Source organism: Oreochromis aureus, linkage group 14 (genome assembly GCF_013358895.1).
Source record: "Oreochromis aureus strain Israel breed Guangdong linkage group 14, ZZ_aureus, whole genome shotgun sequence".
Taxonomy (NCBI): domain Eukaryota; kingdom Metazoa; phylum Chordata; class Actinopteri; order Cichliformes; family Cichlidae; genus Oreochromis; species Oreochromis aureus.
This window is the reverse complement of record NC_052955.1, coordinates 18,434,780-18,495,727: the sequence shown is the minus strand read 5'-3', so window position 1 is coordinate 18,495,727 and position 60,948 is coordinate 18,434,780. Positions and strand designations below refer to the sequence as shown.

The following is a 60,948-nucleotide window of genomic DNA, read 5'->3' as shown; positions in this document are numbered from 1 at the left end:
GTCTTGGTCCTGGTTTTCATGAGAGAGGCTGCTGTCTCTCTACACCTGGCGGTGGTTGTTGTCTGTCTGGAAGCCCTCTATCCTTCTCCTGTAGGCCTCCTTGGCTTGTTTGATGCCCCTCCTCGGGTTGGCTCAGGCAGTGCTGTCCAGAGTACTGTCCCCCAGCCTGAAGGCTGTGTTACGAGTTCTGATCAGAGCCTGTACTTCACTCGTCTTCCAGGGTTTCCGGTTAGGAAGAACTCAGGTGGTTTTGGTCACTGTCACATTCACTACACACCACTTAGAGTAGAAATGGACAGACAGAGTGAAGGTCTCCATGTAGTCCTGTAAAGTCCTGTAGCTGGAGGGTAGCATGCTCCAGCCACAAGATGTACATCTACAACACATAACCCAGTGTAATGTATTAAATATAATGAGGTGTTCCTAAATGGTTGAACAGCAGCATGTGACTGCAACATTAAATCCCAAGTAAAAATCAGGACCTTAAATCAAATCTGATGACGTTATGATTCATAAAGAATTTTAAAAAGAGCAAAAAACTAACAAAACAAAAAATGTTTTGTAGTATGTTTTGGGTATGCGGTATCCATATGGGTATCCATAAAGTATAAGTAAAGTAAAGTAAGAACAATAAGCACAGTTTAGAGTATTGATTTATTGTGTAATTCTGTTGAATATCTACGAATATACAAATAAACAATGTGTATATAAAATGTAGTAATAGTTATGTATAAATAAATTGTTATATGCACATATTGTAATACAAGTACTTTTTTCATTTATTTTTTTGCTAAAGAACCTCCACTTTTGATAATCCCAACCTCAAGGTGATAACTCAGTAATAAAAAACACACACATTCAATTATCCTTATCTTCTTATTTATTTAAAACGTAATAATACAGGAGGTGCTATTAAATATTAAATATAAACATGCAATATAATATAAAATATATATACTGTATATCATGAGCTTGTCCTGTTAGTAGTTTAAAGGTATGTGTGACCAAAGACACACACAGTAAATGCCAAAAATCTTCCCAGAAGTTACATATATAAAAATAACTTGGGTCAAGGTGATTAAAAGTAGGTACTTACAAAGAAACAGAAATATAGCATTTTTAGAGGGATCAGTGGGAACTGGGGTGCTTATAATAATGGTATTGTCAACTAACCATTTGACAGTCACAAGCTTTATCTTTCAAAAAAATCATGCTTTACAGTACATTTATACATTCAATTGTATGGTTCAAGGACATGTGCAAATAGTTGCCATTTACAATTTAGTTTAGTGCAAAAAAGAGGCATAAAAATAACAGTCACAAAAATTTCAAATGACAAACAATATTAGCTGATAGCAGTTTAGCTTATGTGACCGTCAAGCTGTATGCTAACATACTTGCATGCCTTGCTTCCTGTTACACTGATAGCTAAGGTGTTAGCTACTGTTAATTTCAAACTAAGACTAGCTTGGATATCCTAGTTACTACTTTAGCTTTATCAGACTTTGAAAGATAATGGTCATATTGCATTACTGCATGTATAACTTAACAACACTGTACACTAACTAGCTGTGTAACAGTAGTAATTACCGAGGACACATTTTAGGATGTGTTCAAAAACAGAGCAACATGGTTTGGATGGAGATGAGCGTTGAACATTTAATGCACTGCATACTGATAGCAACTTGTCAACTTGTAAGTAATATCACTAATAACTAATTCTGGATTTTTTAATTTAAACAGTTTAAAAGTAATGCAATCTTTAATCAAGTTAAATTTTTCTATAATGCATTAATTGAGTAAACATATTTCAGTTAATGAATTAATTCAATTGAGTTACATATTCTTCAATTATTTAGGTAACAGAAAGATTAAAAAGATCACATTTTTAAACATTTTCATGTGTGCTTGCACAACAATAACTGATGGAAAAATAAAATGAGTGATAGAAATATGGCTGGTTCTTTGATTTTATGCTTACACCAGCAAAGTGCCCAAATGTTAAGCTTCAATGGTCTTTCCTTTTAGGGTAGAGTTTTTACTAATTAATGGGCATTTCTAAGGTTCAGTGTTATACAGTGTTATATTGTTAATAGACCATTATGTAAGAGAACATCCCTGTAATGAGTACTTTAACAGTACATTCTTCTGAGGATAAAAAAACCCCTAGGCATTAGTCTTAGTGTAGTACTATTTTAGAGTAAGAAACCCAACACTGAGTAAATAAAAACTGAGTACTTGTTCTAAGACAAAAACAAGAGAACAGCTAATCACTGACCATACATAGATCAGACAGTCATGATCTAAGATGAACATTTAGAAAAAATGAAATGGAGTGACTGAAGAACAGAGTCATGGTTGAAATCAGTGAAAACATTAACTTTGTTAAAGATGTAGGTCTTCCCAAGAAACAGTTTAGGTGATTGACAGTGATCGTCTATGTCCAAGATGTAATGCAAAGGCAGAGCTGTCACGTTGTTCCCATGAACCTTCAGCACATTCCTGAACACAACGCTCTTCATAGACACACTTTCCACAGTCCCAGTGTACACTAAATAAAGAGATACACAAGCACATTACATTAAAAACCCATAAAAAATTTTAAAAACAACATTTGTTCCAATATTGAAAATTATAGATGATATCTTACTTTCTTTGCAGAGACCACTTGTGTTTAGATTATTCAAAGATAGAAGTCTGGATCCTAAAAAAAGAACATTATAGGCATATTATTGGTCAAATGCATTACCTCCACTGTGCTATGAAGTCAAAATGACACAAAATGAAGTTTAACTTTGTGAGAGGACATTTAAGCAGACACAACAGACCATGAGTCATTTTTCTCTGATCCTGTCCTGGTTCATGGATTGATCTCAGCCTCCCAGCACAGCATGACCACAGGGTGGTGTTGTAATAGAGGTGACCACAGCATCCAAATCCTGTCTTGACAGAGTAAAGCATCTCTTTTTTCTGGCTTGAGCAGCAAATATCCTTGTTTTGAAAAGATATATAATTCATTATGGTTCATGAAAGCATGATTGTTTGCAACCAGTGAGGCCACAACATTAAGTTGAGTCAGTAATGTTGGTACATTACATTACATGGTACATTATTATTCTGACTGTCAGATATCCAGTAAATAGATCCCGAGTACAGTTAAAACACAGATTTCACTATGGCCTTGGAGAAAACTGCTTAGAGGGGCTCACTGAGCCTGATATTAACAATAACTACTCCAACCTCACAACTGTTTTATGTCATAAGATCTTATGATATAATACAGTGTAAGACATGAATAGATGCACAAACAACAGATCCTCAGATAACACCATTAATAAATCTACCTGTGGCTTTTGCAGGATGGATCCGCAGCACTGCGCGTCCCCTCCATGCTTGTCTAATGATGTCAAATTGTACAGTGTTCCTGCACAGCACTTCATCTGTGGGTCTTTAATGTTGTAGGCTTTGACCCCACAGCAGTGAAGATTTTCTGATTTGGGGTGTCTGAGTGGAAAACAGAGGTAGCAGTTAGTATTAAATTAAGTACAGTGACATAAAGAAGTATGCTCATAAGAGGCTAAGTGAACCCCAAGTTGCTGCTGTTGCATTCCGAATATTAATACAAAGTACTTAGTTAAATAAGCTGTATGAATGTCTATATTTGAGTGAATGATGCTTGTAGTAGAAAGTGCTTTAAGTGTTTGCATGAGTAGAAAGGCACTATATAAGTACCAGCCCACTTAGATCACTGCTTATGTATGTTGCTTGAAGTCAGCCTGAAAGATAACTTCCTCTCTGCTTCAAAACAGTGTTTACACAGGGTGAAGTGAAAGAAACACACCATGAGAGCAGTTTCAACACTCAAAGTCTACACAGAATGCATTTATACCCAGTGGTGCTGTTACTGTACAGCTACTGTAGCTGAAAACAGCCACAATTCAACGAGTTCAGCTGATCTGGAACTAACCATAAAACACAAACTGATATCTGAACATGATATTTTATACATGAATACTTCTTTCAACCCATATGAGAAATATTGAATGATGCAATAATGGTAAGGGCAACACGGTAGTGTGGTGGATAGGGTTATTGCGTCACAGCTGAAGGGTTCTGAGAAATCCCACTAAAAACAAAAAGGCATCCCCCGGAGATGAGTCATGCACAGACAGGATTTTTAAACATAACAACCTCAAATGGCAGTCAGTCAGGGACTCAGACAGGCTGACAAAGAGAAGTTGTTTGGCACAGTAACTTAAGAGGAAACAGCTGAAGCAGAATGTCTGCTCCGATAATTATGTGTGTCTTCCTATCTCAGACACCATGTCTGTTTAAAAGGATTTTGCCATGCAGATGTTTTTCTAATTCCTTAGTTCTCACAGAAGAGACAGAATAAGTTTTTCCCATGCTCACATGGTCCCATACTGATTCTATAAAAAAAGGAGGAAATTCCAGTTTTCATCAGCAATGTAAAGTAATTAAACAAATCACACATTTTTCCGATTTGTTTGGGTGGAAAACAGATGTACTAATTAAAATTAAATATGGACAGCGACATGAAGAAACATGCTCCTAACAGGCTGAGTTAGAGTTCTTATGTTCATTGCTGGATGCCAGCTTGAAAGATAATGTCTTTACCACAGTCTTTACGCAGGCTGCGAAGTAAAAGTAGAACATCATTAGAGCTGCAGCTTCAGCTCTCTGTCAGTGTCCACATAAAAAAATAAAAAATGAAAAAATCAGTCACTGAAAGACATGAGTCATGACCAGACAGGCTGTAACAATTAACAGTTAGCACCAAACCCAATAAAAGACCCAGACAGGCTGTTTGAGAGAGACTCCTTGGCACAGTAGTTCAGCGCATTTTCCAAGGGGAAAAAAAGAACGTCTGACTGTCTCAGACGGTTTCGTGCGAAATGTTTTTTTTCCTGCTTCGCCTTTCTGGGTTCTTCTGTTCTCACTCAAGAGACAGACTACAAATAAAAAATGTTTTCATACTTTCAGCCGCCCTGTCTGACAAAATGCAAACCAGCGCTATATTCCAAATGATTAAAACGACAAAGTTAAAGAACTCATTTTTCACTGGACTTTCTCAGCAATGCAAAGCAGCAACACAAACACACTCACTCACTCACTCACTCACTCACACACACACACACACACACACACACACACACACACACACACACACACACACACACACACACACACACACAATCACCTGTGTCCGTTGCAGCAGATCTCAGTACGAGGCCGGTAAATTTCCGTCCCACAGCAGTGTTGTCCTGGGCTGCCATGAAACTGAGAACAACATAAGGTCCCTTTAGCCGGGTTGTAAGGAATACCCACCTCTGAACATTCCTCTCCATCATCTCTACCCTCGTACAAGGTATTATTACAACAGAGAACTCCACGTTGTGCCGAACCATACACAGTCACTCCACAGCACTTGAAAAATCAGAAATAATGCAGTAAATTGCTCAACAATGCACAAACAACGAAGGCCTTTTATTTGCACATTTAAATGCTCGTGGGTGAACATAAATTTATGAGTTTTGACAAAAAGAAGATGAAATACAAAAATCAGGAAAAAAACAAAAACTTGAAACAATTCAAACATTACACAGATCTCATTTCCACACATAGCATATCTAAAAATTTTTGTCTTACCAGATTTATGGACCTTTTGCAGTAGTGGTAACCAAAACCAACACCGCTAGACGAGTTTAAACATCAGATTGAAAAACACCCTCAGTTACTGTATAAGAGGAGCGGGGTGGAGCTCCAAGCTCTCTCATCGTAGCTGCACAAAAACAACTTTTTTTGTCTGGGATCACTAGGTAACATTGCTGTCAGTTATTTGTGTAAAACTGAATATTGCAGCATGAGGCCCTTCATATTTAATAACAAAAACTTTAATGAAAAATCTCGCCAAAATGCCATTAATATGTTTTTTCCTTCTGTTTTTTTTAAGGAAACAGTGCATAGGCTTCAGCCGTAATTTGAAAGCTTGATTTGATTTTCCTACAGAAAAAGAGATTAAAACTTTTGACCTTTGCACTTTACACTGATTAGAAAAACACAAACAGCTGAGCAGGCCCAGAAAAGGAAAAGAAAAACCCAAAAAACAAGTTGTACATTACTTGATCTATCCACGGCTTCCACGGAGATACAGATCCATCACAGCAGACCTCTATACGTGGGTCATACACCCTGGCCTTGCGTTTACCTAAACAAATAGGTATGAGGATTGAGGTGGGTTGGGTAGGTGGAAAGAGGAAATAGTAGTTGCAGTAAAAATAGAACATGTTGGGATTAATGATGTCTTTGAAAGATGACTCAGGGGATCTGAGGTAAATAAGACAAGGCACAATACCCTCTTTGGCTACGTTCACACTGCAGGTCTTAATGCTCAATTCCGATTTTTTGATCAAATCCGATTTTTTTGTCTGCTTCTTCACACTACAAATAAAATGCGACAGCAAACGCGCTCTAGTGTGAACCCTCAACGCGGCCCACATGCGCAAAAGAAGATGTCACACACAACGCGCTGTTTAGACCCAGAGCAAACAATATTGTTTGACTGATGGCCCTTAATATAAAGACTTCGGACTTTACGTTTCCCAATTTTTGCTTTAAGTTTTTTGTTATTTACATAATAATGTAAATAACCTAATAATTATCCTTATTGCTGTTTTAGAGAGGAGCGGTGCTTCAAAGGATAGTTGCAGATTTCTGTCAGAATCTGCAGATTATACAGTACAAATAAAATGTTCACGTTTCTCCAACGTTGTCTTCCCAACAGTTTCACTGACATCTACACTGGATGGCCAGGAAGCGTTCGCAATGTCTTCTCCGGCGCTGATAATTGGTGTCTGTCTTGTGTCAGTGACGTAAAAGACGGATTTAATGCGACATGACCATTGAAACAGCAGTCGCTTTCTAAAACATCGGATATGTATCGGATTCAGTACCACATACGAAAGTGACCCAGATCGGATTTGAAAATATCGGATTTGTGCCGTTCACACTGTCATACCGTGATCGGATATGGGTCGCATAGGGTCAAAAAAATCGGATTTGATCCGCTTTCGCCTGCAGTGTGAACGTAGCCTATGTTACACACAAGTTGTTGTATTCCTCCTTTGCAAAATACTGACTATAAAATGAAGGAATTCGGTTGTCTTCCAAGTCTTTGTAAGAGGCATCTGGGGCTAGGTTGGTAGAATGAGCTGTCTCCACTATGCATGTCATTGGGCAAGAAACAAACAAGATACTGAGTTACCACTGATGCATCCACGGTAGTGTGAGTGTGTCTGAATGTTAGATAAAAGTGCTTAGTCCTACATGTAAGTGACTGGGTGAAAGGGATTTATAGTAGAAAATGTTTTGAGTGCTCAACTAGTGCAGAAAAATGCAAAAAAAAAAAAAGTACTAGTAGTCACGTTAAAAGAAGGGTAAAGGTTAACACTACACACCCTGATGTGGGCTGTTAAGCATACCAGACATTGCTGAACAGCCCACATATTATGGAAAGCCCAAACCACATGTTTAAAACCCTCCACCTCTGGGCTTAGAGCCTTTATTAATTCTCCACACTGGAATACACAAAAAAATGTAAACCAGATGAGGTGTGTGCAGCCAAATTGCTGCAAGCAGTCAAAAATGGTGGAGACGGGGATGGACATGAAGGGAGAGTAAACCCTCAGAAGTTCATGCACTGTAAAAAAGAAAATGTTGAGAAAACGTAAAATTTCAAGGCAACATGATGCAAGAGATTTTTGAGTTTTCTCAACTTTTGCCAACTGTTGTTGACTCAACTAAGATTTACAAGTTCTGCCAACTTGGATCTTCTTGTTCACCTAATTAGGATAATCCTGGAAGTCTAACGAAGAAATTCTGGTTTCAATGCCATGTATTTCTGCCTTCACCAAACACAGATATTCTTGTTGAGTAATCATACAATTCTTACTCCAGTGAGTTGAAAATTTACCTATATAAACAAAGGAAAATGTATGTTGTTATTATACTTGAAAAAACACTTAATAAATAGATATAGAATAAAACAAAGCACAATTCAATGTTATCTAAAAGCTTATTTATTTTGTTCAACAGTCTTTACAGTACATTTCAGAATGTCATGGGTAGTAGGGTGAATTTCTGTAAAAAACAAAAAGAAAGAAAGAAAAGAAATAACAAACAAACAAAAACGTGTTGCCAGTTTTCTTTTGGGTGCTTTGAGCACCCCAGCAGAGACGTTAAAATTCTAGAGTCCAGAACCAAAAAGAAAAGTGTCCAGCAACTTAATAATTCACGCACACACACCCTGACCGTCTTGTAAAAGCTGAACATAACTATTGCACATTAAATAGGGTAGTGCTACAAACGATTGCCTATGCACCCAGACATTGACATTTTACACAGGCTTACTATGATGAACTATGGAAGTTAAAAGTTCTTAGAAATGTTACCATCAATGAAGAGGAAACTAACACTATAACAAATCTTTTAAAATACTACAAGACAAATTTTCACCATATATTCTCAACAATACAGATTCATCTGACTAAAATTTACATTTCGAATAATGATTTATCCACTTCACCTTCATATTGTCCGACCAGGCCAAAATAAGATGGCCTGAATTGCTTCAAAGGTAAAACTCATCTGCTTTGGATAATCAATGTTGAGGGCATACAGAAGGCCAAAGAGGTGTGCCAGGGCTGTAGAGAGATCTGGAATGTTATGTAGCACAATGTCCCCTTCCAACACAACTGCATGTTCTCGCACAGACGTAACAGCATCGTCATCTTGTAGGATGGTGAGGATGGCAACTGATGCACCGTTCAACACTGGTTCCAAAATGTCAGTGTCCTGAAGAAAAGTAAAATATGAATTATTGAAAGCTAAGAAAAACTAAAGACAAAACAAATTTCTAAAGATTTTAACTTTAACCTCTATACCATGCTGGTCGTTTGACCCATGGAGGTTTTAAGAAGAAAAAGCTTATTTTCTTTTAATTAATGCCACCTTGTGAGTTTTGTACAAAAATATTTTCTGCTATGGAACAACCACTAACAATGCCCAGCTGCTGCTCAGCAGAAAAAAAGGAGTGAGAGTTATGACAACTGCAATCCCCACTATAAAATTATCTGGACTGCACTGAGAAAGTGTACATTTCCATTTTGGATAAACTCATCCTTTAAAAACATCTCATAGCAATTAGTTTTACTTGCATTACTTTTTTGTACTTACTAAGCACTTCAGGAAAACCTCTGTTGCATCTTCTCTTGAGGAAAATGGGCAGGCCTCTCAGTGCCCGTTGGACACAGTGTTGGATGTCTAAAGAGTATTCAGTGGAAAACAAGAATTTCAATTAGTGAAGTAACATGGTGTACTATACACAATGCAAAATCAGAACTCTCATAGTAATGAAAGTAAAGCACAGGTCAGACCCAGCAACACGCAAAACGTACAACCCCCCCCACCCCCCAAAAAAAACAACAACAACACCATGTTAACAATTTTACTTTCGTTTTACAAATTAAATAAAATACTGCCAAATAAGAACAAAGCAATGACTCATGACATTCATTTTTACTGACATATCCACTGATGTGTTTTGTTTGAAGCCAACATCTTTTTCAGTTTCTGTTAAGAGAAAAGTATACTCTCTTCTAAAAATGTCAGATAAAGGAGCACTTCACTCACCTGTTCATCAAGTTTATCCAGGAGGTCTTCCATCTCCTCACCAAGAGCTCCCTTCTTAGACCAGTACAGTTTCAGCAGGCCAGGCACAACTTTGTCAAGGGATGCATTGAAGGTCCCCAGGAGGTCTTTGCTTGTGATCCGATGAAATTTTCAGATATCTAAACAATACATTCACCAAAATATTGTCATTTATTCAGCACAGAAAATTCCTGGGTAGCTGTCTTGGACAGTCTGCACCATGTTATATGCCTGACTGTGTCATCAACAGCAAAACCTACCTACTTCAAAAATCTCTCATGAATACGTCTTTTGCACAGGAATAGAAACACCCCCCACAAAACCCAGTATCAATATGAAAATACATATTATGTTCTAAGTTGCACCAAAATCTGTGACCAATCAGATTCTGTGACCTGCCTTAGTATTCTTTCCCTAACAATCTCAGACTATAGAAGTCCTATTTCTAGCACAAAAAGAAAAAAAATACATGCTAAGTCAAAATTATGAGATTGCCCCAGCAAATACCGTACTGCTTCAATATAAGTATAAATCATGCCCAATTTGAATAATAATTAAATTATAAATAAATTAGGACAGTCTTACCTCCTCAGAGGAAAACAGCGCAGGTCATCTCTCCTGGACCTCAGATACCATAGGCTGACACTCCACGACCTCTCTCGCCTGAGAGAAAATGTTTGCAATAATGAAACATTTCAATATAATGTAGAAAAAAAAACCGAGAAAAAAAGTTACGGATCGGACTCCCGATCCTTACTGCGCATGTGCAAAGTCGGACCGTACAGATCGCGTCTACCCGTGGAATTGTACATAAAATCAATACTCCACCAACAAAAAGGCTCTCAAAACAATACAATACTTTCCACAGCTTTGAAGGATGGGTCAGGTGTATCCTTCGTGGCCCACCCTATGCCAGAATTCATAGCGGCCCAGCCGATTCTAGTTTCAAACAATGGCGGCAGCCACTTAGTTTTAATATTACTCTTATTACTCTTTCTGGGTCACAAAGTAAACTTTTAAGGTATTTTCAGGCGAGAATGTAGCTGTGTAAATTTCAAATATCTGCTCAGTTTATTAAGACAACACATTTTGCAAAAATGCTTCTACGTTTTCGGAGACGTCTGTTACCACCAGCTTCGATAGCTAGCTGGGATTCAAGGCTCGCTAGAGCAGCGAGAACAGCGAACTCCTGGCATATCATTTTCAACCCCGCGCGGTCCTTCGCTAGCTTAAACATGATATATAAGTCCCTTAGATGACTTAAATATGTTATTGTTTGGCTTTTTTCAGTGCTTTACTGTTCCACCCTCCTGGGTCCTCAGGAGGATGCAGCCTAGCGCTTGTAGAAAATCCTAATAACAGATGTCGTTAGCTTACCTGCTAGGGCAAATGGCCGGCAGCTCCCGCACCTGTCCAAAAAATGGTCAAATAATACACTCCAACTTCAGACCAGGTAAAATCCGTAATGGTCGAAAAATTTTAATTTTCATCCAACTTTGGCCACGTTTGTTCAAAGTTTCTTAGCAGGTTTTCAGTTCAGAACACATCGACAAACCACTATCACACAGTCTGCTCAGACTCGTTTGGTCTAGTTCAAACTTATTCAGACCACGACGTGTGCCAGTCACCTACGGGGTTTCCCACCGGTTCCCAACTCGACTCAAAAAATCTACTCAAAAGTTGATAATCTTTGTTATGCTCGCTAGAAAATCTTAGTTAGGACAACAATGGAAGAAATTTGTTGGGCAGACAAGCTATTTTAGGTTGTAAATGGAAAGTTTTATTTCTAAGTCAGTTTAATTTGAAAATTTTACTCAAATCAACAATTACTAGTTATCGTTTTTACAGTGTGGTGGGCTTATGGTGATTTAAAAAAAACTTCTTCTGTGGAGTACAGTGACTGATTTAGATGCCCAGACTTTGAACAAACCAGCTGCTGTACATCCTTTTTTGGATTCAAAGATAATCCTGAGTTATCCCTTTTTATTCATTGCAAAGCCTTTATGTTTTTTATAGGGTGGTTCAAAAAGATGGAAGCTCTTTCAATTGTGTTGGTCTGGGGAAAAATATCAAGACCATTTTCCCATAGCAATTTAACCTTTTGCTAATATGCACAATGAAATCTTTTTCTATGTAGGGAGAAAAAAAATGTTCTTATTTGTAAGTGAACCACCCTTCTGCACAGCTTGCACTTTCCATGATTTTGATCTTGGCAAGATGTACTGTCTGGAAAAATAAAGACACACTTCACTGTCTGAAAGTATTATGAAAAAATACTTAAAGCCTCCAGGGGACCCTTAGAAAAACGTTGTTTTGTCTAACTTTCTAACTGTCAGAGTTATTTACACACCCATGATAAAACGTCAATGCGAACAATGAGTACCCCTTTTTGTGCAAAAGCCATTTAACTTAAGGCCTAAAACTGTCTCTCTGACAGATTTGATTTGATTTGATTTGATGGATTTATAACAGTCTTTGCGGTTACAGTTAAATTACAACAACTCACTACTTGAACTCAAATTCAGGATTAGTCATTGTAGTGCAGTGGTTGGCATGGTTGCCTCACAAGAGGAACGTGCTGAGTCCTAGCCTGCAGACTGATCAGCTATCCAGGGACTCATCCTGCCTCTGAGTGGAAAACAGAGCCTTGCAGCTGGGGTACGTTTCAACCCCATGATGACTCTGACTCTTTCCTGACACTAATCACACTATAATAATTGTAGATTTTTTTTTAAAAAAAATCACCATACAGGCATGAGGTCCATATGGAAGGTCAAGTGAGAACTGACTGTGTATGATGCAGTACCTTATTGACTTGCATAACAACATATCAATGTTCTGTCAGGACTATCACTGCAAGTGACTAATCACATTGTTTTAAAAGAAACCCTTAAAGAGCTAAAGCATGGCTTATCTGTTAGCAGGAAGACTTCACATAAAGAGTTCATGTATAGATGACAATGTGTTGGATGAAACACTGAATCAAACAGCAATCATTTTATTCTACCCATAGCCATGATCTTTCCTTGTGTTATGCTGTCACTTCCCTGGGCCTGAGCTTATTTTTTAGATAGAATGAGGCTAACTGGAAAACTGTTCTCTGGACTGATGAATCACACTTTCAGCTGCCAACATCATCCAAGCCAAATAGGGACCATTTGTCCATTTGCCACACAGTTCAAAAGCCAGCTTCTAAAATGTTATTTAGGGGTACCATTATAGAGGCATAGGGCCAGGGTAACTTGAAAGCACCATTAATAATAAACAGGCTTTGGAGGAACACATGCAGATAAGATTGCATTCTTTTCAGGTAACTGTAACTATCATAAAAGCATGGCTGATAAACTGATGCTTTCTTCAGGATCTGTCACCCAATAAAAACATCTGGCACTTTGTGGAAAACTAAAGAGGCAAAAAAGTGGTTAGCACTTGAAACCACTTCAGAAGTTATTCGATCTCCTAATTTCTTACAAGTTGTGTAAAAAGAAAAGAGTATGCAGCACAGTGGGAAACATGCCCCTCACCTAAATATTTGGAAAAGGGTTTTTTGGTATTGACTTCACAATGAGCAAACAGGTTACAGTATAATATATAATATACTTTCATTATCCTAGATTAAAGTTCTTTAACAACATCTTGTTGATAGAGCCTGTTAAGCTTGTTATTCCATCTCTTTATAGTTTTCCATTCTAGGGATTTTCCAAAATGAGATACTGTCACAAAAGCAAATGATGCAATGTCCCCTTTAGGGGAAATTTATGCTGCAAATAATTTTTTGTTTTTACATGGTTGCACGTAAGATAAACATGTTTAAACTGCTCACTCAGCTCTAACTGCCTTGTTGGAGCGTGGGCTGTTCCTTATCTGATTCAACTTACTCGGCCCACATAAAAACCATGGGATGATGCAATGTCACATAGAACACCTTCAGGGAAGCTTTAAGGGTGTTCTTAGTTTTGTTTTGTTTTTTTGCAGGACTATGCAGAGTTCTTGAAAACTGTCCTTGGCACACACTCACTCAAAGAAACAGCTATGGAGACGGTAATACCTGAGGCGCAGAACCAAAAAGGCTTTTGGTGTCTCTCACAGCAACGATGCGTCTTTGGATTGTAACATGTCGACCCACAGAGATGTGTGTTTGGTTCAGTGCTGTGGATAGACAAACACACCCAAAATAAACACAAAAACCACTCCATATCACTGGTACACCACCACAGAGCAGAACAGAAAGTATTAACAGGTATATTTCTTTTTACCGGCTACTGGATGGCATAACAATTTACTGCGTGTACTCGGATTTCATTCAGTAAAGATTAAATCTCTGACCTCAATCCAACTGAAAAAAATTGGTGGACCAGGCTTAAAGCCAATTGTGTGTCTATAAACCAACAAATTTCAATTAACTCTACCAATTCTGCTAAGAAGAGTGATCAAATTTATGCCAAAAGCTTGCTCATGGCTACCAAAAGTATGGTGTTTAGGTGCGACTTACTAAGGGACATTTAACTTAGTTGGGGTGTATTTAGACTTTTGGCACTGTGGGGATTACAGAAGATCAAAAATCATTTCAAACTTGTGCACCCATTGTTTTTTGAATTATTAAAGGTGTGTGCTGTATAGTCATTCATGAAAAAGAGCAGTTCAAAGAAATAATTTAAGCACAAATTTACTATGATATTCATGCCAGTGATGAGTGTATGTACACTTTTGAGCACAACTGTAAATAAACTCAAATTAGAGTAGAACATTTCCTACAAAGCCTGAATTCATGATAGTCAATTTTGACTAGATTAAATTTACATTTCTTTACATATGACATTATACTAAAAATATTCCATTTACTTACCAACAGTGTCGGAGCCTATGTGTCTGAAAAATATAAAACATAAATGCACACATTCATATATTTGCACAAAAAATAAAAGAATGATATTTTATTGCAATATGTATCTTACCAGTTGTCGAAAACCTGTAAATATAAAGCATAAAGACTTTTGAAGTGGAAAACCAAACTAAACCAAAATAATTGCCATTAACTCATCAATTGTCATTACATTTTAACATAAATTATGAAGCTAAGAGCTAAACCTTAAATAGATTTCTAAGATGTGCATGAGACTGCATTTGACCACTTCTGACCTTCAGGTTTAACTGACTCCTTTGCACAGCAATCTGAATGCTTGGGTTGTATCTCCAGAACACCTTCCTTATTCTCACAGCAGCACTGAGTCCTGTTGTCATACTGGTTGTGACCGCAGCACTGGTGGAAACTGGAATTTCTCACCAGACTCTTCTTATTATCATTCGGACCACAAAGCAGATTTCCCACATGATGCACTCCTGTGAAAAAGAATCAGATACTAAAAACTGTAAGACTTATACTTCAATCATAGTTATTCATGTTTATCTTATACTGTACAAGAAACACATAAACACAATCCTTGCAATGCTGCTTTTCACAGTAAAATGATTATCTTATGATTAGCTCTATATCATTTTAAACAATATTCTTTGGAGCTTTGTGAAAAACAGCCAACTGACAGCATAGTTGGTTGGGTTTGTTGAAGCAACCATGGAAAGCTGTAGAGTCAACAACAAAGTCATCACCTACAGTAACGACTCTGGATTTTCTTTGATTGCTGTATGACAACTATTGGAGGAGCAACAACACTGTAGACATGGCAGATCTTTTTTAAAGGCAGGTTTATCAATTAGTCTGTAATTCCATGATGTCTACTCAATCAAATACATTTCTCGCCACAGTCTGATATGGATTAAGACTCATATGTACAATATGACATCAAGTGCAACTGTTTTTATTGGATACATCACACACAGCTGGCATATAACTGCATGAAGTAATGAGTTACCTGTAGTGGAGTTCTTGTCACAGCAAGATGAATTCTTCGGTTGCACCTCTAGAACACCTTCCTTAGTCTCACAGCAGCACTGAGTCCTGTTGTCATACTGGTTGTGACCGCAGCACTGGTGGAAACTGGAATTCCTCACCAGACTCTTCTTATCATCATTCGGACCACAACGCAGATTTCCTACATTATGTACTCCTGTGAAAAAGAATCAGATACTAAAAACTGTAAGACTTATACTTCAATCATAGTTATTCATGTTTAGCTTTGTGTTTGTGTTTCTCGTACAGTATATCCTTGCAATACTGCTTTTCACAGTAAATTGATTATCTTATGATTAACTCTATTTCATTTTAAACAATATTCTGTGGAGGTTTGGGAAAACGGCTAACTGACAGCATAGTTCCTTGTGTTTGTTGAAGCAACCATGGAAAGCTGTAGAGTCAATGACAAAGTCAATGTACAGGCATCACCTCCAGTCATGAGTCTGGATTTTCTTTGATTACAGTATGACAACTATTGGAGGATCAACAACACTGTAGACATGGCAGATCTTTTTTAAAATATGGTATCGCTTGTACAGAGTTTTGAATTAAGGGAGAAAAATACACACAAATGTGGCAGGTTTATTAATTAGTCTGTAATTCCATGATGTCTACTCAATCGAATACATTTCTTGCCACAGTCTGATATGCACTAAGACTCATATGTACAATATCACAAAAAGTGCAACTGTTTTTATTGGATACATCACACACAGCTGGCATGTAAGTGTACAAAGTAATGAGTTACCTGCGGTGGAGCTCTTGTCACAGCAAGATGAATTCTTCAGTTGTACCTCTAGAACACCTTCCTTATTCTCACAGCAGCACTGAGTCCTGTTGTCATACTGGTTGTGACCGCAGCACTGGTGGAAACTGGAATTTCTCACCAGACTCTTCTTATTATCATTCGGACCACAATGCAGATTTCCCACATGATGCACTCCTGTGAAAAAGAATCAGATACTAAAAACTGTAAGACTTATACTTCAATCATAGCTAATTCAAGTTTAACTTATACTGTACAAGAAACACATAAACACAATCCTTGCAATGCTGCTTTTCACAGTAAAATGATTATCTTATGATTAGCTCTATATCATTTTAAACAATATTCTTTGGAGCTTTGTGAAAAACAGCCAACTGACAGCTTAGTTGGTTGGGTTTGTTGAAGCAACCATGGAAAGCTGTAGAGTCAACAACAAAGTCATCACCTACAGTAACGACTCTGGATTTTCTTTGATTGCTGTATGACAACTATTGGAGGAGCAACAACACTGTAGACATGGCAGATCTTTTTTAAAGGCAGGTTTATTAATTAGTCTGTAATTCCATGATGTCTACTCAATCGAATACATTTCTCGCCACAGTCTGATATGGATTAAGACTCATATGTACAATATGACATCAAGTGCAACTGTTTTTATTGGATACATCACACACAGCTGGCATATAACTGCATGAAGTAATGAGCTACCTGTAGTGGAGTTCTTGTCACAGCAAGATGAATTCTTCGGTTGCACCTCTAGAACACCTTCCTTATTCTCACAGCAGCACTGAGTCCTGTTGTCATACTGGTTGTGACCGCAGCACTGGTGGAAACTGGAATTCCTCACCAGACTCTTCTTATTATCATTCGGACCACAACGCAGATTTCCTACATTATGTACTCCTGTGAAAAAGAATCAGATACTAAAAACTGTAAGACTTATACTTCAATCATAGTTATTCATGTTTAGCTTTGTGTTTGTGTTTCTCGTACAGTATATCCTTGCAATACTGCTTTTCACAGTAAATTGATTATCTTATGATTAACTCTATTTCATTTTAAACAATATTCTGTGGAGGTTTGGGAAAAACGGCTAACTGACAGCATAGTTCCTTGTGTTTGTTGAAGCAACCATGGAAAGCTGTAGAGTCAATGACAAAGTCAATGTACAGGCATCACCTCCAGTCATGAGTCTGGATTTTCTTTGATTACAGTATGACAACTATTGGAGGATCAACAACACTGTAGACATGGCAGATCTTTTTTAAAGGCAGGTTTATCAATTAGTCTGTAATTCCATGATGTCTACTCAATCAAATACATTTCTCGCCACAGTCTGATATGGATTAAGACTCATATGTACAATATGACATCAAGTGCAACTGTTTTTATTGGATACATCACACACAGCTGGCATATAACTGCATGAAGCAATGAGCTACCTGTAGTGGAGTTCTTGTCACAGCAAGATGAATTCTTCGGTTGCACCTCTAGAACACCTTCCTTAGTCTCACAGCAGCACTGAGTCCTGTTGTCATACTGGTTGTGACCGCAGCACTGGTGAAAACTGGAATTCCTCACCAGACTCTTCTTATCATCATTCGGACCACAACGCAGATTTCCTACATTATGTACTCCTGTGAAAAGAATCAGATACTAAAAACTGTAAGACTTATACTTCAATCATAGTTATTCATGTTTAGCTTTGTGTTTGTGTTTCTCGTACAGTATATCCTTGCAATACTGCTTTTCACAGTAAATTGATTATCTTATGATTAACTCTATTTCATTTTAAACAATATTCTGTGGAGGTTTGGGAAAAACGGCTAACTGACAGCATAGTTCCTTGTGTTTGTTGAAGCAACCATGGAAAGCTGTAGAGTCAATGACAAAGTCAATGTACAGGCATCACCTCCAGTCATGAGTCTGGATTTTCTTTGATTACAGTATGACAACTATTGGAGGATCAACAACACTGTAGACATGGCAGATCTTTTTTAAAATATGGTATCGCTTGTACAGAGTTTTGAATTAAGGGAGAAAAATACACACAAATGTGGCAGGTTTATTAATTAGTCTGTAATTCCATGATGTCTACTCAATCGAATACATTTCTCGCCACAGTCTGATATGCACTAAGACTCATATGTACAATATCACAAAAAGTGCAACTGTTTTTATTGGATACATCACACACAGCTGGCATGTAAGTGTACAAAGTAATGAGTTACCTGTGGTGGAGCTCTTGTCACAGCAAGATGAATTCTTCAGTTGTACTTCTAGAACACCTTCCTTATTCTCACAGCAGCACTGAGTCCTGTTGTCATACTGGTTGTGACCGCAGCACTGGTGGAAACTGGAATTTCTCACCAGACTCTTCTTATTATCATTCGGACCACAATGCAGATTTCCCACATGATGCACTCCTGTGAAAAAGAATCAGATACTAAAAACTGTAAGACTTATACTTCAATCATAGCTAATTCAAGTTTAACTTATACTGTACAAGAAACACATAAACACAATCCTTGCAATGCTGCTTTTCACAGTAAAATGATTATCTTATGATTAGCTCTATATCATTTTAAACAATATTCTTTGGAGCTTTGTGAAAAACAGCCAACTGACAGCATAGTTGGTTGGGTTTGTTGAAGCAACTATGGAAAGCTGTAGAGTCAACAACAAAGTCATCACCTACAGTAACGACTCTGGATTTTCTTTGATTGCTGTATGACAACTATTGGAGGAGCAACAACACTGTAGACATGGCAGATCTTTTTAAAGGCAGGTTTATTAATTAGTCTGTAATTCCATGATGTCTACTCAATCAAATACATTTCTCGCCACAGTCTGATATGGATTAAGACTCATATGTACAATATCACAAAAAGTGCAACTGTTTTTATTGGATTCATCACACACAGCTGGCATGTAAGTGTACAAAGTAATGAGTTACCTGTAGTCGAGTTCTTGTCGCAGCAAGCTGAATTCTTAGGTTGTACCTCCAGAACACCTTCCTTATTCTCACAGCAACACTGAGTCCTGTTGTCATACTGGTTGTGACCGCAGCACCGGTGGAAAGTGGAATTTCTCACCAGAATCGTCTTTTTATCACTTGCACCGCAACACAATTGCTTGTCCTTATCAAAAGCCTCTGTGGAGAATACCATGGATATTCTTAACTCTTTGGCCTCAACCATAACTAACCTGATAAGCTTCTACAACATTCTGCAGATGTTGATTAGACATCTAGAACCAAAAATCCATTTTCTTTTGTTTCCACTGTTTCTCCTTACTGTTTCCGTCTTGTACTTTGCAACAGGTTGCTACTTCAGGATTGTAAGGTTCCTTTCCACAACAAGACAGACTTGCCCCTGGGTGAAATTTGTTTCCAGAGCGAGCAGCTTCTTGGGTGTCATACTGTGTTTCACTGCAGTCTTGTCTGAGAAGCACAGATAACCAAACCCTATTATCAATGACAGTCATTTCCACAGTGCATATAGAAAATTGTTATTTTACACATTCAAAACTAGAGAGATTACTCCCTTTACCCTTTGTACTAATGCCCTCTATTGGACAACTATGAAAATACATGAAAAAGTAGCAACAGGAGCATACCTGTTCAAGCTGTTCATAGTATTTTTAACACCTCCACCCTTGCTGTGCTGACATAAAATTCATTTGAACAGATGACATTTTAAAACCTCCCTCTACTCAAAATGTCAAAAACTGCAAGGTTCTTCTTCAAATCCCAGCTTAAAGTTGAAGTTCATCAGAACTTTTTTTACATGAACGCGTCTTAGTATGTCTTCCATCACATCTTTCCAACTGGTTTAAATGTAGAAGTTCATAGGTACTGGTTTAGCTCTCTGGGATGAGCAGGTGACTGCTTGACGTATGGCTAGGAGTGACCAGACCAGGTTTGAATCTGACCCATGCCCCTTTACCAAACATTTTCCTCACTCTTCACTGCCCTATCTAATAAGGCACTTTAAACTTGGTTATTTCCATTATAGCTTACAGGACATTTAATCTTCTGATACATACAATTTAAAGCTTAATGATTAAAAACAAAAAGATTTATGTAATCTCAACTGATTTTTTGAAGATGTGAAACAGAGAATCTTATCTTATCTCATCTCATCTCATCTTTTCTAAGCCCCACTGTCTCCTTTTCTAGGCGCCACATCATAGTGGGTCTCACTACCATTTTGTAAACCTTCCCTTTCACTCTTGCTGCTATCCTTCTGTCCCAAATGACGCCTGACATTCATCCCACTTCCACCTTGAACCTGTCACACCTACCGCACACCATTGTCTCACTGTTTTCATAGATCTTCTTGACCAGCCTCATATCTTTCTCTGCCATTACTGATTTCTTTACATGGTATCACATTTCCTCTCTTGGCACCTTGGCACTCCATCAACACTCTCAAAGCTTACATTGCTTTCAGAGTGTTAGTACAAGGACACCTCTCTATTTTTCTCACATTCCTCCACAGGTATGCCATCTGAACCAACTGCCTTTCATTCTTCAGCCTCTTCATTGCTGTCTTCTCTTCCTCCTTACTAATCCATTCAATGTTCAAGGTTCCTATATTTGTCATTGAACAATACAATATACAAGGTAATTTACTGTACTACTGCTTAAAAAGATGGCGCTCCCTGTAGTAAAAATAAAAGTTCAATTCAATTCAGTTTTATTTATATAGCGCAAAATCACAACCTCAACTTACCTCAAGGCACTTTGCATTGTAACGTAAAAACCCTACAATAATAAAGAGGAAATAAAGAAAACCCAACCATGATATGACACCCTGTGAGCAAGCGCTTTGGTGACAGTGGGAAGGAAAAGTTTCCCACTGATTAAATGCAGAGTAGTGTACAAACAAATATTGTGTGTGAAAAAGATCAGTGGAGTAAAGAAACACTCTGTGCATCATGGGAATCCCCCGTCAACCTAGACCTACTGTAACATAACTAAGGCTACGTCCACAATAGTCCAGATAAATTTGAAAACGTTGTATACGTCTGAAAACACTCCGCATCCACACTATCGTTTTCATTTGTTTTCAGAGTTATTCATCCACATTGAAACGGTTGAAAACGTTGACATTCCAGTACTGCTCATGCGTGAAACGCAAGACAATTCGACCTGCCTCATTTCTGTCTGCTGTTTATTTACTTTCTGTCTCTTTGAAACGTCGCGTCAAAATGTTGAGGAAAAGCACCGAGTTTTTTAAATGGACTAAAAATTAGGTGGAATTGTAGCTACGAGTAACACAAAAGTACACAGTTGCAAAAGCGAGTGAGAGCTAAAGAATTTGAAGAAAAGCTTTCTGGAGCATGTACAAACTGATATTAATCTTTAGTCTCAGTGTGGATGGAAGGCCAAAACAGAGACAAAAAGATGCGTTTTCAAACGAAAACGTATTAGTGTGGACATGGCCTAAGAGAGAGTTCGGGGTCACCTGAACCAGCCCTAACTATATGTTTCCTCAAAAAGGAAAGTTTTAAGGAAAAGTTAACGAAAGTTAAGTTCTCTGCCTTTTAATCTTAAAGGTAGAGAGGGAGTCTGTCTACAGAATCCAAACTGGAAGCGGGTTCCACAGAAGAGGGGCCTGAAAGCTGAAGGCTCTGCCTCCCATTATACAATATCTCACAAAAATGAGTACACCCCTCACATCTTTGTAAATATACAAATGTATCTTTTCATGGGACAACACGGAAGATATGGCACTTTGATAAAATGTCAAGTAGTCAGTGTACAGCTTGTATAACAGTGTAAATTTGCTGTCACCTAAAAATAACTCAACATACAGCCACTAACGTCTAAACTGCTGGCAACAAAAGTGAATACACCCCTAAGTGAAAATGTCCAAACTGTCCTCAAAGTGTCACTATTTTGTGTGGCCACCATTATTTTCCAACACTGCCTTAACTCTGTTGGGCATGAAGTTCACTAGAGCTTCACAGGGTGCCACTGGTATCCTCTTCCACTCCTCCATTATGACATAATGGAGCTGGTGGATGTTAGAGACCTTTTGCTCCATCTTCCATTGAGGATCTCCCACGGATGCTCAATGGAGTTTAAGTTTAAGAGAAATCCTTGGCCAGTTAAGTACCTTGCTAAGTTTATTTAGCAAGGCAGTGGTCTTTTGGAGGTGTTTTTGGGTTTGTTATCATGTTGGAATACTGTCCTATGGCCCAGTTTCTGAAGGGAGGGGATCATGCTCTGCTTCAGTATGTCACAGTACATGTTGACATTCATTGTTCCCTCAATTAACTATAGCTCCCCAGTGCCAGCAGCACTCATGCAGCCCCAAACAATGACATCCCACCACAATGCTTGACTGCAGGCAAGACACTCTTGTCTTTCTACTCCTCACCTAGTTGCCACCACACACCCGTGATAGTATCTGAACCAAATAATGTTATCTTGGTCTCATCAGACCAAAAGTAATCCATGTCCTTATTCTGCTTATCTTCAACAAACTGTTTGTGGGCTTTCCTGATCATTATCCTTAGAAGAGGCTTCCTTCTGGGACAATAGCCATTTGATGGAGTGGGTGGTGTATTGTCTGAGCACTGACAGCCTGACCCTCCACACCTTCAACCTCTGCAGCAATGCTGGCAGCACTCATACATCTATTTTCCACAACCTGTGGATATGACGTCGAGCATGTGCACTCAACTTCTTTGGTCGACCATGGCGAGGTTTGTTCTGAGTGGAACCTGTCCTGTTAAACTGCTGTAGGATCTTGGCCACCGTGCTGCAGCTCAGTTTCAGGGTGTTGGCAATATTCTTATAGCCTAGGCCATCTTTATGTAGAGTAACAATTCTTTTTTTCAGATCCTCGGAGAATTCTTTGCCATGATGCGCCATGTTAAACTTCCAGTGACCAGCATGAGTGAGTGTGAGAGCAGTAACACCAAATTCAAACACACCTGTTCTCCATTTGCACCAGGGGCCTTGTAGCACTAATGAGTCACATAACACCAGGGAGGGAAAATTGTGCCGATTGGGCACAATTTGGACATTTTCACTTAGGGGTGTACTCACTTTTGTTGCCAGTGGTTTGGGCAATGATGGCTGTGTGTTAAATTATTTAGAGAGGCAGCAAATTTACACTGTTAGACAAGCTGTACACTGACTACTTTACATTGTATCAAAGTGTCATATCTTCAATCTTGTCCCATAAAAAGGTATGACAAAATATTTACAAAAATGTGAGGAGTGTACTCACTTTATTCAAATGTTGTACTTTTAAATACTCCAGGATCCGCAAGTAAGCCTACAGTCTTCCCTACTGGAGTGATATGGTACTACTGAATTAGATTCTGAATCAAACAGGGAGCCAATGAAAATAACCCAGTATAGGAGAAATATGCTCTCTCTTTCTAGTCCCTGTCAGTACTCTTGCTGCAGCATTTTGGATCAATTGAAAGCACTTCAGGGAGTTGTTAAGATAAGTTGATAATAATGAATGACAGTAGTCAAGCCTAGAAGTGATAAATGCATGATAGCTTTTCAGCATCACTCTGATGTTCTTGTTTCTCTCTCCCTCCCTCTCCTCTGCCTGGGTGGAACTCCTTGTGAGTTCCCGCCTCTGGCCTACGAACCTGCAAATAATCACTCACTCGCTGCTTGTTATACTTCCACTCCAGCTACTACTTAAGACGACAGCTCAGCATGTGTCATTGCTGGATCGTTGCACGACACTCGCCAGTGTAGCCCCAGCTGTTTGATGTTTATTCTTGTCTCTACTGTTTTCCTAGCTTCTAACTGTGCTCTCTTGTATATAGATCTTCCTGGACCTGTTTATCCCTGGAGTATGTTCATGAGTGCAAATGTTTTACGAGTGGCGTGTGTGGTCGAACAGGAGTGTGGAGTGTTTCCTTCCCCCTCCCTGGATTCCCTGGAACCCCTTTTCTTCCCCTTGCATCTTTATATATAGCACCTGGTGACATTGTAAATAAACTGTTCATCTTCTGTGTCAACAGAGTCCTGCGCTTGAGTCCACTTATTCACTGTGCCAGACACCATATTTCTAAGATTTTTGGGGTCAAGTACAATAATGTCAGTTTTATCTGAATTTAGGAGTCATGTCTTCAAGACATTCCTGCAGTTTAAGTAATTGGTGTGTGTTATCTGGCTTCATGGATAGATAAAGTTGGGTATCATCTGCATAGCAGTGAAAATGTATGCTATGCCTTCTAATGACTCTGCTGAAGGGAAACGATATGGATCAAACCACTGCAGCGCAGCACCTTTCATACCTACAGTGTCAGTAATTCAAAGTACCTGGATATGCTTTAAACATAAAATAAATGTTATACCTTTTACTTTATTTAGTTGACTTTATAGCAGCACTCACAGTGATGACAGACTTTGAGTGAAAACTGTTCAAAAGCCCAGTGGTGTGTGTTTTTAATGTCCTGCACTTCCTGATTCAACTCTCCTCCATCCTTCCACTTTTGACTCTCATGAGCTTTTCAGAATACTCCTTCCACCCTCTCAGCAGACTCTCTTTACTGATTGTACATTTCTATCTCTAGCCTTAGTCACACTAACTTGTTACAGATTTTTCCAGGTCAAAAGTCTCTGTCTAGCAAATCAATAGAAGTTATTTTCTCCTTTCTTAGTGTGCAACTTAACATATAGCTCACTATAAGCCTTGCCCTCTGCTTTTGTCACCTCTCTCTTTGGTCTACACCTAGCCCAATACTCCCGTCTACCATCATCATTGCTATGGTCCTGGGTCTGTGACCCAGGTTTTTGACTTTATGTTGGGAATTTTTGACTCTTTCCTTTATTAAGATGATTTGATGTACTTTATCCTCCCAAAACTCTGTTCTTCTGTTTTCAGTTTCCACCATTTGACCCTTGCCTCTGCCTTCATATCCTTGCTTCATATCCTTGATTTCTTAAATCATCCTGCAGACTACCATTTAGTGTGACGTGACACCAGTGGCGGTCCAAGCCTGTTTGGTGCCCTGGGCGAACACTCCCTCTGGCAACTGTAACCCACATTATTTCCTTAGGGATTAATAAAGTATTCTGATTCTGATTGTTTCAGGATACATGACCTGCCATTATCCAATGACACATCTGCTTACCTGGATCTTTTGCTCGTTTCTCCTCCTCTTCTTTTCTATTTTTTCTAAACTGAGCACCTGATGGCTTTGAACTTTTCTTGTCCATCTTCCATTGGTTTTAATTTTGCACTCCAGCATGAACACAAATCCCCCAACCCGAGGATCACCACAACATAACCTAATAGACCTACACCTTAGTTCACAGATTCACTTTGTCTAGGGTTTATTTCTGGGGCACACAACCCAGGATTCAAATCATGAATAGATAATGGGCTTGGATTTACAACATTATGAATGAAATGTGCTCTATTTGGAAGCAGCCGCCCCCCTCCCCTTTCGACAGGTTGTGTTTGAGACTTTAAATCATCAAACTGTAAATTATAAATTGTTATTGATCCCTTTACCCCTGGTCCTAAAGTGTATATTTATTTTCTTACTCTTCTTATAGTTATTGTTTGTTTACTTGCACTGCTGTAACTGGAGCCTCGTCGTCTCGTCTCTCTATATACTGGACTGTATGTAGCAGAGATGACAATAAAGTTTACTTTGACTTCAGCAGCGAGCAGGCGCACCGAGGGCTCTCGCGCTCACTTTATAGAATTTCGAAAAAACATCGGTGCAAATTATAAGTCTGCATCATAATGTCTGGTGTTTTCGTGTTTGTTGTTTTGTTTTTATTTTGTTTTATTTTGCGAGTTGGTTATTAGATGCTGCTCCAGCCAGCCAGAGAAGCCCCACCCCGCCCTCTCCTCCCTGTGCCGCAAGCAGCAGGCGCACCTGGCAAACGGAGGGCGCCCTTACTCCCAGCAAATGGGCGATAGAAAACCGATCGGTGCCTATGCCATTCCCAATATGCGCTGGCTGATGTCGGGGGAGCATGAGTACGAGCAATTTCTTCTTCTTTTTTTTTTTTTTTTTTGCCGATGCCCGTGATGCCGCCCCCCACCACGATGCCGCCCCGGGCAACCGCCCATGTCGCCCGTATCTAAAACCGCTACTGCGTGACACCACCTTGAAGTCCCCCATTCGCTTTCAGACTGCACCGTCTGCTTCTGCATAACATATATTTCATCTGTGTCCCCCCCCCAAACCACACACGCAAACAAATGTGTTCACTACAACCATTTCCATCCTTTTCTGCAAAAATCCACAACCAACTTCATTTTTCTCCTTATCATCACACCTACCCAACACTTCCTTATCACCTAGGTTCCCTTCACACATGTCGACTGAAGTCTGCTCCAGTCACCAGTCCCTCCCCCCTGGGGACATTTCATTCAGCTTACTGCGGAATTCCTCTTTTCTAACTTACCTCTCAATTCTGGGTCATTGGCACTGCCTACAATCGCAGTTATCCTGCCTTACATTCTCTCTGGCTCCACAACACTATTGTCATGATCTTTGCCCAAAACTTTTGACCTAACCCTACCAACTTATCCGGAGTTGGCACCGGCCCCGGCACTGCACTCATCTTTTCCGCCGCCCTCGCAAACAGCATCATCTGCACAACCGCATACCACTCTGCCTCAACTGTAATACAATTGTTCTAACTCTAAAATTGCGAGGAGCTGTATCTATACAGTGAGTTCTCTGTAGTCTATAACCAAACGCTTGACTTTTGATCAGCGGCCAGAATTAAAAAACACATTACGCATACACAAAGCGAGTGAAGAAGCAGTGACTCACCCACAGTCGTTTCTGGAGGCTGCATTTGCTCCTGCGGCAGAAACTGTCAACAAGCAAAAGTTGAAAATGATGAGTTACTAAAAACTTGGGCTAAAATTGAATAGCATTAGGAATCTTGATTGTCTACGGTAGACGCGTAAAGAACCACAGGTTAAAAAGAAAAAAAGAAAAAAAAAAAGACTGACGGTAAAACAGTTGTCTCTATTTTCAGTGATTTAATGAAGAATTTGAACATCTCTGGGGGCGTTTACAGATTTGTCCCGGGCATTCACAACTCATAATACGCCCTCAAGTTTGAATTTACATTTAAAGGTCTACATGCACGAGAGGTTCTTAATTCACATTTGCAGATGCCTATGCACCTTTTGAACTATTTATAAAGTTCTGTAAATATTCTTGCATTCTAGTTGATAACGCACACACAACTGACCACACAGATCTAAATGTTTGGGAAGCACAAACAAATCCTTTTGCTCCAATAAGATTCCCCATACCACTAGTTAACTATACAAGATATATATGATTCTACAGTCTGACGTCGCTGAAGAAACCACGAGACTGCCCCGAGGTCTCTTCAAGGGGAAGAATCGGTCTGCCGCCTACGCCCGGACGTCACGCATCTGATGCTATCACCTTTCCTATTCCTTTTCCCACAACGCCACAGTAAATTACTGAAAGATGAAAAAAGATGAAAAAACAACAACACGCAGACCACAAGAAGTTAGCTGATTTATATACCTGTGCATATGTTTGTGTTCCAGGTGTTGCATGTTTGTTTGTTGATTGAGGTGAGGCAGCTGGTGATACATTGTGCATTTCTATTTACGGTATCCCTTTATTACCCCCGCCCCCCTTTTCTGCCTGTCATATATATATATCTATAGCTCTCTCTCTCCCGCTCTTTCACTCTCTCTCTCTCTCCATATATATATATATATATATATATATATATATATATATATATATATATATATATATATATATATATATATATAGATATATATATATACTACTGTTATTAATTGTAATACTGGCAGTGGGAAGTGGAGAAAAAAATACCTTGCCTCCAAGCATTATTACATATAACGCACGGTCTCGCTCTCTCTCTCTCTCTCAAAACTTCCACAAACAGCGCACCAGCAGTCGGAAACTTATCAGTTGTGTCAAGCAAGTGGCCCTATACACGGAGCCTCACAACTCAAAAAGAACTAATAAATAAATCAATATCACTTACCACAATCAGTAGAGAATCCAAAAATCAGCCAAGCTAAAAAAAAAAAAACAGGTGGAGAACCATCATTATACAGCCTTAAAAAATACTCAAATTATATCTATTTCAGCAAAGGTACGAAATAACCTACCAAACCCGAGAGTCTGAAGGAGGTACATCTGTAATCCTTTTAGGAGAATGTGTCTTCCCATTGAGTCTGAGAGGCAAACATATGCGGCTAAATAGTCTAATTAGCCCCACCTCCCACGTAATAACGCCTAAAAATATGTCATTTATAACCAGAGGGTCAAGGTAGCGGGCACACACAACCAGAGCGCTTGATAAAATGGTATGCAAACCAAGAAGCTCCGCAGCAATATAAGACTTGTAACATGCAGTTGTTAAAGTATGCAGCTGCTCTAGACAATATAGATTCCAATTTTAAACACACCGCACTCAGGTGTGCACTGATTTCTATACCTGAAATAGAACCTGGCTTTCCTATCCTGTTGGTGGGTTCAATTTTTGGATAGTCCAGATCTGATGGTGAACACTTTTATCTATGTCTGTTACTGCAGCATTTTACTTTGATGCAGTTCCCAAGTCATCCATGGGAGTTACTTTGTGAAAATTCAGTTTTTCATTCAGCTTGATACATGTTTTAGATTATGAATTCTTCGTATAAGTGACGACAGGCTGTTTGAAAAGTGATCGTCTTTGAAAGACATCGTTAACATGTCACACAGGTAGACAATATGGTTCAGCCCATATCGTCGTATGCTGACGAGAGCTACCCAAATGCTGCTAGTTCCCATCTGTTTGTCATGGGGACCGCTGCGCCTCTACATGCAGTCCTTCTGATAATAGGATCCTTATTTTAACTGACATACCGTACATACTCCAAATCCCCGAGGAAAATATTGCTGAATCAATTTAGAAAGTAAAAAGAAAAAAGAAAAAAGAGAAAAAGACAGAAAAAACAGTTCAAAGTAAAGGTCCTTCATTCCATGTAATCCAGCTGTAGTGATAAAACTGTAGACAGGGAGTGACAGGAAAACAAAAAGATCATCAAGGACGTGAATTCGACTCCATTCCAGGCCACTCGTCCAGTAGATTATTTTACCGCTGACTTTAAAGGCTGATTAGGCTTGACTTGTGCTGTAAAAACTCACTAATAAATCATGTCGAACATACACTCCAAGCTCAAATCTTCGTGTGTGTGTGTGTGTGTGTGTGTGTGTGTGTGTGTGTGTGTAAGTGTGTGTTTTATGTTCTCTCGACTCACCTGCTTCATGACTCCTGACTTACTTTGCAGCGTTTAGCTCCATCTTGGAGATGACGCTTCCGTTTACTTCCAAGCATCCGTTTAACCGGTAACTTGTCGAATTATTATCTCCAGAATATCAGGTAGAAAGTCTTGTAGGTTGGCAAAAGACTCATTTACCTGTCTGTGCAGGTGGTGAGCCACATTAAGCAATCGTTGTTGACAGATCCCTCATCTCACGATCGGGAACAAAAGAGATTTCTGTTCTTTTTTTTTTTCTCCTTTTTTATGTATAAATACAAAAAATATTTATTTATGTTGGTAGATAGCATATGGTTAATGGGTTCATGGGTATTGAGCGGGTTATATATAAAATAAAGGAATTGCCCGTTTTGCAAGTATATTTATGACTCTGCATCATTGTACCAATGTGTTCCACATTATGAGGAATCCAGTGTCCTTTTTGGTATCTTAAAATGTATTTATAGAATTGTGATGAGATATGTTTGACAGACTATAAGCATACATTTACTACCATTTAAATACGTGAAAGTTCTTGGCAGAAGATCACTTGTATAACATTTGAACTCTGTGGTTTTTTGTGCGTTCGGTTTTGATCTAGGGTATGTTGTAGGCTGAACTTGTTTGTCTGGTTTTCCTTCGATGTAGTCTACTAAAGCCAGTTTTCAGTGAAGCAAATTTTCTTTGGTGGCAGGCTCTTTAAAAAGAGGTTGTATGGGAGAATCATCTCTTAACACGATTTAGAAAACATTCGGTCTGACATGTCATACTGTGCTTGATTGTGTGTGACTCAGAATGGTCGGAGACAAAAGAATGTATTTCTAATAGATATTGTTAGTGTTTATTTACATCTTCATTTTTTTATTCTTGACATACATTATGTTCACGGGCAATCCAACTATTATGTTTTAGCGTTAGGTATGAGACCCAGAAGCAAAGTTTACGCAGGCAAGGGGTGGGGGAGCTTCGGGGGAGGGGGGTTCCTGTGTCGTTTGGTGCAAGGACGGCCTGCTTGCGCATTCCCGTTGAACTGACATGGTTATGTGACGGTGTTTTGCAGGTGAGCACAGGTGATGTAAGCAAAGTGATGTAGCTGTATACAAAATGTGTTCAAGGAATGTACTGTCATAAAATTACATATCGCTATTGTTTGCAGTGTAAATGATTTAGCTTGAATGAGTTTGCGTGAAACACAAATCAGAGTAGCATACACTGAGTTAATTCGCATACAGACGACAAACCTGTAAATCAATGATGTGTATTTTAAACGTTGGCACATTTATATTTAATATACTGTTAGGGTTACTGCTGGTCTCACAGAGAATAGTTGTCTAACAAATAGCTGTCAGTTTATGCTACATGTATGGTGATCTCATGATGACTTGACGGGTCCTGACGGGAGCGCGCGGCTGAGGGGCGTGGCTACAGCAAGCATAAGGACCCGGAGGAGTTGGTATATGGAGGACCAAACGACTCACACAGATTAAACTAAAGAATTATGTGCTAAAATAGTAAATTGTGCAATAAAATATGCATTTGTAAATTCATTTGTAAATTCATTTATTAATTCATTTTTTAAATTATTTTATTAGCTGATGTAGTGGACAAACAGTGTAACTCCCTCCAAGTTGAAAAACGGACATAAGGCGTTCTTGATTTTTGCTGGCATTTATTGGACACATGTGCCACCAAAGATGCCGTGAGAACTGTACAAACAACATAAAATAATCAATTTTCACAGTAAGGCGTTCTCATAGAGAATAAATAATAAAGTATATTTTTCAGCAACATAAAAACATTCACAATTTGATTGTAGCTGTCGCATTGGAATGTGTTTATAAGGTGATTGTAATTTTCAAATGTGGATGTTTAAGCTGGTTCCTATGTTGTGTTGTCGCCACCTACTGGTGGACCTGAGTGTGGCGCTTTGTGGTGCGCATGCTTTGGGCCAGTAGCGGTTTTTGATACGGGCGACATGGGCGGTTGCCCAGGGCGGCATCGTGGTGGGGGGCAGCATCACGGGCATCGGCAAAAAAAATAAAAAATTGCTCATACTCATGCTGCCCCAACATCATGCCAGCGCATATTGGGAATGGCATAGGCACCGATCGGTTTTATAGCGCCCATTTGGTGGGAGTAAGGGCGCCCTCCGTTTGCGAGGTGCGCCTGCTGCTTGCGGCACAGAGAGGAGAGGGCGGGGCAGCGGGGGCTTCTCTGGCTGGCTGGAGCAGCGTCTAATAATCAACTCGCAAAATAAAACAAAATGAAAAAACCCCAACAAACACGAAAACACCAGACATTATGATACAGACTTATAATTTGCACCGATGTTTTTTCTAAATTCTATATGCGAAAAGTGAGCGCGAGAGCCCTCAGTGCAACTGCTTGCCCCTGAAGTCAAAGTAAACTTTATTGTCATCTCCGCTTCATACAGTACAGTACATGGAGAGACGAGACGATGACGCTCCAGTTACAGCAGTGCAAGTAAACAAACAATATATATAAGAAGAGTAAGAAAATAAATATACACTTTAGGACTAGGGGTAAAGGGATCAATAACAATTTAAAATTTATAATTTACAGTTTGATGATTTAAAGTCTCACACACAACCTGTCAAAGGGGTGGGGGTGGGGGGGTGCTTCCAAATAGAGCATATTTTATTTATAATGTTGTACATCCAAGCCCATTATGTATTTATGATTAAAGAAGAGGAGGAGAAACAAGCAAAAGATACAGGTAAGCAGATGTGTCACTGGATAATGGAAGGTCATGTATTCTGAAACAGGGCAGGGCAGGAATGATTTCCTGTGTCGGTCAGTGGTGCTTTTTGGTAATCTCAGTCTCTCACTGAACGTGCTTCTGTGACTAGCTAGCATGTCATGTCATGGAGTGGGTGGGAGGTGTTTTCCAACATTGTCTTTATCTTGGACAACATCTACCTCTCAGACACCACCCTAACAGAGTCCAGCTCCATCCCCACAACATTACTGGCCTTGTGGATCAGTTTATTTAGATTGTTGGCATCTGAGACCCTCAACCTGCTGCCCCAGCATGCAACAGCATAGAGGATAACACTGACCAAAACAGAGATACAAGATAACATCAATTAGTAGGGATAGTGAAAGCCACTTGGCTATGATAGTAAACAGTAGACACCGATGTATCTTTTGGACTGTGTTCAGCATAATTAGTTAGTCATTGTCAATTGTTGATTTGTCCTGTTTGTGGTGTATTCGACAGAAGAACGGAGACGGAGCTTGGTTTATAATGGAACGTGTATTCAGCAGTAGTTAGCCATTCAGTACATGCCACAACACTTTCTTCTTCCTCTCTCCTTCTATCTCTATCAGTCACAGAGCCCCTTACTGGTAACTGAGTATATGTTCATATTCAGTCCCCCTGTAAAGCAACTCTTCACCATCTTAGCAGTGTATGTAAACATAACACTGTTCTCATTGTATGACGAATTATGATGGCTGTTTGGTAGCCGTTTGCATACTATGCATACTCTCTCTCTTGTCATATATGTGTGTGTTTGTGTTTCTCTGGTGAAATTCAGTATGGTTCCGACAACAGTTTTATGTTAATGTACAAGCCTTAATATGTTTTATGTGTGTGTGTGGAGGGGGGCATGGGGGGGACCTTGAAATACACAAATTACACACACGTTTTATGTGTGTGTGTGGAGGGGGGCATGGGGGGGGGACCTTGAAATACACAAATTAGGGCTGCTTCAGCCATCATCTAAACTTGAGACAGAGGTGAGACGCTCAGAGCATCAAAGACAACTAATGGAAAAAATGCGTGAGTTTAAACAGACAGAGATACAAGCAAAGAAAGAAAGTTTATGTCAACTTATTTAAACTTTAAGGCAGAAATTCAACTCACTAGGTCCAAACTTAAAGAAGAATATTCTAAAGCAGAATTAGCTGAAATGATCAAGTCAGTGGAAAAATGTGAGAGTGACAGCAAGATTATGTTGCTTTATGTGCAATGACTACACCATCTCAGTATATGAGAAGAAAGATGGATAGCTGTACTTTAGTTTCTGCTGAGATGATGATACTTCTGAAAAGGCGCTATGCAGATGTTGACAAGGAGTTTGATGCAGGAGCTGTAAAAGAATCACTCATTCAGTTACTCCAAAGAGAAGGTGCAGAATCAATTTATGGCTCAACTGTGTCTAGAGCTGGAAGAAATAGCCAGCACAGCCATAGTCAGCAAGGAAGTCATGTACTGTATCTGCAAGGAAAGCAGAGGGAGCAGCACGACTGGCATTGAAGCAAGCTGAAATAAACAGAGAAATGGCAATATCGGCCCGGAGAAAGGAGATATTAGTTCAACAAGAGCAACAAAAATGTTGGAATGCTGAAATAAGAAATTGTGATGTAAAGAGTACTTTGTCTTTCAGTCAGCTTCCTAAACCACTTAGCAGTCCTCCATGCACCCAAGTTCCTCAGAGCACTGCACCTCCTCACTCTGAAGGTAAATTCATCCAGACCTCACAAAGTGTTCACGCCCCTCACTGTGATACTCAAGTGGTGCCAAAAGAAAGTGAGCTCTCTTTGGTGCAGGCGTTAAAAGAGTCCTTAGCAATGTCTAGACTTCCAGTACCAGAGCTGCTTACATTTACAAGAGACCCACTGAAATTTGTTGAGTGGAGCACTTGCTTTAAGGCGCTTATCGAGACTAGCTGCACAGATTCAGCCCATAAGCTGTTCTACTTGAAGAAAAACATTGGTGGAGAAGCTCTCTGTGTTTTAGAAGGGACATTTTATCAAAGTGACTGAGGAAGCTTACAAACAAGCTTGTGATGCTCTGAACAAACGCTATGGACACCCAAGGCTCTTTAGTTTTCCCCTAAAGAGCCTTTAGGGGAAAACTAAGCAGTTGGCCAAAGATTGGACCAAAGGAGTCACTTAAATTAGGAGAGTTAAGTGATTTCCTCATTTCCTGTAAGAATGCTATGCCCCACGTCCAAGGCCTCAAGGTTTTAGATGATTCTGAAGAAAATCAGAAAATATTGCTGAAACTTCCTGATTGGGCCACAACCCGCTGGAATTGTTATGTCACAAAATTACTGGATGAAGAAAAGGCAGGGTTTGCAGAATTTGCAGACTTCGTGGCTGAAGAGGCGCATATAGCATGTAATCCAGTTTCTTCTCTTTTTGACTTAAAAAGCACATTTGAAAAACCTGAGAAAGAACAAAAACGTCTGAAAGCCAGTGTCCTAGTGACATCAGCAAATGTGTCTAAAGATGTGACGGCCACAACTACGGTACAGAGCAACAGAAAATCAAAACCCAACCCTTCCTCAACTCAGAACGAACGGCAACTTGAATGTATCTGCTGCAAGCAAAATCATTTTATCTATAAATGTGAAAAGTTTACAGCAGTGCCGCTTGAAGAAAAGAAACAGTTCATTAGGGACAACAATATGTGCTTTGCTTGTCTTCGATTTGGTCACATTTCCAAAAACTGTCAACAGAGAGCAACATGTAATGTCTGCAGACGAAGCCACCCTTCTCCTCTCCATGAAGATCCTCCACAGGGAGATGAGCCTGAAATGCCATCAGAAGAGGAACATGCAGCCACTGTATCATGCACTGTGAGAGTGGGAAACAATGATTGCACTTCAATGATCGTTCCAGTGTGGCTTTCTTCATCAGTGAAGAAACAAGACATTGGTTTATGCTCTGCTAGACACCCAAAGCAGCAACACATTTATTGACCAAGATATTCGTGAAAAAATACAGGCAAGCACAGAACTAGTGAAGCTAAAGCTGACAACGATGACTGACAGGTGTTCGATTGTGCCCAGTCAAAGAGTGGATGGACTGAGAGTAAGAGGGTACAACTCAGAAAAGTACATCGACTTGCCACCAACTTACACTCAAGAGTACATTACATCGGAGAAAAATAGTATTCCAACTCGAGAGACAGCAAAAAAGTGGCCCCATCTACTCAGCATTGCAAATGAAATGCCAGATCTCTTGGACTGTCCTATAGTTCTTCTCATTGGTTACGACTGTGCAAGAGCTCTAAAACCAAGGGAAGTCATACCAGGAAATGATTATGGTCCCTATGCAATTAAAACTGACTTAGGCTGGAGTATCTTGGGAGCCAATAAGCCATGGAAAGGTTCGATGGAAGCAACAGTGATCTGTCATCGTGTCACAGTAAAGGAGCTGCCATCTGTCACACCTGCTTCTGTGATTAAAGCAGTTTAACATGACTTACTGGACACAAACCCTAAAGAAGGGAGTGTATCTCAAGAGGACATTGAGTTTCTAGAGATGCTGAATGACAACATTCACTACAATGAGGAAGGCCTTTTAGAAATGCCTCTACCTTTTAGAGAACGCCCACAGCTCCAAATAACAAGCAACTTGCAATGGTTCGCCTGAAACGTTTGAAAGGAATAATGGATAAGAACCCAAAGTACAAGGAAGATTGCATAAAGTTCATGAACAGTGTCTTTGAAGATGGTGATGCAGAGGAAGCAGATGGCACATCAACAGGTACATGGTACATTCAGAACCATGGCGTGTATCATCCCAGCAAGCCAGAAAAAATTTGAGTTGTTTTCGACTGCTCTGCTAAACACGAAGGCACCTTTTTAAATGATCACTTACTCACAGGCCCAGACTTGATTAATGCTCTGGTAGGGGTTTTGTGCAGATTTCGAGAGCATCAAATCGCAATTATGTGTGATGTGGAAAAAATGTTTCACCGCTTCCCTGTCAACCCAGAGGATCGGGACTTCTTAAGGTTTCTGTGGTGGAAGGACGGGAATACAGATACTGAGCCTAAGGATATATCCCATGCGAGTGCACATTTTTGGAGCAGCAGCATCACTGGGATGTGCCAACTATGGCATGAAGTATCTTGCCAGGGAACAAGAAAAGGACTACCCACTAGCAGCCAGATTCATTCACAAAAACCTTTATGTGGATGATGGGCTAATCAGCGTTGATTCAGTCAAGGAAGCCAAGCAACTGGTCCGTGAAGCACAAGAGGTCTGTGCAAAAGGGAAACTGCGCTTGCACAAATTTGCATGCAACAATAAGGAGGTCATGAACATTATCCCAGAAACAGAACAAGCCAGTAATGCCAAAGATGTAAGCCTGAACTACTCTGTAATTCAAATGCAAAGTGTGCTGGGAGTAAAATGGAACACTGAACTGAACGCTCATTCAGTGTAGCCCTCAAAGAAAGGCCAGCCACACGCCGAGGAATTCTAGCAACAGTTGCTAGTGTATATGATCCGTTAGGATTTCTTTCACCCTACATTTTGACAGGAAAACAAGTACTCCAGGAAATGTGCAAACATGGAGTTAGATGGGATGATCCTATTCCCCCGGCATTAGAGATCAAATGGAAAGCATGGCTCTGTGACTTGGAGAATTTAAAAAAAGATTGAAATACCAATATGCCTCGTTCCTGAGAACTTCAGAAAGGTAAAAAAAAAAAATTGAGCTGCATCATTTTTTGGATGCCAGCAGCAGTGGCTATGGACAATGTTCATACATCATCACATTGTTGCTGATGAGAAAGTGCATTGTGCAGTAGTCATGGGTAAAGCCAGAGTGGCACCCACAAGATTAGTCACTATCCCATGCCTTGAGCTCACTGCAGCTGTAACTAACTTCCTCAGGGCAGAGCTTGAGCGGAAAATTGACAAGGAGTTTTTCTGGACAGATTCTAAAGTGACGCTTGGATACATAAAAAATTATGCTCGTCGCTTTCATGTCTTCGTGGTGAATCGAGTTCAGAAAATGAGAGACTCTACTAATGCAAAGCAATGGTTTTATACTGAATCTGATAAAAATCCAGCTGATCACGCGTCTAGGGGCCTCAAGGTGGCAGATCTGCTAAGCTCGAATTGGCTCACTGGACCTAAATTCCTATGGGAGAGGGAAATTGTCACAAACCAACATTCCCCTGATCTTCTCGTTGGGGACCCTGAAGTAAAGGTCCTTAAGACAAGTGCCCTTGAAGAAGACAGCTTTCTTGAGAGGTTCTCAAGATTTTCTGATAGGGATAAAAGCTCTTAACACTGTGGCAAGAATTAAAAGACTTGCAAGGAGAGATAAGTCAGGACCCATTAGTGTAGAAGAAAGACAAATGGCTGCTTTTGTACTCTTCCAGGCAGCACAGAGGGAACCCTTTAAGGAAGAACTCAAATGGTTCAGTCAAAACTCAGCTGGACTACCAAAGACTCATAAAATGTATCAACCCGATCCTATTTTGGTAGACAACTTGTTTAGGGTTGGAGGACAATTGAGAAAGTCCTCAGCATCATTTGCACTGAAGCATCCAGTAATCCTTCCAGAGGAAGGCATTGTCACACAACTCATTCTTGACCACTGTCACTGACTTGCCATTTGACAGAGTGGATCCTTCACCCCCATTCACCTACACTGGACTTGATGTTTTCGGCCCCTTCTATACGAAACAGGGTCAAAAGGAATATAAGAGATATGGCCTATTGTTTACGTGTTTAAGCTCGAGAGCCGTACACATTGAGATGTTGTAGGATCTCTCCACTGACGCATTTATAAATGCTTTAAGATGCTTCATAGCAATCAGAGGCACAGACAGATTCGTTCTGACCAAGGTACAAATTTTGTCGGAGCTCGGAATGAATTCAAGAAGGGTCTGTTGGAATTAGACAAGGAGATTTCTACTTATCTAGCTAAAAACCAGTGTGACTTTCAAATGAATGTTCCTGAAGCTAGTCACAGAGGAGGTGTTTGGGAGCGACAGATCCGGACTGTTAGGAATGTCATGAGTTCTGTCCTAGCACAAGCTACAGGAAGGTTAGATGACACCTCATTGACAACTTTCTTCTACGAGGCCATGTCAATTTTGATCCATCGTCCACTCACTACAGATACGATCCACGACCCCAACAATGCTGAGCCTTTGACGCCTAATCATTTGCTCACAATGAAAGTGTCTGTGCCACTTCCGCCTCCTGGTAGATTTGTTAGAGAAGATTTGTATCCCAGGAAGAGGTATCAGAGGGTGCAATATTTAACAGAGTTGTTCTGGAGCAGGTGGCGTAATGAATACCTAACCAGCATTAGCTTAAGACAATGATGGCATACTCCTAAACGAAATGTACAGGTTAGAGATGTAGTAATTTTAAAAGAGGACAGTATTCCAAGAAATGAGTGGAAATTGGCAAGGGTGGTTGAAACCAATGAAGATGATGATGGTTTAGTGCAGAAGGTTAAGATCCAAATAGGGCAAAAGGATCTGGGAAAGAAAGGTGAATGTTTGAAACAACTCTCTTTTCTTGAGAGACCAGTTCAGAGACTAGTGGTACTAGTTAAAGAGTCTAAACTACAGTGAAGTAGTACAAGGGTTAAGGACACAAATATGTGATCTATATGTTTATGGAGGAAGTGATTTTATTTTTTTTGTAACATAAGTTGATGTTTGATTGTCAATTTATTAAAAATTACAGGATTTAATTTTGTTTAACATGTAAATAGAAATCCTTTGTAATTTTAGTGGCAGTGTATCTGTCGCATTGGAGTGTGTTTATAAGGTGATTGTAATGTTCAAATTCGGATGTTTAAGATGGTTCCTATGTTGTGTTGTCGCCACCGACTGGTAGACCTGAGTATGGCGCTTTGTGGTGCGCATGCTTTGGGTGCATGTCCATTAAGTCCACATGTCCCCAGAGTCTGAAGACTCCAACCAGAAAGAAAAGGCTGGCTTGTGTGCAAGGTGAAAATATGGATGATATGGACTGCAATTGCTCATGAAGGTTCAGTAGAAAGGCGCAAACGGTATGTTTGCGCATGTACTTTGTGTGTACGTTTTATTTGAGTTGTAATTTTTATTCTGCTGACACAATATCTGTGTTTTTCATTGATCATTTCACCATATTTTTTCACGATGTTTGCTGGTGAAGAGAAGTAAAATACTGGTTAAACATCAGTTGGAGCATGGCCCTTTATTCTACTCTGAACATGAAACAAGAATAACCTTCAGGAGCAGTTTTATTGACCTTTACAAAATGTCAACACATTCTGTATTACATGTGAGTAAGATAAACTCAACAGTTCTGTCACAAATAAACATCTTATTTTTCTACCAACACATAAAATACTAATTTTATGTGGCGGCGCGGCAGTAGCACGCAGCGGCCACTCCGGAGCCAAAAATGGTGCTACATTGTTTACGTTTTTTGTGTGTATCGTGTTTTTATTTTTTACTCCATGTATGGATATCGTCGGAAATGGTGTCCGTACATACAACAGCCAGACACTTTGCAACCTAAATAACCCGGTTAACGACATCCAAGAAGGGCTGCGGAAACGCCACGCGAACTCGGCTTGCTCGCGAACCAGGCCTCAAGCCTCGTCGTTGCCTGATGCCGGCGCCGGAGGAGGGACATCGAAGCGGTGCGCGAGGAAGCGGAAGCGCGGCAAGCGGGCGGGAGTCTGTGCTAGGCTAAAACAAACCCTAGCCGGCCGGCTCTCCCGTCCATCATCTTATCCAACGCCTGCTCCCTGGATAATAAATTGACTACATCCGACTCCAGCAGGCTACACAGCGTGAGGTTAGAGACTGCTGTGTCTTTATTTTCACGGAGACATGGCTCAGCGACAGAGTACTGGACGCCGCTATTCAGCTGACCGGCTGGCCTCGTTTCGTGCCGACAGAAACGCAGCTCTGTGTGCGGTAAGACGCGGTGGCGGCCTGTGTATTTACATCAATGCGAAATGGTGCAAGAACTCTGTGCTAGTTTCTAGCTATTGCTCATCGCTGGTGGAGTTTGTGACTGTTAGATGCAGACCTTTTATTTACCACGGAATTCACCACTGTTTTCATTATCGGAGTGTACATTCCACCCAGCGCTAATGCTAAGGAAGCGTTAGGGGAACTGTATACAAACATCAGTGAACTGCAAAAACACACACCGGATGGACTGTTCATTGTTGCTGGAGATTTCAACCATGCAAATCTCAAGTCAGTGCTTCCCAGATTCCATCAGTATGTGGACTTTGCAACGAGGGGAAAACACGCTGGATCTTGTTTACACAAACATCCTCGGCGCATATCGGGCAGAGCCCCGCCCCCACCTTGGCTACTCAGACCACCACATCTCTGTTATGCTAATCCCAGCATACAGACTACTCGTCAGGCGATCAAAACCGGTTCTGAAGCAGGTGAAAACCTGGCCAGCAGGAGCCACCTCTGCTCTTCAGGACTGTTTTGAGAGCACTGACTGGAACATGTTTAGGGAGGCTGCAACCCACGGCGACTTCACTGACTTGGAGGAGTACACGTCATCAGTGTCCAGCTACATCAACAAATGCACCGATGACGCCACTGTCTCCAAGACCATCATCTCACGACCCAATCAGAAACCGTGGATTACTGCGGAAGTGCGTGCACTTCTGAGGACCAGAGACTCTGCCTTCAAAGCGGGAGATAAGGTGGCGCTTAGCAGAGCTAGGGCCGAACTTTCTCGGCCATCAGAGAGGCGGCGTGCACACGCCCAGAGAATCCACAACCACTTCAAGGACAGCGGCGACACACGGCGCATGTGGCAGGAGCTTACAAGCCATCACCAACTACAGGACGACAACACCTGCCTGTGATGGTGACGGCTCCCTTCCAGATGCGCTGAACAACTTTCACGCCGGTTCGACAGGCAGAACGACGTGCGGCGAGGAAGTCCACCCTCCTCCGAACGACCAGGTGCTGTGTCTCACTACAGCTGAGGTGAGGAAAACTCACGCAGAGTCAACCCACGTAAAGCTGCTGGTCCAGACAACATCTCAGGCAGAGTGCTCAGGGAATGTGCTGAACAGCTGGCAGATGTTCTCACTGACATCTTCAACATCTCTCTGAGCAGTGCCGCTGTTCCCACGTGCTTCAAGGCCACCACCATCGCCCCCGTGCCCAAGAAGTCTTCTGTGTCCTGTCTCAATGACTACCGTCCTGTTGCACTTACACCCACCATCATGAAGTGCTTCGAGCGGCTCGTCATGAGACACATCAAGACCCTGCTGCCCCTCACTGGACCCACTGCAATTTGCATACCGCCATAACCGCGCCAACGGATGACGCCATCTCCACTGCACTCCATCTTGCCCTCACACACTTGGACAAGAGGGACACACATGTTCGAATGCTGTACATAGATTTCAGCTCAGCATTCAACACGATCATCCCCAACAACTGATCGGAAAGCTGAGCCTGTTAGGCCTGAACACCTCCCTCTGCAACTGGATCCTGGACTTTCTGACCGGAAGGCCTCAGTCAGCACGGATCGGAAACTGCACCTCCAGCACCACCACACTGAGCACTGGGGCCCCACAAGGCTGTGTGCTCAGTCCTCTGCTGTTCACACTGCTGACTCATGACTGTGTAGCAACACACAGTTCAAATCACATCATTAAGTTCGCTGATGACACGACCGTGGTGGGTCTCATTAGCAAGAACGACGAGTCAGCGTGACAGAGAGGAAGTGCAGAGGCTAACGGACTGGTGTAAAGACAACAACCTGTCTCTGAATGTTGACAAGACAAAAGAGATGGTTGTTGACTTTAGGAGGACAAGAGGCGACCACTCACCGCTGAGCATCAACGGCTCCTCTGTGGAGATCGTTGACAGCACCAAATTCCTGGGCATTCACCTGGAGAAAGACCTCGGATGGTCCCTCAACACCAGCTTCCTGCACAAGAAAGCCCAACAGCGTCTCTTCTTCCTGAGAAGACTGAGAAAGGCCCAGCTTCCACCACCGATCCTGACCACCTTCTATAGAGGCACTATTGAGAGCATTCTGAGCAGCTGTATCACTGCCTGGTTTGGGAACTGTGCCATATCGGACCGCAAGACCCTACAGCGGATAGTGGGAACAGCAGAGAAGATCATCGGAGTCTCTCTCCCCTCTATTAAGGACATCTACAACACACGCTGCATCCGCAAAGCCACCAGCATTGTGGCTGATCGGACACACCCCTCTCACACACTCTTCACACTCCTGCCATCTGGAAAAAGGTACCAAAGCATTAGGGCACACACATCCAGACTGTGCAACAGCTTCTTCCCACAAGCCATCCGTCTCCTCAACAAAAAGGAACTGGACTGACACACACACACACACACACACACACACACACACACACACACACACACACACACTCTATCACTCAGCTCAACTCAACTACCTCAAAGCATTGAGACTGGACTTACACATCAATCTGAAAATGCTCTTTTTTGCACAATAATTTTTATGTTCACTGTTCCTGCACTACCTACATACCAAGTATGTTTACGGTTTCTAAAAACATCTTTGCACTACTTACCTAGTTAGAATAGTTAGTTTTAGTTAGATAGTTTTTGTTAATTTATGTTGTAATTTATGCTAGGTCAGTCTGCCCTGTCTCGAGCTAGCTAGTTTAGTAATTTTCTGTTAATTTATGTTGTAAATTTATGTTGCATGTAGCACCTTGGCCCTGGAGGAACGCTGTTTCGCCTCACTGTGTACAACTGTATATAGCTGAAGTGACAATAAAAGCCAACTTGAACTTGAACTTGAACTTGAAATTGCATATCTCATTGGTCCCATGAACTTGAAGGGGTTACTGAAAACACATCTTGCACTGCACACTCTTTACCCACAGCTGGAAAACTTCACTGCATGTCTCCAAATCTCTATGACTGACTGTGGAAAGAAAGCATGCTGCCCTCTAATGAGTGTGGCATGTAACTGAAAATATCGTCAACCCTAAACAACAGATTGAATACAAACAGTTAAATTACCTTAAACCGGAAAGCTGCTGCAACCACTAACAGAGTCAAGTACAGCTTTTACAACAGAGTAATAGCCCTAATCAATGCTAACAGCTGACCTGATTGGCTACCTCCCTGGACTTTTTGGTGGGCAAACATTCACTCATTCTTTTATTTATTTATTAAATCATTCATTTTTTGCCCATAACTTTCTCACACTTGCATAAAGTCGTGTTTCTATGTTCATTGTACTTAGTGTTACTTTTCATCATCGCCATGATGTTCATTAGTGTCAGCTGTTTTCCCATGTGTTTCCACTTCCCCTGATCACCTCCTGTGTGTAGTTTGTCTGTGTGTTTTTATTCTGTGTTTTCATTCTGTCTTTTTCTGGTTGTCTGTGTTACCACCCTCCATGTCTCTTTACAGATATCATAGATGTTATCATATAGTTGTTGTCTTAGTTGAAGTTATAGTTGCAGTCACAATTTTCTCGGTTTACTCATAGTTACCATAGTTTAGTTGTCCAAGTATATGTTTTGGTTTTCCCTGATTCTGCCTTGTTTCATGTTTTTGAGTATCAGCCCCAAATTAAAGGCTCGCTTTTGGTTCAAGTTTAATTATGCCTCCTTGCCTGTTTCCGCACTTGGATCCACTCTTTAAACACACTGGCGCACCTTGCCATGACAGGAAGTACTATTACTTTGAGATTGATTCCATAAAAATTCACAAAAACATGTACACTCTGCATTGGAAGAAAACTTCTTTCTACGCCGAAAAATTAAACTTCAAATCTGAGCAAGCACAGGAATGTGAAATTCACAGAGAAACCCCTGGATGCCCCCATTGACATGACTGCTGCTGCACTGGGCAAAGCTCAGATGGCTGCACTCCTGCTAAAAAGGTAAAAATAGACTTAAGAGCAACAGGACTTAGTGCCGCTGAATCTTTGATTTTATTTATTTTTTGCTGTGTTTTACTTGCATCTGTTTGAAAGAGTAAGTGTAAACACAAAATATTATTTTATTTTATATGCTGTAATAGGCAGAAAATAGGTTTAAATGTTAAACAAATTTTAAATATAAAGTTAAAAGATTAAAACTAATAAAACAAGTTTCAAAAAAGACTTTTTCATTTGATTCAATTTTATATGATTGATTATACAGAAAAAATAGAATTGGGCTGGAAGGTCTATTGCTTTACAACATTGTAGCATCCTCAAGGACTGATGTAGGCACAATGTAAAGTTATAAAACAGGTTTTATTCTGGTCTTGACAACCAGATAGAACTGCTCATAGAAGAAAACAATTTAAAAAAAATCACATCAAAATGCATTCTTTTACTTTGTGTCAATCAATCAAAAAGTCATGAATCACTGAATTCTCTGTGTTTTCATTCTGTGTGTTTCAGAAAATAAAATATTTAAAGTACACAAATCCTCCGGGAGGGGCTAAAGAGACCTTTATGGCCTTAGTATCTTCGTCTCTATCTTCTTTCTCACTTAATTCTTCTATTTATCTAATTCCAAACATTACTTTCTCCATTTAACTTTGGTCTTCTAAACATCCATTCACTGACAAATAAGGGACCTCTCATCCAAGACCTCCTATCTGACTGTAAGTTGGACTTTTTCTGTTTAACTGAAACCTGGCAACAACCTGATGACTGTTATGGAAAATCTTGAATAAACTGCAACAACCAGGTGAGCGTATCTTTGAAGTGAGGTTTATTAAAAAAAAGAAAACACTGCAGTGGAGAAAATGTTCAGAGCAAACACCAAACAATTTTCTGAGGAAGGACACTGCCCTGAACCATTTTATACCTTCCAGGAACACTCTCAAACAAAGAACATTCCACAGCACATCATATATCTCTATACCTTCAATCCAGCTCATCCTTGCCCCTCTCCCACTCTAAGAAAAGTTACGACCACCCGTCACTTCCCTAAGAGCAGGATGTTCTGGAGATCTTCAAGTCTACAATGCACCCTCTGTGAGGTGTAATAAAACCTGAGGCCCACTTGTGAGAACATTCCACATATATGTATACAAAGAGGTGTCAGGAGTGATTTTGCTATACTAAAGTGATGTAATTAAAATATATGATCAATACATAAAAATAAAGAAATTTCCAGTACAATTCCCACCCTTTGTGATAACAACCCCATTAAATCACATTAAAACAAACATGGAAATTTTGTTCCTAACTTCTGTATGTAACATCAACATCATTGCACACTCAAAAGAGATTTCACAACATGCATCATTCTACAGTGTCAGTCTCAAACAATTCTATATCTTAATTTTCATCCTCACTCTCACTATCCTCATCACTGTTCCTATTTTCAGTCTGCAACAGGGGTAACTGAAATTTAGGAGACTCATCTTCTCTGGTCAGTGCAGTTATGATCAACCTGTTGACTAGGGTGCAAAGGCACGGGAAACAACAGCCACACCATGTAAGTATGGCAACAAATGTGGCTATGGACATCAACAAAGACACCACTATGGCTTTATACTTACCAAAATGATTACTGAACCAGTCATCCAAGGGATTATTTATGCCAGAGTCATCTGTCATTTGGGTGGACAGCGTTCTCAACACTTCCAGTGCCCTGGTTACAGAGCCATCTGGAGTTGTGTCATTAGGGATAACAGTACAACACACAGTACGACCCACCATGGCACAAACACCCCCCCTCTCAGCCAAAAGCATGTCCAGGGCCACCCTATTCTGCCAGGCCATCAAAGAAGTGGCGGCCAGCTGTTCAGATAGGCCCGCCGTATCAAATTAGCCAGTCGCTGAACATTATAATGGACATAGTTTGTCCTGTCCACTAGAGCAGGGCGATATGGCCAAAAATATTTATCACGATATATATTTGAAAATTTGTGATAACGATATAACTGACGATATAATTGATGAGAGACAAAATACAACTCCACAACTTTACTAGCACAAAAAAACCCCCATCCATTTATTTTCACTTAAACAAGCAGCTGTTTTTTATGTGCATTAAAGCTATATGTAAGGGGCTACCAGCCCCCACTATGTAGGGGTGTAGGAGTATACAAGTTGCCCTGAACGACCGAAGGGTGCTGGGATCTGTGTCCGTGACCCCCCCTAGTACAATTGACCCCAATACCTACTACTTTAGGAATGTTGTCACCTGTCTGGCGGCTGCCGGCACAGAAGAGGGGCTCCAGGATTCAATCTTGAGAAACGATGCCTGCCTGGAGTATACTATACTATCAGACATACACACAGCCTAGTCTACCTTCCCTCTGATTTTCTGTGCCCCAACAAGATAGCTAGGGTGCCCCTACTCCAAGGCAACTTAGGTTAGACAAAAACATGAAACGGTCTCTTCTAAGCAATGTTAAACTTTAATTTGCTCAGATGGCCCTTTGAACTTTACCACCCATCAGTTACGATGGGCCCTGAAGATCATGGATGGCAAGAAACAAAAATGCAAAAGAAATAAAAAGAAATCAGGTTCAACGAATGAACCAGGCAATTGTGATCCCACTGTTGTAAAACCCAACTGGAAACGGTGGAGGTCTTAACGAAAAGTGCAGCTGGAGTTAGCTCTTGCTTCAACTCCCTGTCCCCACGCTATCTACCTCGACGGTGGCCTGCAGCAGCACCAGTTGCGGCTCGCGGCTACACAAGCCAAGCTTCGCACACGGAGCAAAACTCCGTCTAAGCTTGCTGCAGTTGCGACTTCTGCTTCACCGACCTCACGGAAACCCCTTTTGGGCTCAGTCGAAACGCGAGGCTTTCTTAATGTGTCTGGCCGTGACAATACGCGGGAGACAGCTACTTCTCCTCTCCTCGGCTCCACACATCCACACCAGAGCGCGCGCACGGCTTCTCTGACTTCTATTTGATTTTCTCTCACCTTACCCAGACAGGCCACTTGAGGCACTATATGGCAGCTACAACCATCTACATGCATGTGCCCCTACATATATAAAAATTTAACAGTGAAAATGCAAATTCCTTACTGAAAGTTTAACCAAAAGGCATTTCCAGTCGAAATGGGCTGACATATTCTGAGCATAACCATGTACCATCGGCTCTACTTTCAAAGTTTGCTACACCCGCCAGAGTCTCATAGACATCAGTGACCAGCATCAAACATCTGTTTCACTGGACTTTCTTCGCACGCACAACATCCCAGATCACATAGCGAGACCACCGGGCTCCCCGTGGATTATCGGGACTAGGCGGAGGCGCAGACGGAGGAGAGGAAGCAAAAGCGGGGCCGTGGGTCCGGCATTATGCTGAGGCTAAAAAACAAACCACACAAGCCACCTTTGCCGAGCCTCTATCTCTCCAACGCCAGATCCCTCGTGCAAAAAACGGACGACCTGGAATTACAACTAGTGGGAAATCGCTATGTTCGAGACTGCTGTGCCTTGATTATCACTGAAACCTGGCTTCACCCGGGAATACCCGATGCTAGCGCTCAGCTAGCAGGCCGCACTCTGCTCTGCTGGGACAGGACAAAGGACTCCGGTAAGAGCAGGGGAGGGCTCTGTATTTACGTGCATGAAAGCTGGTGCAACAACGGGACAATTATAAACAGTCACTGCTCCCGAACCTCGAGTACATGTCGGTAAGATGCCGGCCTTTTTTTCACCGAGAGAGCTAACAGTAGTGATCATCACGGCTGTGTACATTCCACCCGATGCCAACGTAAACACGGCGCTCTCTATCCTGCTGAACACCATTAACGAACAGCAGCGGGCCCACCCGGATGGTGTTCACATTATTGCAGGTGATTTTAATAAGGCCAACATAAAGACTGTACTCCCAAAGTTCTACCAGCATGTCAAATGTCCCACCAGAGGAGAAAACACTCTAGATCATGTTTACTCCAACATCAAGAATGCATATAGAGCCATACCCTCCCCACCTCGGTCAGTCCGACCATCTTTCCCTCCTGCTCTCCCCAGCCTACACCCCCTCAGGCGCAGTGCCAGGCCCACCACAAGGACTGTTACAACCTGGCCGGAAAATGCTCTCCACAAACTACAAGACTGCTTCACAGAGACAGACTGGGACATATTTGAACACCAGGACCTAGAAACTTTCACAGGATCAGTACTGGACTACATCAAGTTCTGTACTGCAAATGTGACAGTGGACAAAAGCATTCGGGTTTTCCCAAATCAAAACCCTGGATGACCAGCGAGGTCCGCTCACTCCTCAAAGCCCGTGATGCTGCCTTCAGGTCAGGTGACAGAGCTCTGTACAGGGCTGCTCGAGCTGACCTGAAAAGGGGATTAAAAAGCCAAGTCAGACCACAAAAGGAACATCGAGTCCCACCTGTCCAGCAACAACACACGAGAGGTGTGGCAGGGAATGCAAGACATCATCAACCACAGAGGCAGCACTGCGAAAACAGAGAATTCGAGTGTGCAGCTGGCAGAGGAAATAAACAGCTTCTTCGCCCGCTTTGAAACACCACAACAGCAACACTCATCTGCTTCAGCCCTGCTCCCATCCTCATCCTCACCTGGTTCCTGTGCCGCCCACTCACTGTAACGGAGCACGATGTCAGACGTGTGCTCCTAGCAGTGAACCCCAGAAAGGCGGCCGGTCCAGACGGAGTACCTGGCAAGGTACTAAGAGCATGCGCACACCAGCTCACCCTCATCTTCACCAGACTCTTCAACCTATCACTGGATCAGGCAGCCATCCCATCCTGTCTAAAATCAGCCACAATCATCCCAGTGCCGAAGAAGTCTCCCATCACCAGCCTGAATGATTACCGCCCTGTGGCCCTCACACCGGTAATCATGAAATGCTTTGAGAGACTAGTCCTTCAACACATCAAGGATTACCTCCCCAGAATTCGACCCCACCAGTTTGCATACCGTGCAAACAGATCCACAGAAGACGCCATCGCCACAGCCCTCCACGCTGTGCTGAGTCACCTAGAGCAGCGGCAGAGCTACGTCCGAATGCTCTTTGTGGACTACAGCTCAGCCTTTAATACTATCATCCCGGACATCCTCATCAACAAACTGGTCAATCTTGGCCTCCTCCTCTCACATGTGCCTGGATAAAGGATTTCCTCACAAACCGCCCCAGACTGTGAGACTCGCCCTCATCTCTCCTCCACTGCACACTGAGCACCGGCTCCCCACAGGGCTGTGTGCTGAGCCCCCTCCTGTATTCTCTCTACACCCACGACTGCAGTCCGCCCACAACAACACTCTCATCATCAAGTTTGCTGATGACACCACGGTAGTCGGACTCATCTCGAAGGGAGACGAGGCAGAGTACAGAGAGGAAGTCCTGAAGTTGGCAGCAAGAAAACCAAAGAGCTCATTGTTGACTTCAGGAGACACAGCACTGACTTGGCCCCCCTCTACATCAACGGGGAGTGTGTGGAGGGTCCACACCTCCGGTTCCTTGGTGTCCTCATCTCTGCTGACATCTCCTGGACGGAAAACATCTCAGCGGTCATCAAGAAGGCCCAACAGCGGCTGCACTTCCTGAGAGTCCTCAGGAAGTACAAGCTGAACTCCAACCTGCTGCTGACCTTCTACCGCTCGTCCATTGAGAGCCTGCTAACCTACTGCATCACGGTATGGTACGGCAGCTGCACCAAGGCAGATAGAGTGAGGCTTCAGAGTGTGGTCAAGACAGCACAAAAGATCATCGGCTGCCCTCTCCCTCCCTGATGGACATTTATTCCTCCCGCTGCCTCAGCAGAGCAGCAAACATCATCAAGGACAGCTCCCACCCTGGTTTCAACATGTTCAGCCTGCTTCCCTCAGGGAAGCGCTACAGGTGCATCAACACTAAAACCCACAGACTCAAAAACAGTTTCTTCCCAAAGCGATAACCACCCTGAACTCACACATGCACCGATAACACAGCCCCCACTTCCCACTTCCTCTATGGACCACCACTATTTATACCAATTCTATGTGCAATAACTGTATATACATAAACACTATTTATACCAATTCCATGTGCAATAACTCAACTGTACATACATAACACTATTTATTACATATTGTTTACGGTTTGTAAATTGTACATTTTATATATATATATACATCTTCTTCCCTATGTTAATACTGTCCATATGTATATAGTGCTGCAGAACTGTACCCCCCCCCCAACATGTTTACACTGAGTAGGAGATGCTCTGTATCTCATTGTACAGCTGTATAATGACAATAAAGGCATTCTATTCTATTCTATTCTACAATATCCACTGAAGTTAAAAAGAGGTGCTTTGCAACATTAAACTGCAGTGTGCCAAATAAAAAAGTCAAATACGTATTTTTCGGACCATAAGGTACACGGGATTATAAGGCGCATTAAGCAAAACAAAGCAGTCAGATAAATCAAACTTTATTCAACTCATTCTTCTTGCTTCCTCCACTTCTGTACCATTAATTCATTAATGCTGTATTCTATCACAGCTGCTCTATTCCCATGTTGTTGCAGTATATTAATGACTAACCTCGTATTGTGGATGGATTATCTCAGTTGTTCTGCTGACTGAAGTTTGGTCCGTTTACAGCATCCTGCCATGCGATTGCATTTGTCTCTAACCATCAGGAACCCTCACATTAACTTTTATCAAGTGGAAAAAAGTTAGCATTCATCCTGCAGCTTCACTGTTTATGTTATGCTAACATAACACATGCTGTGTCGCTAGCGATCACGTAGCACATCATTATATACCAGCTAGTCCAACTTCAGTAACCTTACAAACGTCACTGCTGTTTAGTTTCCTGTCTTCATTTATGTTGGAAGTGATAGCAGAGCTGTACGTTTGAATTTTTTCAGAAATCTCTCATTCAGAACATGCTATATCATGCTTAGGTAACTAGCAAAACTAGCGAGCTAACTTCCGCTAACTTCTAACTCTGTTAAATGTAATAAATTCAGTTTTCATTGATGTCTGGATGTTAAACTTCATAGTTACACCTGGTAAAGCAGCAATGCTGATCGTTTTATTAAAGATGAAAGAATTTAGACAGTTTTTAACTCTCAGTGATGCTGCAGTGTTCGTTTGACTTTGGGACCTGAAGGGATGGAGTTTAGGACCCAGATTACTCCCAGATTTACGAGCACCTTAGTCCGACAAATACAGCAATAACAATGGCCTGCTTGCATGTTCTACAAAAAAAAATGTGCTTTGTTGTGTATCTGACGGACAAACACCATACGAGTTCCACATCACTGAAGTTGCACCACTTTTACAAACCAATTCTGGTTCATTCTCCGTTGCCACCGTGCTTTTTCGGCTATGTGCGTATGAAAACAAAGGCACTGCGCATGCGCGTTTTACCCATATTCTATCACGATATTTCATTTTCTTATCGCTGCCTAACATTGTACCAGTATTACCGTGAACGGTATAATATGGCCCAGCCCTACTGTCCACATTCTTGTTTGGGGTTATCCAAAGGAAAATGGATTCAAAACCTCCTGCGACCTGGTTGGCCAATTTATACTCATCAGGAACACCTCTAGGAACACCTATACAATCTATGTAAGTTGGGGAGTTTTTAGTTAAATCAAAATCTTTTGATGTGGCTCTACGGGTCCTACCCACATGGGTCTGTGCAGTAGCATGAGATCCTGCTAACACAATAGGAAGTGCCAATCTTACAACAGCGCAGGCTCCCGACCAGCCACTTGGCAGAGTATCCCTCAAAATTTTGTCACCACACCACCAGAACAGGTCAGCACGAGCAACATTAATGCTGCTCATATTTGCCCATTCGGTGACATCTATCACTTTATCACACCATGACTCATCTAGAGTTCCTATTGGGGTGACACTCACCCTGGTTAAACAGGTGTAGTTTCCTGCTCTTGGGGAGAACACAGGGGGAGTGACACCCTTCCTCACTACTGGGAAAAGGGTGCTCAATGTAATACAATCATGATCCACCCTTTCCTTCATGTGGAGCTGCAACATGAAATCAAATCCCCGCCTGTCCTCCCAAAATAATAAAGGGGCTGGCACTGTGAACAGTGTGGGGCGTGCTGTAGAGCAGGCCACACACTCTGTCATATCATTGGACTTGGCTGTGTAAGCTATCCAATCCAGCCATACATTCTTATGGACATAACCTGTCTCTATTTGCACCACGTCTTCAGGTCCAGTTATGTTGAAATAAGTAACTAATTGATGTCCTGACAATTCCACCGGGGCATGGGCTGAGGTTGCATTTGACGTGGCCATCCCAAATTTCACACTAAACAACCCCAGTGGATCTGCACCCCCGACATCTACCCCCAAGGTGAAATAAGTCCATCCGCTGCTACCACAACTTATGTCAAAACAAAGTTTTGTCGTATTTTTTATTGTTAAAATCAATGGGTTTACCTTTCCTGTGGCTGCGTCTCCTCCCACCTGAGCCCTAGTCAGTGAGAAATACATCTGCGCTTGTGCATTGAAGCTACTTGCTCTGGGGGTCGCTGTCCAACCACCTGGTCCCGTGCTCCAAAGAACCCGATCCCAGGTCGCACACCAGTAGTCAGAATTACTAACCCTATGCTGCGGTATATGCCCGGTATTACACATATACACATTGTGGCCTCGCCACACATTGGCGCTGCCATAACACTCTATCACATCACACAAGTCAAACTCTGCAACTGTCAATTGTCCTTGTACTGCAGTTACCACCACTTTGGTCTGAGGTCCACTGTCTCCTGCTCCTCGGACTCGTCTGGGCTGAGAAGTCACTCCCAGCTGCGGATCTCCCCAGAGACTCCACCACAGGACAATCATCAACCCGGTGAAGAGTAGCAGGGCCACTCCGATGATGAGCTGCTTTTCAGTACGGCACATCGTTGCAGGTAGAGGGTAGACTGCCTACTACCCGGAATAGGTGCGTGGATTATTCTGCCCCGTGTGGTTCACTTGATTGCTCTCTCGCCTCCCCAGGCGGCTCCCCTGAGAACAACTTGCAATGACTGGCGTAGATCCACGTGACTTGTTCTCCAACCTTCACCGCTGTCTGCGTGGTCAGCAGAACTTGGAATGGGCCGAGCCACCGCCTTGTCTTCCAGTGTTTTCTCCTGAAGTCTTTCACCAGCACCCAGTCGCCTGGCTTAAACGGGTGCAGTGGTCCTTCTGCTGCTTTTGGCAGGGCCGCCTTCACTGTTTGGTATATCTGCGAGAGAGCCTTGGAAAGATTTTGACAATATACAATCATTTCATTGTCACACAATTCTGTGGACATGCCTGTCCACTTTGGAGGTTCTGCCCCCACTCTAGCAGGGTGCCCATACAACACCTCATAAGGGCTGAGATGTGTTGGAGGTCTGGCCCGCATGCGCATGTGGATTAACACAAGAGGAAGTGCCTTTGGCCAGGAGAGGCCAGTTTCTTCACAGCACTTTGCCAGTTTTGTTTTCAAAGAGCCATTCACTCTTTCCACAGCACCTCCAGATTGTGGGTGATATGCACAATGTGTTTGCAACCTAAACCCCAGCCGCTCGCTAATTTCTTTTAGCGCCTGGTTCACAAAGTGAGTGTCATTGTCACTAGTGATTTTCCCCAGGATGCCCCATCTAGGAATAATTTCTGACAGAAGAGCTTTTGCCACTACGCTGCCATCTGCATGCTTGGTGGGGAACACTTCTACCCGCTTAGAAAACATGTCCACTACCACCAAACAATACTTCTTTCCCTCTGCTGGTGTTAGTTCAATGAAATCCATCATAAGATGGTCAAAGGGCATGTCAGGTGGAGGGTGTGCTACAGTATCTACACTAGCTGGGCGTCCCACATTATTGGTCGCACAAATTAGACACTTTTTACAATACTTTTCAGCTGCTGCAGAAAAGCCTTTTGTAAACCACAGCGTTGTTATTGCTTGTAGCATCCCCCCTTTGGACACATGGTCTAACCCGTGTGCCCACTTAAGGAACCAAGGGAAAAAATGCTTAGGCAGGCATGGGCGGCCGTCAGAAAAACGCCAGACAGATTGCATCAGTGTTGTGAGGAGTTTCCTTTTAATGCAACTCAGGTTGGAATAAATGACACTCAGACAGGTTTTACAAATTAACGTGCACACGGGTGAGAGCTCGAAGGAGACTCACACACCCTGGAGCAGTCGTCAGCCTTTATTTATACTCAAGCATGTTTGCGTCTCTGAAACATACAGGAAGAGATAACATACCATTGTACTGTGTGCAGGCTTCCTGCTGAGCCTGCACAGTGTGCAGGCTTCCTGTTGAGCTTGCACAACGTAACTTCTCTAGTAAAAAAGAGCAAACACATCTAGAAAACCTTAAATGAAATGTACTTCTAAACATAAACATAATAAAATCTTTCAACATTCCCTCCTGTTGTTTGATCTTTTCTCCTATATATATAGCAACTCACTAACACTGTATCAGTCTATGGCTACTTGTAAAACATTTTTAGCCAGGATATCGTTAAATAGTGGGTTTTTTGAGTAAGTTATATCCAAATGTCTATCTCATTATCATCTTCTTCATTCTGTGGTAGGGTGATGTAAGCATCAATTGAAACAGTTACCATTTTTGACACCATGTTTTTCAAACAAGGTATGACGCATGAAGTGGAAAGACACAATAACAATAGTAGAACACCAACGAAAACAAGTCCTTTAATCAGCAGGGACTTCCAAGAGCCACTTAAAAACCACGTGAGCCAGTCTTCTGTGTTTGTAACATAGTCTTGTTGTTGTGCATCCCTGAGTTGTCTAAGTGTGTTCAGAGCATCAGTCATGTTGGACGAGTGTACATTATCTGGAATGTATGTGCAGCATGTGTTGTTAAAGAGGACACATAGTCCTCCTTTCTCAGCGAGAATCATGTCTAATGCTACCCTGTGTTGCATTACTGCAATGCGCAGAACGTCAATTTCTTGATTCTGTTTGTCGTTGATTTTACATGAAGCGTTCAGAAAAAGTCCAAAACGGTAGTCCAACGTCTCGATACGCAGGGCATGTTTCCCAACTCCGACCCATGGGAACAGGGCATGTACCACTTTCTGTCCAGTGGTCCAGAGTTTGAATTCCTGTGGGACATCGGAGCCCCATATTCGATCGTGTGGTTCTGGACCGGTGTCAGTTGAACGCCGTCGTCTGTTGCGTTGGGGGGCAGCATGTAGTACGTTTTTGGTCCACACACCCAAGCTGTCCCCTGGACCGAGTATGTGCCACGCTTAAAAGTCATAGCTGCATCGGCATTGTCCTTCCAGACCATACTGCAGTTCTACGTTCGACCAAGTTTTGTCCTTCCGTATGAGAAGTCGAAACATATCGGGTGACGTTCTTCACTCTGCAAGAAAGCTGGAAATGTCATTATTCTTTTGTTTGACACGTTCACGTTCACCCAGTGCGCTTTGTCACACGTCCAGTTTGTTGCTGTTAGGTTATTCACGTCGTAGGTCAGCAGTGAAAACGCTAGGGCTCTCACTATAAACATGTCTCTATGTGAACAAGTTCCATTTATGACTTTCATGTGAATACACATGCTCGTTTCAAGTGACGGAACCTTCCCATAAATAGTTGCATGGACAGAAGTTGCAGGCATGTGTGAGCAAACAAAGCAGTTCTTTTCTGTCGTGCGGTTGTATACATATCTGTACCACGCGTTGTTCATCCAGGGATGATTGTGGTCCTGCGTCATCTTGTCCAGGTGTGAGTTGTCATGTGTCCAAGCTTTCTTTGTCCGTTCCCTCGGATCCATCTTCAGTAGGATGAGACATCCTGCCACTAGGACTGTCAGGGTTAGTGAGATTAAGAGCGACTTCATGTTTACCTGGCTTACCTCACGTCTCAGGGGACCTAGGCAAGAAGAAAAAGTGCGGGATATACCCAATCGGCACTTCCTTCACCTGACGAATCACCCGAGGGTAAGGAAGTCAGTGTCCGGTTAGTCTATGCTCGCTCACTCTTTTACAGTGGCTTTGACGGATCCAGGACGGTCTTTCTGCTATTTTGCAGGCTGTTGGTGTGGTCAGGAGTGCTTGGTAGGGTCCTTCCCAACGGGGTGAGCTCCAATTTTTCCTCTGGAGCACCCTTATCAGGATCTAATCACCTGCCTTCAACCTGCAAGATACTGGAGAAGAGTCACACAGCAGTTTGTTGTTCAACACAGTTTCTGTATTTTCTAGCAACTTTGCCATCCGCTCTGCTAGAGTAGTCTCTCTAGCTGATTTGTTTACTGGTTCACTCAGTATTAGTAGTGGGAAAAGGTCTTCCATGAATTATTTCAAATGGCGTCAATTTTTGTGAGCCTGCCTTGTGTTAATCTCATCCACATTTTCACTAGACCTCTACATTCAGGCCATGGTCTCCCTGTCTCTTCCATGCACTTTCTCAATCTTTGCTTGATAGTGCTATTTGTTCTTTCCATTAGCCCTGCACTTTGTGGGTGGTAGGCACAGTGATTTTTTATACTGAATCCCAACGCTTCGGAGACCTTGCTAATTACATCGTTTACAAAATGTGTTCCATTGTCTCATCTTATTAGGGACGGTATGCCATATGTTGGAACAAAATGGTTGCATAGGCATTTTGCTACAGAGATTGCATCTGCCTTTTTCACAGGATAAATTTCTGGCCATTTTGAGAACACGTCTATAATCACTAGAGCGTATTTTTGAACCTTGGCTTCATTTAGCTCAATAAAATCCATGTGAATGGTATGAAAAGGATGAGGTGGTGTGGGAAAGTTACCTCTTCTTGGTCTGAGGTTTCCCTGTGCATTATGTTTTTGGCAAATCATGCATGTTCTGACAAATTCTTTTGCTGAATTTTTGAAATTTTGAGTAAAGAAATGTTTAGACAGTATATCTATCATTCCTCCCGTTGACACATGAGTGAAACCGTGTGTCACTAATGCTGCTGTTTTGTGTAGGGATTTTGGTAGTATTGGTTTACCATTACAGGTCATCAAATCATTTTCTAGCTGTGCACCACATTTTAACCATTTCTTTTGTTTTGTAGTTGGTGCGGCTTTTTGTTCATTTTTAAGCACATCAAGTGGTATTTGCATTGAGGATTCAGACATTAATGTGTCTATAGTTTGTTGTGCTGTTGCTTTTTATGCTTGATCTGGGTTATTACCTTTAGTGACCTCTGAGTTGTCTTTCTGGTATGCAGCACATTTACATAATGCTAACTGTTTTGGCAATGTTATCACTTCCAACAGTGCCTTTAAAAGATTTCCATGTTGCACTGGATTGCCAGTAGAAGTAATCATACCTCTATTCTGCCAAATTTTTGCAAAATGATGTACTGCTGAAAAAAACATACTGTCTGTGTGTGTCTCTGTCTGTCTACCAAACTCTTTGTTGAACTTTCCATATAGCAACAATAAGTGTCCAACATTTGAGAGTTGTCTCACATGTGTCAGGTAAGACAAATTGGCTTAGATTTAAAATTGAAGTCACTGCATGGGGCACTTTGATGATTAAAGTGTGTCCTAAAACAATGTCAGCTGACTTTTTACTGCCTCCGCTCATGGCTACACCGGTTGGCACACATGTGGGCAGGCCTGACGCAACAGAGTCTAATTTACAGAAGTAAAATGCAAGCAGGCGTTGTTTTTCTCCAAATGCCTGTGTTAAAACAGCTTTCACGTAACCTGCACTTCCATCTACATGTAAGTAGAAAGGCTATTTCCAAGTTACTGAATGCTTCTTCTTTTTTTTTTCCTCTGTAGATATAGCACTACATATTTTCTTAAGGCATTTTGGACAATTTCTATTTCATTTTAAAATAATTCATATATCTCGCACATGTTACATATGTCAAACTTCTAAATTGGGAAAACTTTGCATTGCTTACAGCTCATAGCTCCCAGCTCATAGCCCACAGCTCTAAAACTAGGCATCAGTAAATCATGTGCCTAATCATTTCGTGTCACTGTGATCCACAAGTATGATCACAAATTTGTTTTTCAAACCAACAAAACAAACAAACAAAAACAAAAACAAGTTGCTGATGGCATGAACGCTTTACACACATGAGTTGGGACACAAAAAGAAAAAGAACTGCTGTCAGAAACAAAGCAGAAGTGTGAGGAAAAACTGAGCTCACAGACTGCTGCATGTGTGAGCTTTTAATATCATGCAGCTTCTGCTCTGAAAAACAAAAAAAATTAATACAAAATAAAGAGTGTGTAACTTGCTCATTAGCTTGGTAGTGTCCACATATTTAATTCAACTTCTCAGTCTTGTAGCTTTAGCTGTTGTATACAGGGTTTGGCTCATTAGTTGTTAGTATAGGTTTGCTCTTCATCTTAACAAAATCTCATCTAGGATGACAGGTTTACAAGCAGGTCAAGTGTCTCTATACACCTGATTAGATTTGGTATTTTCTTTATTTTCTTCATCTCATATATCATTGTACTGAGTTTGAGCAATCCTTAAGCTTGAATCAGACTACTTTTAACAATCATCCACCTCACATCATAACTGACTGAGGTGCCTCTTCTTATTAATAGTATGTCATTATTAATGTTATCATTGTATTGTTTTTCCTTTTTTATAACAGCAATAGTATATTACAATACACTACTTTACTACTAATATACAATAGTATATTAGTTTATATTTTATTATGTATCCATCACGGGTCTGTGTGAATCTGCAGCTTCACACCTTCCCAAGCTGGAGACATTTTCCTTGGCTGAACAATAACACAGCCATAATATACCTTATGGATCTCTTTAATTGTTTAATATATTTTCATGTGAATTATCTGGTTTCATGCATTCTATTCATTCTAGGCACGGTCGTCATGCCAACTATGTTTCATTGTTAATACCAGTTTACAGGTTGTTATCCTTCCTATTATTAGTGTGAATACATTAGATAAGCTCTATTTTAATTTAACCTTTTGTTTATTCCACTTCATTCCTCTTTTCATGCTTTAAAATATTACAACTCTTGAATACGCTGTGTTTTCTTTTTAGGATTCTTTTCAGTATTCATTTCTGCTTGGAGGGTTTCTTTTAATTTAGTCAATGCGGAGGGGCTACATTTTCCCTCCCATGTGGGACATTTAGGTTTTTTTTGGATTTCTCCATCTACATGCACTAATTTGTCCGGCGCCTGGACATTTTTTCTCTAACCACTGCTCGTCAGCAGTGAGTTTTGAAGCTTCGTTACCCATTTTAATCCTTTACAACTACACAACTGCGGCACCTTCTCTGGCACGAGAATCGAGAGAGGTAGTTGACACGGCCTTCTACTTTCAAGCTATTCTTGAAAGCGGTGTCAGCTTTACGTGATAAAACACGACCTTTTTCTCTCTTCACCAGTACTTGGGTGGCCAACAGTAAACAAATTAGTGGAATAGTTCAGCCTCCTTATTGTGCTGTAAAATCAACTTATTCCATCAACACAAAAATAAAACAATAAATACCTTTATGCGCGCGCTAACTTTACCCACTACAGGGGAGCTACCAGTCCCAGACGAGCTCTATTTTATTTTAAAATGCTACCAGCCTTCTTCAGGCGAGCTTTTACATGCTACCAGCCCCTCTGGGCGAGCTTACACGGTTTTATTTAACGTGTCTCAGAGTGTCAATATTCACCTGCTTGTTGAGTTATTGCCGGGTTGTCAGGTCCTCCTCATCGACCCCCACCGTCGTGGACCACTTCTAAAAATGCTGGCCAGAACCCGAATTTCAACGTCTCTGGACTTTTTATCCTGTACCTAGACAGGAGCTGTCGACAGACTTCAGCGCGGGCTTCTCACGACCTCAGGACTCGATGAGGTTTTCCTGTGGGATCACACAAAAGTGTTATGTTAATCCGGCTCGAAGGACCAAGAAATGTGAGGAGTTTCCTTTTAATGCAACTCAGGTTGGAATAAATGACACTCAGACAGGTTTTACAAATTAACGTGCACACGGGTGAGAGCTCGAAGGAGACTCACACACCCTGGAGCAGTCGTCAGCCTTTATTTATACTCAAGCATGTTTGCGTCTCTGAAACATACAGGAAGAGATAACATACCATTGTACTGTGTGCAGGCTTCCTGCTGAGCTTGCACAACATAACTTCCTGTTGAGCTTGCACAACGTAACTTCTCTAGTAAAAAAGAGCAAACACATCTAGAAAACCTTAAATGAAATGTACTTCTAAACATAAACATAATAAAATCTTTCAACAAGTGTGCAGCCAGATTTATGCCGAAGATCTTTCTCTGCCCGAGAGGCGAAAGACTGCACTGCAGAAAGGTCAGTGAGGTCAGTTGTGAGCAATGTAGCTAACACAAGTTGAAAGGACGGCCCCCCTGAGGCAGTTGCCTTAGCAGCTGCATCAGCAGCAGCGTTGCCTTGGGAGACAGAGTCAGTATTACCTCTATATGTGCAGCACACTTCACCACAGCAATGCGAGCAGGTACGAGGATGGCGTCCAGCAGCGCTGCCACATGGTCCGCATTGAGGATGGGCTTCCCATCAGATTTCAGAAACTTCCTATGTCTCCACAGGGCACCAAAGTCATGCACCACA

The 60,948-nt window shown here is 41.4% G+C and overlaps 1 protein-coding gene across 1 annotated transcript; it reads right to left on the bottom strand.

The window, feature by feature from the left end:
* Positions 1 to 675: 675 nt before the first annotated feature.
* LOC116315375 lies at positions 676 to 29,699 on the bottom strand. Its single transcript, XM_039598220.1, has 21 exons — positions 29,687 to 29,699; positions 28,553 to 28,618; positions 28,426 to 28,458; positions 27,192 to 27,234; positions 19,703 to 19,848; positions 19,363 to 19,560; positions 18,638 to 18,832; positions 17,849 to 18,043; positions 17,115 to 17,309; positions 16,389 to 16,583; positions 15,600 to 15,794; positions 14,869 to 15,069; positions 14,685 to 14,698; positions 14,576 to 14,598; positions 13,778 to 13,878; positions 6,144 to 6,229; positions 5,222 to 5,301; positions 3,345 to 3,504; positions 2,829 to 2,991; positions 2,651 to 2,704; positions 676 to 2,551 (listed from the first exon to the last, which is right to left on the bottom strand). Exons 2-21 carry the CDS (start codon positions 28,611 to 28,613, stop codon positions 2,304 to 2,306), a joined length of 2,586 nt encoding a protein of 861 aa, XP_039454154.1. The 5' UTR covers positions 28,614 to 28,618; positions 29,687 to 29,699; the 3' UTR covers positions 676 to 2,303.
* Positions 29,700 to 60,948: the final 31,249 nt, after the last annotated feature.

Coding starts and splice junctions, on each gene's coding strand:
- LOC116315375 (XM_039598220.1), bottom strand. CDS start 28,613: ATGGGAAGACACATTCTCCTAAAAGGATTACAGATGTACCTCCTTCAG. Junction 13,879..14,575: donor CATAGGCTCCGACACTGTTG/GTAAGTAAATGG, acceptor GTCTATCCACAG/CACTGAACCAAACACACATC. Junction 6,230..13,777: donor TTTTTGGTTCTGCGCCTCAG/GTATTACCGTCT, acceptor CTATTTGTTTAG/GTAAACGCAAGGCCAGGGTG.